This window comes from Patella vulgata, chromosome 8 (assembly GCF_932274485.2).
Source record: "Patella vulgata chromosome 8, xgPatVulg1.2, whole genome shotgun sequence".
Classification (NCBI taxonomy): Eukaryota; Metazoa; Mollusca; class Gastropoda; family Patellidae; genus Patella; species Patella vulgata.
The window spans coordinates 36,926,565-36,998,653 of NC_065886.2; the positions used below are offsets into that span (position 1 = coordinate 36,926,565).

Genomic DNA, 72,089 nt, shown 5'->3' on the forward strand with positions numbered 1-72,089 from the left:
TGACCAATGACTTTGTTTTCATAGCTGTGCTCGTCAATAAAGATGAAAGAAAGTCGTTGCAGATAAAACTGAACGAGACTGTCACTGAAAACCAGACATTTTACATATTTAGATGGACCAGTTTGCTCGATTGGAAGGTTTTAGCGGATGCAAAGAATGGATTTATTGATGATGATAAAAAGGTTACTATGAAAATCATTGCTTGGGTAAAACAGAGATACTAAAAATACTGAGATCGAAAACATTTATCAAATTATATTGAACGCCTAAAACAAATTGGTTCAAATTGTTTTGAGATAAACTTAATCAGATTTGCAAGAGGGTCCAACAAACCACACACATCGAATTCGCCAATTTTTGTTTGTTTAATTTTTAATATGCTTTGGTGAAAATGTCTTTAAATCTCCCTTGGTTTGAGTAAGAAAAGAGTTACGTTACATGTAGGCCTACCTATAAGTAAATGAGTTTTAACTATTCTCTTTGTAGACATGATTTTTGTATATTTCTAGTTAGGTTGCTTGCCATAGACTATGAGCAAAAAAAAAGAGTGGCATGTACAATGATTAAACGGTAAGCTACATGTATATGTTGGCCTAACTGTAGAAATAAAATTAGATTGGGATAAAACATGTTAATTACAATTTTTATTTTTGTACAACGATACATACATACATTAATATGAATATATCATTAAAAAATAAAGGTTATTATTCATTTAGTTTGCATATAATTTATGAAAATAGACTTTAATATTAGCAGGTCTCAAAAAAAAGGCTAATATTAAAAATTATTTGTCGTTGGTGTAAAATTACTTTTCTAAAAATAGAACACAAAATGATTTGAACAAAATCAGTGTTATTAGAGTTTTTAGCATTGATTTTTGTTTACTTTGTTTACTTTGTAAACAATATTTTATTTCAAATGGATGAAAAAGGATCAGGGAACAGGCATAGCCTATATCACCCCTCTCCTCATTAATTAAAATAAGCATTCATTTACTTGCTTTTACAGTATAAGCATTGTACTGTACTTAAATAGTACAATAAGTGCAAGGGGACTGCACCACACACAAACAATTACACAAGACAAACCTATAATTATAATTAATGGTACATATATACAGTACTTATAATCACTGGTATTTGTACTTACATAGTAAGTGCAGGGGGACCGCACCACACACAAATACAAAAGACAAAGCTACAAACAGAACAAAATATACACAGACATGCACATATCAGATTAAGCTAATGGATCATATGTACATAAGTTTATAGTCATTGGTAGAGTATCAAATGCTTTTGTATATTATCTGATTCAACATTCAGTAGTAGAGTACCTTTATATGGTCATTAAATTTATTGAATTTTATTTTTAAATATATTTTCATTGGTAGAGTATAGTATTCTTTTGTGTATTATCTGATTAAACGTACAGTAATAGAGTACCTTTATAGGGTTGTTAATTTTTGATTTTTTTTTTTTTTAATTTATGTTTAAAATATCATGATATATAAAACAACACCCTTTTACTGTATAATCTTGTTTATTAAATTGATTGTTATACAATTTATCACTTCTAAAATATTTTATGTTGTTTTTTTTTTTTGCTTTATGCCAAGCTTCAGAATCTGTTTCTCTTTTAAATTAGCCATATATATACCACAGCGTCTAAGGCTGCGTTCACCTAGGGTTATTTGTGGATCATTTTCTATCATCGAGTTATAATCATTGGTTTGTGGTAAAATGTACAACCCGATTGTCCCTGATCTTTTTTCTATGTGATAGCTACTGGCAGACTATAGATCATACAAATGCATACTTTGGTAGTGGAGATGGTTTGATGAAGCCTGTGATTAGATGCTGCTTTTGTTTAGTTTTGTATGAACAAATCATTATATCTGTTTGGGGGGGGGGGTGGCCGACCGAATGGTTAGCATGTGCTGTATATCATAAGGTCTGTCATTGAGTCAACTGGCGAGGTTTCGAATCCCCGGTTGTACGTGATACGGAATAGGGTAACCTATTCAACCTCGTGTGTTTTCTCCAGGTCCTCTTATTTCCTACCACTGCTAAAGACCACTACGAGCAAACGAATTATTGAAATAAAATTGAACCATGTTAGTCCCAAAATGACGTAGTTTGTGTTGATGGGGGGTCTAGTGGTTTAACACGTGCTTGAAATCACAAGGTCTGTCATTGAGTCATGTGGCATGGTTTCGATTCCCCATTTGTACGTGACAAGGGATGTCAAACCTCGTGGGTTTCCTCCCACTGCTAGGGACCCCTATGTACAAGCGAATTATTAAAATAAAATTGAACCATATGATAGTCTAGAAATGACTTAGTTTGTGTTGAGTGGATGTTTAACCCCATCTCTCTCTCTCTTTGCACAACATACAACCTCCCCCAAATCCTCTGGTACTGTCTGTTGAACAATCACAGATGAGAAATCAAGCTGATTGCAATAAAATAATCCATTAGTGCTCAGAATTTTGCCAGCTGGCCAACACTTTTTGCTATTTTGCATTGTCACAATTAAATGCTTCTGGATGATTCAGTATAGTCACAGATACAAATTTATAGAGATTGGCTTAATTGCTGGGGGTACATACAGAGAGTAGGGGTTCAGAATCACTTTGGCTAAAGATAACATAAAAGTTTGAAATTTAAGTATTTTGTCATTTATTTCTGTCTTTCCATATTTCATGTTTATCTTCCGCTAGTCAGACTTGTATTGATCCTATTTTAACCTTTTTATACGCCCACATTGAAATGTGGTCGTATATTGTCGTCGGTCCGGCGTCCACAATTGCTTGTGGACGCTCTAGAAGCTAAAGTTAATATCCGATTTTCAGCAATTTCTGATAATTACTGCCAGAGTTATGGCTCTTGATCACTTCAAAAAATCTTGTGGACGCTCTAGAGGTCAAAGTTAATATCCGATTGACTTCAAATTTATACACAGTGTTTGAGGTCATGAGACAAAGAAGCCTATTGATTTTCACCGATTTCCGATAATTACTGCCAGAGTTATGGGCCTTGATCACTTCAAAAAATCTTGTGGACGCTCTAGAGGTCAAAGTTAATATCCGATTGACTTCAAATTTACACACAGTGTTTTAGGTCATGAGATGAAGAAGTCTATTGATTTTCAGTGATTTCCGATAATTACTGCCAGAGTTATGGGCCTTGATCACTTCAAAAAATCTTGTGGACGCTCTAGAGGTCAAAGTTAATATCCGATTGACTTCAAATTTACACACAGTGTTTAAGGTCATGAGATGAAGAAGCCTATTGATTTTCAGTGATTTCCAATAAATACTGCCAGTGTTATAGCCCTTGATCACTTTGAAAAATCTTGTGGACGCTCTAGAGGCTAAAGTTAATATCCGATTGACTTTAAATTTATGCACAGTGTTTAAGGTCATAAGACAAAGAAGCCTATTGATTTTCAGCGATTTCCGATAATAACTGCCAGAGTTATGGCTCTTGATCACTTTGAAAAATCTTGTGGACGCTCTAGAGACTTAAGTTAATATCCGATTGACTTTAAATTTATGCACAGTGTTTAAGGTCATGAGACAAAGAATCCTATTGATTTTCAGCGATTTCCGATAATTACTGCCAGAGTTATGGCCCTTGATCACTTTGAAAAATCTTGTGGATGCTCTAGAGGCTAAAGTTAATATCCGATTGACTTTAAATTTATACAGTGTTTGAGGTCATGAGATGAAGCGTATTGATTTTCAACGATTTTGGATAATTACTGCCAGAGTTATGGCCCTTGATCACTTTGAAAAATCTTGTGGATGCTCTAGAGGCTAAAGTTAATATCCGATTGACTTTAAATTTATACAGTGTTTGAGGTCATGAGATGAAGCGTATTGATTTTCAACGATTTTGGATAATTACTGCCAGAGTTATGGCCCTTGATCACTTTGAAAAATCTTGTGACGCTCTAGAGGCTAAAGTTATCATCCGATTGACTTCAGATTGGTACACAGAGTTCAAGGTCTTGGGACGAACAAGTATATTGATTTTCAATGAATCTTTATGACTTGAACAGCTAAATCCATGATGTTAAAAGTTTTGTATACTAAACGTTAGCATGGGGCAAAACTTTATAAAAACCAAACAAATTCTAATGGTTTTCTGATAATTACTTAATGAGTTGTTACTCTTAATCAGATTTTAATGTATTATAAATGTTTCATTACCGAAAAAAGTAAAAATATGCGACAACTCTTGTTGACTGCCCGGACGATATAGCTGCTGTGGGCGTATGTTTCGTTGCCTGGCAACCTATCTTTAACAAATGGTAAGCATTCAAAGTTGAATGTCAATTATTCATAGCTAACAGCATTCAGAGTCGAATGTCAATTACCGGGTATACATGGTAACACCAGGAACATTCAGAGTTAAATGTCAATTCATGGTAACACCAGGAACATTCAGAGTTGAATGTCAATTATTCATGGTAATCCTAGCATTAGTCAGAGTTGAATGTCAATTATTCATGGTACTATTACTGCATTCTAAAGGTCATGATTGTTGAATTATATTGTTTTACTAGGCATAAGCCTCAACTCCGTCATGTTGGTGCTGACAATGACATGTCATAGAAGACATTGTAATTCCATTGTTGGAAGAGTTATTCCACTCATGTCTGAAGGAGTTATGCTAAAAGTTACAATGGTTGGTATGTTGTGTTTTTTGGCAATGCAAAACAAAAGAAATATTTAAAATAGAGAGAGAGATGGGATTTAACGTCCACTCAACACAAACTAGGTCATTTTGGTACTAACACATGGTTCAATTTTATTTCTCTAATTCGCTTGCACGTAGGGCTCTTTTGCAGTGGGAGGAATCGGGAGGACCCAGAGAAAACCCACGAGGTCTGACAGGCAACCCTACTCCTTGTCACATACAACCGGGGATTCGAAACCATGCCAGTTGACTCAGATTTAAAATAAAGATGATTTATAAAACAGTAATACGTTTAGGTACAGGTATAACATTTAAAAAAAAGTCATTATTTAGTGAATAGTGAATTATAGGATTAATAGGATTATTCTTTAACAAGGTAGGACTGTTTATAGATACCATCTATTTTAAGGCTTTATTTTAATAAATTTTAAAAATATAACGTACAAATATGAAATTGCAACTTTAAATACAGTATTCAGCTATCAAGTTGTATACTAGGATTTTACTACAATGTGCTCTCATGGCCAACCATTTTAATCTGACATGCAAATTGAGTTAACTGGAGACCTCAAACTAAGATGGCTGATCTGTGCAAGAAATAGGCTTACAAAATCAATATTGTGACATCAATTTTACAACATAATAATATATATATATAAACACAACAAAATATTGATATTATGTACAAAGGTAAACATTATGACAATAGAAGGGGTCACATCACCATTAAACAATTTTTCAATGCACTGTAGTCCGCTTTAATTATACAGTTCAAACAAGCATCATTCTTATATCAAATATCCAGTAAGTACCCCAAATACTTCAGTAAAAAAATGTTTTATGGCGTCAAGGCTAGCCTACCTTCAGTATTTCAGCTAGCATCATTACAAATTAAACTCAGTACAGTATTATATCATATTGACTGTACGCAGGAATGCTGTATAGACATAAACAACAATCATTGCTGTACAGGTAGGATATAGCCTACTGCTGTACAGGTATTCAACAGGTAAATCATACAAAATAAAAATTCCAATTTGTTTTCTATGGGCGTTAGGAATGTTTGAGCATAGGAAAAAAGTCAACAGATGGTCCAACTATTTCTATATTCTAACAATAGACAACTATTTCTATATTCTAACAACAGATAGTCCAACTATTTCTATATTCTAACAACAGATAGTCCAACTATTTCTATAGATAGACAACTAATTCTATATATAGACAACTATTTCTATATATAGACAACTACTTCTATATTGTAACAATAGACAGAAATGAAATGGGGTTTAACATCCTACTGTTCTGCTCCGACTGGGCTAATAAAGACGGGCATACGCCATATAGTGTGCTATGAGGGAAATTTTGCCTGGACAGCGGCGCAATATCGAATTGCAACCGCCCAGGGATATTTTACGTGCATGCAATTTCTTTCATAGCACACTGTATGGTGTATATGCGTATTCATTAGCCCAGTCGGAGCAGAACAGTAGGACGTTAAACCCTATTTCATTTCATTTCAATTGACAAATCTAATGGCTAAGACGCAGACACAGTGGTAATTATATACATGTATATATACAGTGATATAAACCTTTCAACCATATTGCACTTTAAATGTCAAACTATACAACAGGTATACACATGGTAGTTACTGGAAACAATTGATTGGATAAAAAAATAAACATAAATACAATATATAATTCATTGGTAATATTGATGGCAGTAGGATTTTGGCTACTGTGTAAAAAACATAATATTTTGGCTACTGTGTATTAAAAATCCATTTTGTATAAATACAACTAATGGTCAATTGACTAAATATATTTATCCTGCATGTTATATGGCAAGTAAAACATGAAATTGCAGTGTTTCTATTTTAAAAACTTGTGATTGGTTGACTCTAAATCAACCTACCAATCAAAACTTGTGTGAAATGTTTTGAAAAACTTTGATTACAATTGTTGTTTTGAGACTTAAGGAGACATTATCATTTTTCATTTGACAATTTTATTTAATGTCAAAGTTGAAAAATCCATATACTGTTATGGCAGTGTATTTACATTTCAAATTCAATCAAACAAAATCAAAATTTTTTTTTTTTACTGATTGACGAAAATTTTAAAAGTGCCTCTATAAGTAGTCTCAAGTATTGAGTCTGTTTATAAGTAGTCTCAAGTATTAAGTCTGTTTGTAAGTAGTCTGAAGCATTGAGTCTGTTTGTAAGTAGTCTGAAGCATTGAGTCTGTTTGTAAGTAGTTAATAAGGTATTGATAAATTTGATTATGGCTCGGAACTGAAAGTTCTAGACCTCCAGTTGTTGGACTGTTGTTAAAGAATTATGCAGTAATGTATAGGTCTCTCTGGAACTCTTCAACTGCAGTTCTGTAAATTTTGTTAATATTTCACCAAAAGCTAAAATTCTTTGCTGTAGAAAACTTTTCAGCTGAAAATAGAAGAGAAATGGATTCAGCTTGTGATGAAATGTGATTTTGGAGAGAGATAGGAGGGGAGAGAGGCAGGCCAAGGGAGGGAGGGAGAGAGAGAGAGAGAGAGAGATTGGCAGCAAGGGAAAGAGAGCAAGAGGGGGAGGGGGAGCAAAGGAAAGAGAGAGAGAGTGGGAGATTGAGATCAATGGATATAGAGAGATGGGGTTTAACTCTACTCGATACAAACTAAGTCATTTCAGTACTAACATGTGGTTCAAATTTATTTTAATAATTCGCTAGCGCGTAGGTGTCTTAGCAGTGGGAGGAAACTGGAGGACCCAGAGAAAACCCACGAGGATGGACAGGTGACCCTACTCCTTATCACGTACAAGCGGGGATTCGAAACCATGCCAATTGACTCAATAACAGACTTTGTGATCAAATGTTAACCATTTAGCAACCCACTCGGCCCAATTTGAGAGAGAGAGAGAGAGAGAATGAGTGAGAGAGGGGTGAGGGGTTTATAGCATTTGTATATGTTGAACCCTTTGTCTTTCATTGGTGCAGTAGAGGCTAAAGAGGATAAAATACTTCATATATCTAATATCTTTATTTAAATTGATATTGGTTGTCTGTTGAATTCATTTTGAATAGGGGAATAGAGAAGAACAAACCGAAGTCCCATATACATGCACATAAAAAAAAACCTGGACAGTAGAACTTTAAACCCCATTTCATATCACTGTCTTTGTTACAAAATCCTGTCCGTCTGAAATTTGTATTGGTTGTCAAGAGTAATGTCCCCTATTTAAAGAACAGCTGTAATAACCAAAAGCAGGCGTATATTTTATATTTTATCTCACCTCTATACGAGCTGTATCGGTACAGTCTTCATATTTTTTCTCGGCTTCTATTTTTGCTTCCTCTGCCTTCAAAAACAAAAATTGTTTATATAATTTAATATACATGTAGTTAAGATTAATTTGAATGTCCTGTTGTAATAAAAGATGTAGAACTATCTGTAAGGGAATTATTGGACAAGTTGATATTTTCGAGGAGGAATGCAAACAAAACAATGGACATGCTCCGAATCTATAAATATCAGAAGTTTACGTCAAGAGTATGCACAAATTTGATAATCACAGACGTTCTTTTTCATTCATGATTGCATTGTATTTGTGATCAGTGACATCTCAATATAATAATTATTCACCAACTTATGAATTACATTAATCTCTCATTTCTTAACATATCTACTCTACTTTGAGAATAGTTCTCTGCCCTAAATGACTATACTGTTTTGTAATGCCGTCCTACTCCGGTTCTCATGTTATACATCTTTTCAAATTTATTAAATGAAACAGAAAATATACTTCTCAAAATTCTCGAAATATACTTAGTGTTTTCAACTAAAATTGTTGATTTAGAACTTAAAATGTCGGTCGACTAGCTTAGTGTCTGTTCTCAAGCAAAGCTAATTGTAGACAGTTTAGTATGTGGGTATTATAACATCTACTACAGGAGGTCACGGATGTAGAGTGGTCTTCGGCAGAAAATATTACCGTTATATATTTAAAGGGAAATGTTGGACTTACTGCCTGTCTTTTGGCTACTTTTGCTTTTTCAAAATTTTTATTAGCTTCTTCATAATTCAGTAGTAGACAAGTTCTTCTGTATAACATAGACTGAAATATGAAAATATTTAATAAAATACTTGTGGCTGTTCCATTTATAGCCATTTCTTAAAATACTCATGAATACTCCATTCGTAGCTTATTTCATAAAAGACTCATGTGGTTCCATTTATAGGAATTTCATCAAAATACTCATGACTGTTCCATTTAAAATGTCTGGAGGAGAACTTTATTAAGCTGGCTATTTGGGAAAAAAGGGTCTTCAAATCTAGACTCTTTGGAGGGGGTAATGAATGCATGTCTTGCATACAATCTTTTGAAAATTACTTTTGGCAAATAGCTGAAATAAATACTTTTTTTGTTGAGGGAATCACCAAAAGGTTGAGCTCTCGATCCCCTCCCCCAATATGGAACCGTACCCAATTATTTTCAAATGGAATAATCCAAACAAACAATTCTGAAGAACTACACCACAAAACCAATCTGATTAAAACACAGATCCTATTTCGTTTCGTTTTTTATAGTTCAAAATTTCGTTTTACTTGTCTTTGCTACACTAGGATCTGGAAGAGTTGATATATTACCAGCATTTTGGTTGAAGAGAGGGATTAGCCAAAGAAATGGTCTGTTACAGCTAGTTCTTGGCATTTTGATGCGCGGAAGTATGAGTAAACCACTAGAAACATCAACGCTGATTGATCAATCAATGTCTGACATCATAGGGTCAAAAGACGCTCGTCTGACCCCTGACGTGAACTCCCACTATAACTTGTCAGATCTTCATGTAGTGTAGGCCATCGAAAGTATAAAAAAACGAAACAAAATATAGATCTGTATTTTAATCAGATTGTCACAAAACATAACTGATTTTATTGTGCTGTGTAACTCAACTGACTTAAAATCAAATGCTTTCACAATTCATGTCGATAGAAAATAATTCTGTGTATATCAGGATTTATTTTAAAATTGGTACTCACCCTAACTGATTCCATATATCTAGTGTACAGATCTAAAACATGACCTAGGGTTATCTCCCCATAATTACATATCATCTCTAAACCACGCTAAAATAAATAAACATATAGTAGTATATTATATTCTATACTTCATGGCATCATTTCATGACATGGCAAGTTTTCATTAATACTACAATATCTTATACTCTGTCAAATGACTATTATCATAAAGCGGATAAATTATTTCCCAATCTTACTGTTAAACAGACATTATGCAAGAGCTAAATCTGCCTATTGCAGGTCTTTCTTTAGGCCTGACATGTTTTCTAAATTATTAATTAGACATTAATTAACATATCCAGGCCATAATCAACTCTCGATGGCATCGGATTTCTCCAATATTACATAGATTAGAACAGTTCAGGCATATTTTGATTTGAGCTAAAAATGGAGGAGCGAGACTTTAGCTTTGAACAACCAGTACAGTGGTTGAAATTATTGTACACGTCTTGTCAAACCTTCAAAGGCTAATATCTTCACTCGCAATAGAGTAATTTGAATGAAATTTTCAAATTATTCATTTTACATTATCTATTTTCGAACTATTATAGCAAGTATGGCCATCTCTTTATCTAATTCTTACATAATGAATCTTTGACAAGATTAGTTTTTCATCCATAGTTTAAGGTAAATCAGCCTTTTCCAAGGGAAATTTCTGTTTACAATGTGAAAGCCTGATAGTGTATGATAAAATCAACAATTTCACAGGATAAATTAAATACACAGTGACAGATAGATGACATCAGCAAGGGCTGTTTAAATTATAGATACATGTAGTTGTCCGTGATTGACAAACACAATTTTGTAAAGCTTTGAACTGTATTACTTTTACTCAGGGAAGATAACTTCATGGATGCATTATTTACATCACAAGGTCATAGTTCAGGCTATCCAACATTACCAATTCAACCCTAGTTGTCGCCATCATTTTCATTTTCATATAATTATGATTTTTACTCACAAAAGAGAAAGCCATCTTTGAAACTTACCCTTTCATTATCTAGACCATGACTAAACTTATACATAATTCTACAAAAAAAAAAAGAGAGAATATTTTCAACAGTAATTACTTTAATAAGAGTGCAAACTAATTGTACATCATCTAAACAGTGCCATACTCAGCTGGGCATTTGGGGAGTTAGGAGTGCTATATTGTCGGTCCGGAACATTCTGAATTAATGGAACTGCCTTCGAATGACAGAGATTTCAGTCCTGTCACAGTTCTGGGGTGAGCATAACTGTGATGTAATCAAACGTTTCAGCCATGGTGACTGGTCAAGAAAGTATCATATTCAGTTAGCTAGCGTAAACCTCGTCACCTGAAATTCTTGCGTTTACTAGATTGACACCCTTTGAGAGATTTCAATTAGAAAATACTCAACTGTGCCCATCTAAAATTTACATCATTCTGAGAATCATGTTTGCTATTGTGTGATGCTGGCAGAATTTTGTCATAGCAACAACTTGAAATTTCATACTGAACTAACCTGTTAAGTTTAGTTGTATAATGAACTAACCTGTTATGTTACATGTTAAGTTTAGTTGTGTAATGAACTAACCTGTTAAGTTTAGTTGTGTAATGAACTAACCTGTTAAGTTGTGTAATGAACTAACCTGTTAAGTTTAGTTGTGTAATGAACTAACCTGTTAAGTTTAGTTGTGTAATGGACTAACCTGGTTAGTTGTGTATTGGACTAACCTATTAAGTTTAGTTGAATATGAACTCACCTATTAAGTTTAGTTATGTAATGGACTCACCTATTAAGTTTAGTTGAATCTGGACCACTAGTTCCATCGGCTACAGTAACTTCGGCTGCTAAATTACCATAGCTACATGATAGACCTGTAATACAAGAATAATTAGTTAACAAAAACAGCAAATGATGTTCAATATTTCATCAAAACCATAATTTCAACATTTTTAGACTAACATCTGGTAATTTTTATTGTATGAAATATGTACACTAGACATCTGTTTTTCAACCCACACAAATGAAGACATGCTCAACTTGTCAGCCTACCAGGCATTACTGCTGGCAAAATCTATGCGGCAACTATATTTTAACAAAGTAGGCCTATCAAAATTCAGGCATATCTGTAAATTATTTCATTTTTGTTAACTTTTAAAATGTCTTCCCTGTAGCTAATATTATACCATCAAAATGTACTTACGTAATTGAGCATGAACCATTTTATCAAAATTCTGAAATGAAAGAAAACTGACAATTATTGTTGATACAACGGTACTGCTGGAGGAGAAAGAAAGATGGCACATTCCATTTGTGTCCATAATTCTATTTGAGTAGATCCAAGACACAACATTTGAGTAGACCCAAGACACAATATTTGAGTAGACTCAAGATACAATATTTGAGTAGACCCAAGATACAATATTTGCTACATCTTCCACAAGGCTGTGGGCTGGTAGTAACACATTATACACTACGGCATCAGAGCTTTGAGTAAATACATTACTTATGTCACAGACTGTTCTTATTCACTTTAGAACCTGCACCAAATGCTGATATAAGTATTTTTATTTTTACACAGTATTTGATGAGTTCAGTTGCAATTTAAAGGTGGACTGTTACAATAAATCAGAATTTAGATCCTTCACCTGTAGAATTTAATATCAGTTAACCAGCATACTCCTCGCAGTGTTTTGTTTGATTAGAGCTAATCCCACTTAACACTACTGTAATGGAAGAAAATTTTTGTTCCAAATTATGACTGGTCAATAGTCCAATTAACAACCAATATCTAACTGTGTAACAATATTATCATGCTTTAAACAGAGCTCCAAATTGGACCAAATATGTTAACATAACGTTATCTCATGACTCATGATTTTATTATGCCCAATTAACCAGTACATAGCAGAATACTGCAGCAAAAATAACTGTGTGACAAACGAGGCTATCAACACGGATACAATGTAAACAATACTGTTTGGAGTCGAACAATACTTTCACTGTTTTTAATACCTTAAATCACTGTCTAAAGTTTTAGGGAAGACCCCAGATTAAACGAAGGGCTGTCATGTTGCTGTACTTGGGATAGATTTGATTGAACGGGAAGAATAGACACTCTCTCAAAAGCTCAAGTATCAGAAGCCAATCAAGCAATGGCCAGAGAGGGATTTCTCAAGCCATTGTTTCAGGAATATGGTTATCCAGCAAATGTACACCAATATACATAAATAACTTACTGTGGAGGTTTCTTTAATAATTTTTGAATATTCTGCGGCCCATTCACGTTTCTTTTGGAAATATTCATCAATATCCTAAAAAAAATAATTACAAAAAAAATTTGAGGTTGAAAATATTCAGAAATACATAAAACCAGCTGTCAGATACAATGTTGAAAGGTTGTATGCAACAGTAAGTAAATTAGGAAATTTCCATCAATCACATATCTGAAAATTTTTGATTTTAAATAATTAAAAACTTCTTTTAACTGTGTATGATTTGTTTATTACAGTAGCCTTAGTGACAAACACTAATAAGTGGTTTTACTAAATATAAATATACATGTATGATCTTCTTCTTGTATGGTTGAACGTCCACTTTCACCTTTGGTGATATTACAGAGGATTCTTTATAAGCTGTGTTAGCATGACTCTCAACACTGATATCAGTGTTACTACAGTATGATAATAAAAAGCCCCTTACCCTATGGTTGCCTTTTCTCACTTCTTCTACAGCATCTGTAAACTTGGATAATAAACCTTTCTTTAACTTACTTCTTACTGGAGCCTAGAAAAAAAAGATTTAGGCATAAGCTAAATAATACACACTCCATGGGCAACACAAAATAAGCTAACCAGTTTAAGTCCTCACAAAATAAGCTAAACAGTTTAAAAAGCTACAAAATTAGCTACAAAATTAGCTAAACAGTTTAAGTCCCCACAAAATAAGCTAAACAGTTTAGGTCCTCACAAAATAACAATACTAAAAATTTAAATCACTATATTCTAAATGAAGTTTGTCAATACAGAAACTTTAGCTAGATGATAAGCAAGGTATCTAGGACATACATGTAGGTGTTTAAATAAAAGAAAAATATCTAGCAGCAAAATTTATCTTGTAATAGTAGCAAAATATTCTATCAACTTACAACTGTATCACAGAGAAATTTTTCTACAGCTACATCTCGTCCAAATGCTGGATGGTTTAATATCATCTTCAGGTATCTGTAGAAACATAAACGTTATAATAAGGATGAGTTAGTTAAATGTCATAAATCGGTCAGTCGAGTTTATTATATAACTAAGACATGGGCTCCATAGCAAATACGCCCACATTAGAATTGGTGGAAATCCAAAACGTACTAGTTTGAGGTGTGAGTAATAACAACATGAGAGTTCACAAGTTGCCAAATCATGTTCAGCTTTGATATTGTAAAGAAAGCTTCATTAATATACACCTACATAAAATATAGGCATAAGAGAGAGAGAGAGAGAGAGAGAGAGAGAGAGAAAGAGAGAGAGAGAGATTTCTTTTAAATTTTCATGATGGATGTTAAAATTTCACATTTACCCTTCAACATTTTGACAATCATTATTAAAATCATCAGGTTTAAGAACTTTGGTATCGTTGCCTAATTGTTGTTTTGATTTATTTTCAGCGCTACGTGCATCTACATCTGGTCTTGTGGGTAATGGCGGAATCTAAAATACACAATAGCAATAAAATAATGCCAAGTTACAGATATATTATTTAACAAGACATAAAATCACATATCAATTTTAGGGAGGCCTATATTATTATTTAATACAACTTTCCAGACATAGTGTCAAATATCAATTTTAGGGAGATATTATCTACTAATAAGTCAAAAATATGTAGGCCTACTTGACCCCATCATCTGATTCAGTGATATCACTTTAATATTGACTCATAGTACATTTATATGGTCTAAAATGTATTTTTTCAGAGATATTTGACCATTTCAGACCGTCTTCTGCCATCTTGGATTGATCATCGATTTTCGCCTAGATCCTCAAATCCGATTTGGAAGACTTATGGTATTTTGATAAGCAAGTACCCTAGATACAAAAACAGTTGAATTTAGCTTTCTGCAAATTTATTCCAGGTACAAATCTAAATTTACCGGGCTAACATTAAAACAACAAAAGTTTTATAAAGGGCTATATTTTAATTAAAATAAGGTAAACAATTTTGAGTAGATTCTTAAATTAAGTCTATGAATGCTTTGTGAACTCAGGGCTTCCGGATCATTACTAATTTAGTGAAGGTCGCAAATTTCTACGATCAATGTACAACTCAGCTTATTTGGGTAGATTATGAATCCTGTTATCTATGCAAGTCATGGGTCTGATCTCACAGTTTTTCTCCAGTTAAAAATGACCTAGTTAGTGATAAGTGGATTTTATTCCCCCTTTCCTAACTCTGCCTCTGCTTATATTGCTAGATTTGACCATGCACTGCATGGTGCATGATACGCGTGACAGTTAAAGCTAAATAAGATTTGATCCTGCACTGTGCTGCACTGTGCACGACACGTGTCTGCTGTCACAGTTATAGCTAAACAAGATTTGATTCTGCACTGCACAGTGCATGATCCCAGTCACAGTTAAAGCTAAATAAGATTTGGTCCTGCAGACCTGCACTGCATGGTACATGATACCTGTCACTGTTAAAACTATCAGTAAATAAGATTAGACCCTGCACTACATGGTGCATGACACCTGTTACAGTTAAAGCTACCAGTAAATAGAATTTGACCCTGCACTGCATGGTGCATATCCTGCACTACATGGTGCATGACACCCGTCACAGTTAAAGCTAAATAAGATTCATTAATTGAAAACATCGACATGACTTACAATAACTCCATCCACATTGTTTTGAGTTGTTAAACAATGATGTAACCATTCTATATCTTCATACTGTCGATTAACTATCGTTCCAGTTTCCTCTCCAGCTCGTGTTGCCATGACAGTAAATTGTAACGTGTCGCCATCTTTAACTGCGTCAGATAAACAAGCTGTGAAGAGAGGGGTAAATATGGCATCTTTTCCTGGTGAAGAATCGCTGGAACTAATATCATACTCAGATGAATCTTCTCTCTGTCAATAATAATTCAAACTAAATAAAATATATTCAATGAATGAATGGTCGATTATCACGATAATGGATGTTTTCTATCAGGAGGGATGGACTTAGAAATGGTTCACAACTGATGTCTTCCAGCTTGTATGGTGGATTATCACGATAACGGATTTTCTCTATCAGGAGGGATGGACTTAGAAATGGTTGACAACTGATGTCTTCCGTCTTGTTCTAGCCACAGTAGTGGAACGTTATAAGGACTTTATTGCAGCAAGTTTTGTCACCATTTGATGACAAAATGCTATTGATCTATAACTCTATTACACTGACCCCAAACTGAACTGCACATATCTTAAATTAGTGAAGTCTTTAACTCAATATCATCAACAGTCTTTGACATTGAAAACACAAATTATTTGTCAATTTAAATCAACATTGGTGTTGTGATCTTATCATCAAAAGATGGGCTTCTGATAGTGATATCAAATATTAAAGACAAAATAAACATTTTACCATTAGTATACGAATTGAGTACCAGAATGCGTTTCAGTGCCATTTGGAACAAGGGACTTGAAGAACGAGGCTAGACATATTCCAAAGGTCATGTCAAACGGTGACCCATATTCTTATCTGGAGAGCATGAGAAAAAATACTACCGGTGTAGACTGGAATAACCAGATGCTAGAGATTGCCATTTGATTGAGACTTCTCGCATAAGCTTATTTTGCCGAACACAACTGATTTGAAATTATAGTAAAAACAGAAACGATTGAATGTAAATCAGTTTATATCCATTCATATTACATTATCATATGCGTTGCGACCCATTTCAAAACGTTTTTGTGCCCGGTCGGAGAGAACCACTCATGACCAACTGCAGTGGGGGTCATTGCAATCACTGGACCAGACACGGGGACCTTCGGTCCATCTCTGTTCTCTAGTTATTTGATGCAATCTTACCCGTTTTCTGTTGCTAATTTTAGAATATATAGAAATGAAATGGGTTTTATCGTCCTACTATTCTTCTCTGACTGGGCTAATGAGGATGGTTTACAATGTGTAACTTCAAATGTGTCTTATTTGAAATAGGGAGACACAGTTTTCTCAGGGAGTAAGACACTGGCTCGCTAACCAGAATGTCTTGGATTTGATACCCATTTTGACTGAGAAAGTAACTCAGAATTTTCCAGCAGGGATTCCCCTTGTTGGTGGTGTAAAACAGAGGTCCCGCGACTCCTGTGTACACATTGTCATGGGCGTAAAAGATACCCTGACAGAATTTGAAATTGGCCATATACTAGTGCTCCTGTTAGAGCAAAATATTCCTCATAGCACACTGTATGGCATATATCTGTCATCACTGGCCGAGTCCGTGCAGAAAAGTAGGACATTAAACCCTATTTTCATTTCCTTTCATGGTGTCTTTGCAGAACAGTAGCATGCAAACCAAATTTCATTTCATTTTGTCTTATAAAATTGTTTGGTGTTTGTTTTTCCTTATCTAGCATAGATCTAGCCTTAAAAAAGGCAATTTGATCACTGTCGGCATACAGTGAAAAATATGTTTTTAATTTGAACTGGGAGGCCGTGTAGACCTACATATTAAACACATTCATTATGATATTGGCAGAAGATACCGGTATAAAAAAATATAATAAAAAATTAAAAATGATCACTAAAACTTATCTAGAATAGAGCTTTAGTGGAGTTTGTAGGACAAATGCAACGTTATTCTATTTCAAGTATTAAAATTGACCTACATTAAAATAAAGTATTTTATACAATTAATCAGGGGGCGTGACTTCAAACTGTCAAGTGGTTGAGGAAAAACGCACTTTTCCTCAGTGGAAATTTTAATAATTTCACTGCTAACATACATGCCGTCTAAGACTATTGACTCGCCGTGCACAGAGTCGTCATTTGCTCATTTTTCCTACAGCATGTTGGCCACATATATGAAAAGCAATCTTAAAAATATATAATCTTTTAATATTTTTCTACACCTACCTGCATTTTAGTTTTCTTATTTCTCACCAGGTGGCGTTGTCCAATATAAGCTGGCCGACAAGAAGAGCAGCAGGGAGCATACATCATAGAGGTGGCATACATTCAGCTTCAGCTGATGTAATATATTACAATGATAATTGATTGTCCACTGTTGGACTACAGACTTTATATAGTTATTTCTAAATGTTTTAAAGAGAGATGATTTTCAAGATCACTACACAAACTTATCTTTACTGTATGCTTATCGTCTGCCAATTTGTATTTGGTGCTGTCAGTCACGTGACTATGTTTACTACATCCTACGTCATTTAAAGTGTCTGAAACAGAAATAGTAATAACTAATTTGTTTTATTAATTGCAATAGTTTAATTATAATAGTTGTACAGAATTAATATTTCTCCGTAGAAGAAAGAGGCACGCTAGATGTCATCATATAGTAATAGACCCATTTGCACACGCGCCTATAAACTAAAATGGGATATTTGTCAGGAAATCGGTCTACTTTCGGTTTATTTTTTTCTTAACTAACTATAAACTGGGTCCAAAACGAAGTACTAGGCGGGTCGGCAATGGGCCTATGGGGCACGCCAGGGGACCCATGGGCCACGCCACGGGACCCATGGGCCACCACGGAAACGCTCATCGGGAGCCCCACTCCCGCAACAAATGCCAGTTGTATACTGTAGAATGCAGTGAGTATTCTCGATATGTTAGTCAGCGAGTCGCATCATTACAAATGGCTCTCAACAGCATTCTGGCGCGCCAATTTTTAAATGTTCACTGAGTCTTAAAAACTGGATAGACCAGCTTAAATTTCTTCACACATTGCATCAGTAAATATGGAATGTGATTTGGCCCCACAGGTCTGAGCCCCCACAAGATTAATCCTGCCTTGTAGGCTACTGAATGGCGACAAAACATTAAGAACGTTCAAGAGTCTTTTTTGAAGCAAGCTACAGGAGGAAACCCTCACTGAAAAACCAGCATGTCAGCAGTTTTGCACTATCGTAGAACTGCATGTGTACGTACACAAATGAAAAAGAGCCTCTCATTATTCACTCATTAACAGATCTGTAAATTTCAAATCCCCATGACCACAGAAAGTACTAGATGTACGAAAGCACATGTATGTGCAATAGGGTACCACAAAGGAAAATAACGCATGATCACCAGTTTGTCTCGGATCTATTTTTATAAGGAACATATTTTATATCAGACAGGAATCAATTTTTTCTTACTATAAATCTATAAATCTTTGATTAGGTGTTATACTTCTATAAATGATGGAGCTGTGGTGACTGTGTGAGGACGGCACAGACTCAATAACCAGGTTTAATCCACAAAGTTGATTAGGTATTATATTTAAATACTGATAAAGAATTCTTTTAGCATCTACCATATTCTATTACCCAATATGTATCTCAGCAGATTGTTAATATGTATACATGTATATAATGGGACGAAAAACTGATGCCACATTGTACACATTGGCGTGTGTGTAAAATAACCCTGGACAGTTTGAATTTGATATAAGTGTAGGCTGTAGTGCCACTGTCAGGCCCAAATTCCCCTCATAGCTCATTGCATGACATATGTCCATCTTCATTAGCTCTGTCAGAGCAGAGAGGTAGGATGTTAAACACTTATTTTATTTCATAGATTCTTCTTTTGTAATATTTTAGGACATGGGTTGAAGTGAAATTTGTTATAATGACAAAGCCTGTGACTGTGTTGAGTGCCGTTGGGGGGCTATTTATAGCAGTTGGTGTATATTATGGTGTTTTATCAACTATGATCTATATAGGTGTTCATGTTGCTATAGCAGTAGTAGCCCTGTATTTCGGAGCACAGTGGAGTTTGATTCAAGGAAAGTCGTATAAACCTCCAGTAGTACCGAATCAAGTCAGCTATACAAGTTGTCTTATACAGAAAATGATGGTAAGTCAGCTATTCAAGTTGTCTTATATACACAAAATGATGGTAAGTCAGCTATACAAATTGTCTTACACACAAAATGATGGTAAGTCAGCTATATAAGTTGTCTTATACAGAAAATGATGGCAACAAAAAGCTTTCTACACTTCTTAGTAATGATGTGCCGATATGGGGACTATCGGTAATTAACTGATATCAGACAATGACAGTACAGCGAAACATATTGGCCAATACAGATAAATGGAACATCAATACTTATTAGATGTTTGACTTTTTCCCGAACAATAATATGCATAATGGCATCCTTATAATTGGACCATATATTTGTTTATTTTCAATTTTTATGTCATTTACTCACCAGAACATCTTTAATAAAAAGTTTATGTTGGAGTAGATTATCAATATATCCCAGGCACAACAAAATAAAGATATAATTTGATTGGATTTCAGTTTTATAATTTTACATGTCAGATAGCCAGCATAGATCGTATCACTACATGTAGGCTTTTGATTTGCCGTTAACGTTACTAAATTTTCATCGTATAGTAATATACAGTTTTAAATTAGATTATTTAAGGTAATATTCATGTTATATGATACCGTAGGAGCGAGAAGGAAGCAACCCTTCGAAAATAATCCAAAAATAAAATCCCTTAGCATAGCTCCGACAAGACTTTTGACGAAGGTCTAAAGAAGGTATTTATTCTGCCACGTCCTGGGCTGTTATATGTTATAGTTTCATACGTCAGATATAATATATATGTATATGTGACATATTCATATTTTATATTTGTTTATAAACAGGAGCAGAATGGTAAAACGGGTGATGTTTCACGTAAACTTGTGATATCGAGGAATATAGATAATATTATTCAGGAAGTTTTAGATCTGTGTACACAAGATTTTATATTAACATGGTATACAGACATCAGCTTGAAACAACAACCACTTATAACAGCTGTACAGTAAGGTTTATATATCACTCGACCCCCCTCCTCCTGTACAGCAAATTTTATATACCCTATTTTATATACCACTTGAGTCCCCCCTGCTCGCACACAATAAGTTTTATATACCACTCGACTTCCCCCTCCTTTCGTACAATAAATTTTATATACCACTTGACTCCCCCCTGCTCCTGCACAATAAGTTTTATATACCACTCGACTCCCCCCTGCTCCTGCACAATAAGTTTTATATACCACTTGACCTTGACCCCCCCTCCTCTACTCCCTCTCATTTTCTTATCTTTCTTAAAGGAGCTGACCACCCTATTTCTATATGCAATTGTCAGGTAGTCTTAGGAGTCTTTAACGTTGGAGATAAATCTGATAAACCCATAAGGTATATCTAGTGTTACACAAGCCTGGAAATAAGGCAACTGTCACTGACAATGTCAAGCACAGATTCAGGCTTTGTCAGGCACTAAACCTCTGGTGCCTGTCATTTTGTCTGGCACTGATTTGTCTTTTTTATTGATATTATTAATACATGTCCGGCACTAAGTTGAAAATGTCTGGTACTATTTCATTAATGCCTGACATTTTGTCAGGTACATGTAAAACCGTTATTTCCAGTCATGCTAGTGTCCCTGTTATGTACACGTAGGGGATCAAAACCACAAAACTTGACCTAATGACACCCCTTTTGATCTAAAATGCGCACTTACATGACTTTACCCACACTTACATAATAATAGATGTTTTCCACACAATATCAATCATATGCACCTTAGATCATTGAGTCAACTGGCGTGGTTTTGATTCCCAGCTTGTACGTGACAAGGAGAAAGATCGCCTGTCCAACCTCGTCTGTTTTCTTTGGGTCCTTCGGTATCCTCCCGCTGCTAAAGACCTCTACGAGCAAGTGATTATTTATTGATCCATAGTTAGTAACGAAATGACCTAGTATGCGCTGAGTGGACGTTAACCCCCCCCCCCCATCTCTCTCCCTCTCTTACAATATCAATTATATGATCTTTGAGAGGCATAAGTATGTGTTATAGTTTATTGATCAATTATATGATTGTTATGATATTTATTTCAGGTCAGAAATCTGGTTAACTATTGGTGAATTAAGTAGACGATTATCAAAGATTGATACAGTCACAGTTTTAACACAAGATATAGTTGATATACTTACAGATCATTTCAGAGATGTCCGTCTCGCATCTAAAAGGTACAGTAATTACAATTAGTTCAAATCAGAGATGTCCGTCTCGCATCTAAAAGGTACAGTAATTACAATTAGTTCAAATCAGAGATGTCCGTCTCGCATCTAAAAGTTACAGTAATTACAATTAGTTCAAATCAGAGATGTCTGTCTCGCATCTAAAAGGTACAGTAATTACAATTAGTTCAAATCAGAGATGTCCGTCTCGCATCTAAAAGTTACAGTAATTACAATTAGTTCAAATCAGAGATGTCCGTCTTGCATCTAAAAGGTACAGTAACTACTAAAGGTAAATTTAGGACTAATCTATGGTTCAGTTTTACTTTTGATAGTTCAGATGCTCGTGTAGGAAGGAAACCAGAGGGCCATAGAAAACCCACCAGATTGGTACGGGCGACCCTACTCCATGTCACGTACAAGCGAGGAATTGAAAGCACACCACTTAACTCAATGACAGACCTTGTGATCCAATGTGCACGCATTAACCATAAGGCCACCCAACCCTAGTTTATGTCAAGTTATGTCAAGTTCTCTCCATCCCATTCAAAATTCTAATCTCATCTGTCGTCATATTTTCAGACCCAATATGAAACCTGGTGAAGAGGTACCAAAATTTCTTCTTCATCCGTGGCTGGTAGATGAGAAATCTGAACTGGATTTTTTACGTAAGGTTTGTGAAACGTTACTGGTGACTCTATTACCTCATCACTACGCAAAAAATAAACAGATACGCCATCTATTGAGAGAAATTATTACATCATCAAGTAAGTTGGCTTGTTATTGTTTGTTTATATTTCTGTTCATTCCATTCTCAGAAAAATATTTTCTAAAATCTGCAACTATTAAAGATACATTAGTTAAGAGTTTAATAAAGAGTTGGTCATTGTTGCTATAATATTTCAAAAATAGATGATAAAACAAGAAAATATTGAAAATTTAATTCAAATTACTTCATTCTCAACCAAGTTATCATTGTTTGTAGTTTTGACAAGATGTGTGCACTATGGTAACCAGGGCACTGGAATAATCGGGACTTGGCCCCTCTTTCCCATTTTTACATTAAATTTTTAATGGCGAACCGTTTCAATTTAGTTAAAATCTCGAGTATCCGATGGCATCGAGAGTCAATTATGGTCATGTTTGTTAATAAATGTCTAAGTGATAGTTTATATAACATTTCAGGCCTAAAGAAAGACCTGCAATAGGCAGATTTAGCTCTTGCATAATGTATGTTTAACTTGAATATCTAAAAACGTGCCTTTTCATATGCTGGACCTTTCTACTCAAAACATTCTTGTTTCAAAACCCTGATCTGTAAATAATTAGTGAATATAACAACCAAGAACGCCTTAGAAACTGTTCTTTAGTATTAAGAGGATAGTAAAAAATATTTTGTCAAAAATTGGCTGTTATATAAGATTTGATGGAATTAAATAACAGCTGATTCTTTTTTAAATCTCCAGCTCTAAAACCTGTGATAGATCTACTTTGTGATCCAGACTACATTAACCAAAAATTATTAGATTACTTAAAATATCGGCAGAAATTATCTGAAGATACACGTCGAACATATACCTATGCACCCACGTATGAAGATTTCGTTAAAATGATCGCAGCAGGAGATGATATTGAACATCTCAAACAAATTAGGTCAGTAAACCTTTTATATCTACTGGTAAAAAATCATGAATAAAACAATATAATGCCCACATAAACAATCAGCATATTCTAACACATTTGATTTCACTTACATCGTTTTCTTGTCAGATGACTATCTTTGAAGAACATTCAAGACGTTTAAATTATATCGTTGGAATGCTGTACTGTGTTTTCACGCACCCATAATTTATAAACAGGCTGCAAAATGAAACAAAACTTACTTATTATTTTGCAGAACAGAACAGGTGTTCGTTGAAGTCAATCTGACATATGTCTATTACAGGAATAATGTCTTACAGGTGTATATTACAGGTTTAATATCATATCTATTACAGGTATAATATCATGTCTATTACAGGTATAGGTATAATATCATATCTATTACAGGTATAATATCATGTCTATTACAGGTTTATATTACAGGTATAATATCATGTCTATTACAGGTGTATATTATAGGTATAATATCATATCTAATACAGGTACAATATCATGTCTATTACAGGTACAATATCATGTCTATTACAGGTATAATATCATGTCTATTACATGAATAATATCATGTCTATTACAGGTACAATATCATGTCAGAAATAATGCAATCAACGACTATAAATAATATAAAAAAAGCTAAGGGATTGAAAATAGGTATGTCATTGTTTACATATTTCTTCCCTATTTTATCAATAATATAATGAGCTGTTGCTTATTCTTCATATTTTATTCAATATCTAGTACTCAAATAATTTCAACCAGGCTGACCTTAAAAATATCTTTGTTTCACCAAACCCGACCCACAATCGAGGAGAAGGGTCGGTAGGTCGGTTTTTTTTTCAGATTTTTTTTTTAAAGTTAGAGAAATCAATACAGAAAACTTATTAGCTGTATACTACAGATTCATTAATTTTGTTTAATGAATTTGGGGTCTGACGTAAAAAGTAACGAACTGAAAGTTTTTTTTATTAAACTTAAGAGCTAATTTGACAGCTTAATAATTTTCCGGGTGGAAACATTCGTCTTCTTTATTCAATTGGCAAAAAAATAAATGAGTGAATGACATCGGGAATTTTTCGTGATGCCCGACTCGCAAACGATTTGCCACGAACTTGAAGTGTGAAACTCCTTCAACACGTTTTTAACGATACTGCGGGTTGTGCCTTCATTTTTCTCGAAAACGGATATTGAAAATATCGTCGTCATGTTTAAAACTACGCACCACAGACATAGAAGCAGAATCATTTCGTGGGAATGGACGTGTATTCGTCTGCAACCATTTTGTTGAGAAGCGACACCTATGACGCTTTCGTCTTGATCAACCAGTTTCAATAATGAATCAAACCATAGCCATAGTAAAGGGAAATAACTCTCGTGATATATTTCAGGTTGACACACAAAATAAAATAAAAAGATCGTGGAAAAGTGCAATAAAATAATTTAAGTCGGGGGTGATTTTAGTTAGTCGGTCGCGTTAGGCGAAATAAAGATATTTTTAAGGTCAGCCCCAGGCTTAACCAATAGTATTAATCATTTCATTTATAAACAGCTACTGACAGTTACCCTGATGTTATTAGGGTAAATGGAAATCTACTGTAACCAAACAGTCTTGATTATAAATAACAACTCAGTTACCTGATGCTAGGTGGGGAACTTTTATCTACTACAAATAAACAGTTTAGTTTATAAACAACTACTGACAGTTACCCTGATGTTGTATGGGTAACTGTCATCTACTGTAAACAAACAGTTTAGTTTATAAACAACTACCTACAGTTACCCTGATGGTGTGAAGGTAACTGTCATCTACTGTAAGCAGTCTAGTTTATAAAATGATTGGTACCAAGAGTGCTGCATTGTGGAAATTATTTTGTCTAGATAATGAATAAGATATAGAGAATCTGTAATGGCTGTACTTATTAATACGTTGTTTGAATGGATATGATTTACTAATTAGTGTTACATACATAATAATCAATAACTGTTAGATTGTATATCAGTATTTCTTTTCTGTTATCAGAGAGAGAAAGTGCACCTAAGGGTCTGTCGAAAGGTGAATTATTAAAAGCTCGAAATTTAAAGAGATATATTAACCAGGTAATATTAAAAGCTATTAAAACCGGTTGATATTTTTGTTTTATTATAATAATCGCCATATCACATATGTTCATTAGGTGAATGTCTTGACTTAATTTGATGATTAACATTTCCCACTAAGCCAAAGGCTAAGCAGAGATAAGCAGTTTGATTTGTTCAGTGCTTTGGGATATGATAACTCTGATTCTAATTGATTAGCATTTTCTGTCTATTTTATTTTTATAAGCCATATTTTTATTCAGATTTGTATCTGAATAGGGATTGGGGAACAAGCATAGCCTATATTAAACCCCTAGTCCGGATCACAAAGTAGATCTGTTTGGACCAAGTATGGATAATCAGTTTGATTGCTTGATGCTTTACAAAATGATAAATGTGCAATTCATTTTGTGGCATCTATTTAGTTTGGGATTGAGACTGGGGACCTCAGCCTCATTGTTGTCTTGTTTAATTTTAAACTTGATGCTGCTCTGATTGTAGCCTCGGTCACCCAGAACCTCGTAGTCTTCAATGTAAGGAGAGTCTGGGTCTGTTGTCAACATTGAACAAAAACAAAAAGTTCCATTGCCCATGTGTAACCGAGAGGTTTTTTTATATGTGGTTGATTATCCAGTAAATTTTGCCAAGTCAAGTAATTGCGCCTCTTCCCAAAATAAAATCCCATTATTCATGCATTATTATAAACAAACATGAATTGTGACAACGAATTAGGATTCATTAAAATTCATACTATAAAAAAATCAAGAATTTGGGATATTGAACAAACAATGCAAATAGTTTTTCTGAAATGGCATTCCTTATATTAATTTATAGGCGTCAACATCTTTGTTTTAGGACTAGTTACCTCCCTTAGACTTTGTTTGTTTTAATGTAAAGACCGGATAATCTAGTCAATGACCTATTATTCTCAATATTCGTAGAATATTTGTCTAAATGATAGACACTACTCTGATTGATATTAAACAATACAATGATTATTTGATAGTTTGTTGTATATTTATATAGTTTGTTTCTATATTTCTATATAGTTGACAGTAGCTAAACAACAGTGTGAGAAGAGAATCCAGTCTCTTGGTGGTCCAGATTATAAATCATATAATGATCCACGTGATGAATTACTTGACCAATCACTACCTGGACAAACGGTATAATTTATTTATTTAAATTCATACAAATAAAACTTCTCTTATTAAAGCCCTTTGTTGATCTTTCTAAAACACGACAACATTTGTTGTTAAAGGCCAATTCATTGATGTAAGATGCAAGCGCAAATTTGCCTGTTGCAGGTCTTTTTTGGGGGGCTTAAAATGTTATATGAATTATTATTTATACATTTATTAACATGACACGCTCATAATCAACTCTATGGGGCATTGGATGACTCTGATTTTAAGTAGATTAGAACACCGCCGTGATTTAAAAGTTTAATGATAAAATAGACAATCAAGACTTGGTCTCGATTGTCAAGTACATTTGCTACGACAATAAATAATCTACGCTACATTTTGTCAAAGCTTCAAACATTCATAACTTCGCTTAGAATAAAGTAATTTCACTGAAATTTTTAAATATATTCATTTATCATTATCTATTTTTGAACTTTTATAGCAAGAACGACCAGTTCGTTATCTAATTCCTACATAATGCATCTTTAATTTTAGATTTTAATATTTTCTATTATTTATAGGTTCTCTCGTTTAATGTTATAATGGATATAACCAAGGCTAGAGAATGTTTTATGAAATATTTGAAGAAAGATGGATGTGAATCGTTACTAGGGTAAGTTTCAACAAATTTTTATTACCTTAAGCTTGAATCCAGATTTGACTGACATGCTCTCTTGTTGACTTCTAAATGACCACCATTTTAAATCGAAACGAATCCAGACCATTATGTGAGTGTCCATATACCTACATTTGTATCTTAAACTCTTTAGGAAACAAACTAAATAGATTTTGAAACTCTACAAGGTCTGCGGTTATGGTCATGGCATATACTTTTGTATACATATTCTGTTTACTGTCGACATAGATGTTAGTAACAATAAAAACACTAAATGAGATTTTAAAGATATTAATGCTCTTTATGAAAGAACCAATTTTAATGCGACCAAGAAATCTCTGGGTTAAATAAAATAAAATATGAATATATATATATATATTTTTTCAAATCAGGTTTTGGAATGCTGTTGAAGATCTGAGAAGTTCCAACAAGGTACAATTAAAATAAATTCAGATTACCTTATTACAGGGACAGCTGTCTAGTCGTTCGGATGGGATGAAAAAAAATGAGGTCCTGTGTGCACATTGACATGCACGTAAAAGATCCCTTGACAGTTGAAATTTGATATAAGAGTAGGCCATAGTGCCGCTGCCCTGGCAAAATTTCCCTCGTAGCACACTGTTTGGCCTATGCCCGTCTTCATTAGCCCAGTTCGGAGCAGAACAGTAGGACGTTAAACCCCATTTCATTTCATTTCTTTTAAAGGTCCAGGTATACACCGTCTCATACAATGTACCATGTCACTATTATTTATTTTTGAGTTGGGCCATTTTAACCTAATTAATTGTTTTTTTTAGCAACAACGTCACCAGCTAGCCAGTGAACTTTACCAACAATATATTGCTTCAACATCAACAGCTGTGAAATTAGATAAAACTATTATTAAAAATATGGAACTTTTTCTACGCGGGGATAAGGTACAGAATATACAATCTTATTATTAAACAATTAATTTCAGCTCAACGTTGACGACTACGAGAAAGGGTCAAATATATAAAAACTCTTAAATATGTCAGCAATTGTCACACAGTCTCTGGAGGTCTCGAGTACGCTCCTGGTGTTAGCTGAGAAACTTCGTCTGGATTCCCCATGTCAGTGATGCAGGAAGAGGACCTGACAAGGACAACTATTTAGTCATTTGGATGGGAAAAAAACAAAATCCCATGTTCAGATTAGTGTGCACATAAAAGACCCCTTGATAGTTGGAATTTTGTGCCACTGTTTGTGCAAAATTTCTCTAATAACAAACTGCATGGCATATGACCGTCTTCATTAGCCCAGTCAGTGCTGAAAAGTAGGACGTTAAACTCCATGTTTTGTCTTTCATTATCTTGTCAGTGGTGCAGGATGGAGAGCTTGACAAGGATGGCTGTCTAGTCATTTAGATGGGACAAAAAAAACAACATTCCGTGTTCACATTGGCAGTATGTAAAAGAACCGATGACAGTTGGAATTCGATGTAAGAGTAGTCTGTAGTGCAGCTATCCGGGCAAAGTTTCCCTCATAGCACACTGTATGGTGTATGCCTTTCTTCATTATCCCAGTCAGTGCAGAACAGTAGGATGTTAAACCACATTTCATTTTATTTCATTACCACTTGTCTTTTAAGTATATTTTAGAATAATAGTACAGTTGAACCATCTTTTTATATTATCTGTTTTTCTGTACAGGGACCTGAAGCGTTCTATGATGGTCAGAAACAGATAAATACACTATTAGAGGAGAAATATTATCCTTCATTTATAGTCAGTGACAAGTATCATCAATATATATCATACCTACAAGATAGAGATATTATAATAGACGAATCGTCTAAAGGTAGGTACTTCCAGTGATGGGATTTCGCCATATATTCTGGACATGTCCAACGCTATTTTTCAAAAATCCTAAATTGTCCAACCAGGAATATACCCAATCGGACATCAAGACATGGTGAATAATATTCAAAATTCCAAAATTAATATAGTGTACTGAGTGTATGTCTACCACTCCTGATTATCGTTGATAAAAGGCTGGATTGATTGAATAATTAAGAGATCAATGTATTTACCGCTTATACACCTACCTTGATTAATTACTTAATCTGCCTTGATTGACTGACTTAAGCCAATTCATCAATCCAATCCTGAGCAGAAGTCAGTGATTATAAACTTAATCTATGTGATTAACTTGGGGCTTTCTCAATTGTCGGACATTTTAATCTCCATGATGTCAGTCGAGAACATGTAGAAACTAGTAATATATGTCACATACCCTATTATTTCCGTTAACTTGTCACACACACACATGGTTATAATTCAATAACCAAAAACAAAAGTAGAATTCTCACGAGAGGATTGTAATTACGAGAGATGTAAACGTGACAATCATCACATCGAAAATGTCGGAGAAAAGATTCTATTTTGATACATATTCTCAGGTTTATGACAATATTTTGAATAGAGTTTATGTTTTTTGAAAGAAGAAATAAGCTGAGAAATGTCGACAAATGTATTTCGATTGGAATAGTGTACATGTAAGTAGTTAATTGCTTTACACGATAGCACATGTGATCAGAGTCACTCGCCAGTACCATGGCCCGAAAAAGTACTAAAAAATACTGAAAAATACACGAAAAAGGACTGAAAATACAGAACAGAAAAGGTTGATACTAATTACCAAACAAATCTGAAAAACCCTATATATTGGAACTTAGATCCATATTGATTAAATGAAATGAATTAAAAATAAATATGTTTTTATACGCCCACATTGAAATGTGGTCGTATATTGTCATCGCCCCCGTCTGTCCGTCCGTCCGTTAATATCCGATTGACTTTAAATTTATATGCAGTGTTCAAGTCCATGAAACGAAGAAGCCTATTGATTTTCATCGATTTCTGATAATTACTGCCAGAGTTATGGCCCTTGATCACTTAAAAAAACCTTGTGGACGCTCTAGAGGCTAAAGTTAATATCCGATTGACTTTAAATTTTTACAGTGTTTAAGGTCATGAGACGAAGAAGCCTATTAATTTTCAGCGATTTCCGATAATTACTGCCAAAGTTATGGCCCTTGATCACTTCAAAAAATCTTGTGGACGCTCTAAAGGCCAAAGTTAATATCCGATTGACGTTAAATTTATACACAGTGTTTAAGGTCATGAGACGAAGAAGCCTATTGATTTTCAGTGATTTCAGATAATTACTGCCAGAGTTATGGCCCTTGATCACTTTGAAAAATCTTGCGGACACTCTAGAGGCTAAAGTTAATATCCGATTGACTTTAAATTTATACACAGTGTTTAAGGTCATGAGACAAAGAAGTCTATTCATTTTCAGCGATTTTCGATAATTACTGCCAGAGTTATGGCTCTTGATCACTTCAAAAAATCTTTTGGACGCTAAAAAGGCCAAAGTTAATATCCAATTGACTTTAAATTGATACACAGTGTTTAAGGTCATGAGACGAAGAAGCCTATAGATTTTCAGCGATTTCCTATAATTACTGCCAGAGTTGACTTCAGATTGATACACAGAGTTTAAGAGCTTGAGACGAACAAGTATATTGATTTTCAATGAATTTTTATGACTTGAACAGCTAAATCCATGATATTAAAAGTTTTGTATACTAAACGTTAGCATGGGGCAGAACTTTATAAAATCCAAACAAATTCTAATCGTTTTCTGATAATTACTTCATGAGTTGTTACTCTTAATCAGATTTTAGTGTATTATAAATGTTTCAATACCGAAAGAAGTAAAAATATGCGACAATACTTGTTGACTGCCCGGACGATTTAGCTGCTGTGGGCGTATGTTTCGTTGCCTGGCAACCTATCTTTATGATATATTTATAGATAACAATGATATATTTGATGATGATGATATTGATGAGACTTCAACTAATTTTATTGATCAATCGTATCATGCTAAACAAACTCTGGATTTACTCGATGAAAAGATTGTCAATAAATCACAGGCTTTACAAGCTTTCAAAACATCGCAAAAACCAGATGAAAAGGTAATGAATTTCTCTCTTGTCTCAGATCTAGATTGTCTAAAGTCAGATTGTCTATTTTCATGATGCCAGACCTATATTGTCTACAGTCAGATTGTCTATTTTCATGACATCAGTCCTAGATTGTCTACAGTCAGATTGTCATGACATCAGACCTAGATTGTCTACAGACAGTCAAATTCTCTCTTGTTATGTTATCAGATCTAGATTGTCTACAATCAAATTCTCTCTTGTCATAATATCAGACTTAGATTGTCTACAGTCAGATTGTCTCTTGTCATGATACTGGTATAATACCAATGGCTAATTTGATCAAATAGAATATACCATGTTCGTTTCTTAAATAATGTGCTTTTGTTAAGTGGATGTTAAACTCACTCTTATTTTACTTTCTTACTACCTCAGTGAAAAATTCATTTATTCGTCTGAAACATTATTTTATACGTAGTAGAGAATATTGTATGTTTGAATTTTCTTTGGTTAATAGATGAAAAAGGTTGAAAAGGACATGGAAACAGACTTAACACAACTAAAGTTAGAAAGACGTCAGTTAGAATCACATATAGCTAGAACCGAGAAATGGGTAGAATATCAGGGTCATTGGAAGGCAAATGTACAGAGTGCCCAGGTTGAGGTACGTGACTTATGAGAAGTTATAATTGTGGTTAATATGAGCATATTGTATAGCTTCTGGTTGTCTCGGGGACTATAACATGATAATGTGTAGAAGCTATCGATCCAGACAGTCTGGAGCAACAGGAATTATAATTTAATACATCAACACCTGTAATTATACATACATTATGCAAGATGTCATCGCTAGCCTGCGATGTTTATTGGATTAGGTTCCGATTTGCTGTTCGACTTCCATTCATGATTTAATCATGAAATGAATAATCGAGACTATGTTTTTTATCCTACCGACTTTAGTAATGATGATCAAGGCTAGGCCAAAAATTCAATCGCTAAAATCTCGGTTCAGAGTGGATCAATTTGACTGAAATTTTCAGCAAATTCCCTTTACATTATCTAGTTTGTAACTATTATAACTGCCAGCTCTTACCTTATCTCCCATAATGTATCTTTAATTACTATCAGTTTACCTGACAACTTCCCCTGTGACGTTAGTGTTCTATATTTATGTATCACACTTTTGTTGTTGAATAATTGACATTAAATCTGTTAAAATGAGAACATTTGACTTGATGTATAATTTATACAAGAAATGTGTTATGACAGTTAATTTGTGCATCAAGTATAAAAAATCATCATCATATATGTATCAAGTTAACCCTTTAGACCCTGGTACATTTGAATATTGACTATCCAGTTCCCTGAAGAAAATTAAGAGAAGAGTGTTTTGGTTCATATCGGTACATCCCTGAACAGACCGAATTATCGGATCATTTACTAGTTAGTGGAAGCAACACCATGTGGCGGGTTGGGGAACCCTATCTAGGGCGTTTTCAGGTGATCTAAGAGCTAAAGGGTTAAATTATTTTCTTTGTAGTTAAAATGGTCTATATTTTACATGTCTTTAATTATTGTTCTTGTCCAGGTTGAAAATCAGGGAGATCGTTCTACACCATATTTCGTTCTTGTTGTTCATCTGTCTGGTCATGATCAAGGTGAAGGTCATGGGTTAAGAGACAGTGTACAAGGTTGGGTCGTATCGAGAACTTTAGAAGAGTTTCAGACTTTACATCAAAAACTTGTACAGGTAGGTAATCTGGTTGCCATGGATTTAGAAAATTCATACAGGTAGGTAATCTGGTTACCATGGATTATAAAACTTGTACTGGTAGGTAATCTAGTTGCCATGGATTATAAAAATTATACTGGTAGGTAATCTGGTTGCCATGGAACATATGACCTGTTTTCAAAGATGTAGTATGTAAGATTTAGATACAGACCTGACCGTTCTGGCTTTGATAGCTAAAATAATTCATTCAAATTTCTTTATTCTGAACAAATTTATGAGTGTTAGAAGATATAACATTGATTGTTTATTATCGTAGCCACGGTACTGGATAATCGTAACTAAGTCTTAATTATATATACATTTTAAAATTTTGTGGGCGTTATACTTCATCTCGGCCATCCGATGGTAGAGAGATGATTATGGGCTTGTCATGTGAAGAAATGTCTAAATAATAGTTTATATAACATTTGAAGCCAAAATAAAGACTTGCAATTTGCAGATTTATCTCTTTTAGCTCTTTTATGTCTGTTTAAATAGTTATTCATCTTTTGGACAGGTCTGTTGAGAATTTTGATGAAGCAATTAAGAATTCATATTACCTTGCCTGATGTGACTCTACTCTACTCATACCATAGGTTACATTGCCTGACTCAACTCTGACATGACTCAACTCACTTCACATTTTACCCTGACTGACTCAATTCACACTACCCATGTTATCCTGACTGAGACTCAACTCTAACATGACTCAATTCACACCACCCATGTTATCCTAACTGACTCAACTCTAACATGATTCAATTCACACCACCCATGTTATCCTGACTCAACTCTAACATGACTTGACTCAAACCACACATATTACCCTGTCTGATTAAACTTGGTGTCACTACTCAACAATTTATATGTAAATGTTTGTTGTTGTTTTATAGATAGGACCTTGGTTAAGAAAGAAAGAAATACCTACTACTAGTATGAATCCATTCCGATCATCAGTAGACACAGCTTTCCTTGATAAAGCTAAAACACAGTTAGATGAATATTTAGTGGTAAGGTTTTATATATTCTAGGATTAACTAGTTTCTTACACAGCCTCATAGAAGATTTTAAACTAAACAATCTCAGATATAGACCTAGTGAACTGATTTTAAAGGAACTGACACACATATGAAGGAACTATTCCAAATATAAAACTAATGAACTCATTTTAATTGAACTGCCCCAGAAATAAAACGAATGAACTGATGTTAAAGGAACAATCTGAGATTTGAAACTAATGATCAGGGCCCTTATTCACGAAAACTTAAACTAAGATAAAATCGAAATTTTAAGAAATACTGCAATTCGATTGGCTGACCAGTAAAATCAATTTGCATATATCCAATGAAGTTTCAGTATTTCTTAAAATTTCGATTTTATCTTAGTTTAAGTTTTCGTGAATAAGGCCCCTGATTTTAAAGAGGAACCTTTAACGAGAAAAAAAATTGAAACTGATTTTATATAAAATATTAACAATAACCCAATTTGGAGCAAACTGAACTCCTTGAAAACCAATTCTGGCTGTAATTCATAGTATGTACAATGTTGACAATATATTACAGGCTGTAATGAAAGATGAAAGAATGAACCAGAGTGAAGCCCTTTATTCATTTTTAACACCCACACCTGAATATCTTCAACAACCTGTTATAGAGAAAAAAAATAAATTCTCTGGTTTTGTTAATTTGATGAAAAGGTAAGATAAAGGTAGATAGAACCAGTCCTGGCAACTGAGTTAAGTTTACCAGCCACTGTTAGTTTTACCAGTCAGTCATCAGTGTGTGTAAATATTCTGTCAACTGAGCTAGTTTTACCAGTCCGTTAGAGTGTGTAAATATTCTATCAACTGAGCTAGTTTTACCATTCCGTTAGAGTGTGTAAATATTCTTTCAACCCATGAGTTAGTTTTAAAGGAGAACATCAGCTGTTAATATTTCATTCGTGAACCTTTATTAAAATAATTTTAATATGGCACAACCTCCGGTTTTAATCTAAATATCAAACTGTTTAACCTGTAATTAACAAATTAACATGATGATTGTGATGTCATACAGGTAAATGTATACAGGTACTCTGCAGCTGTTCTATGAGCTACAGAGATCAGAATAATCAACTGAAGTTTTATTTCTATTTCACATTGATTGGAATCTAGTATAGCATGTAAAGTTTTATTCATATTTCACTTGGTTGTTGCACTTGAAGTAAATTACACGATTTTAAACCTGAACACTAGAGTATGGATAATATAGTATGGAAGTGTTATATTAAGTATTATATGGTACACATTAAATAACAACTTTTTCTATATTTATTTTTCTTGTTCTGTGAACATATTTTTTCTGCATCTGGTGTTGGTGGGGCTCTAGAACTGTTCTTTTCTTATATTATATTCAATAATGGTGGCAGGGCTTATTACTATAGTATTTATATATGTCAACATGGAAATGTGGTCGTATATTGCCGTCGCACCCATCCGGTTGTCGTCCACAATTTCTTGTGAACACTCTACAAACTACATTTATTGTTTTGAAATTGATATATGTTTTTTACATGAGTTATATGACGTAGCATATCTAATGTCAATAATTTCCGTTAATTTCTTCTGGAGTGTACGGCCTTTGTTTCACTTTGTTCTACTTTGTGAACGCTCTACAGATAAAAGTTATCTTCTGATCTATATGAAATCTATATGTATCATTTAGATTAGTGAAATGAAGAATCCTATTGAATTTCAGAAATTTCCGTTTATTATGTCTAGAGTTATAGCCCTTGTTTCACTTTGTTGAAACCTGTGAATGCTCTAACGACACAAGTTATTTACCAATCTGTATGAAATTTATATGCATCATTTAGATTAGCAAAACGAAGAATGCTATATAATTTCAGCATATTCCGTTAATTACTGCTAGAGTTATAGCCCTTGTTTCACTTTGTTGAACCTTGGGAATGCTTAAATGTTATCATCCCATCTGTATGAAATTTATATGCATCTTTTAAATTAGTGAAACGAAAAAGCAAGTTGTATTTCATCAATTTCCGTTCATTAACATAGCGTTATGACCCTTGTTTCACTATGTTGAACCTTGTAAACGCTCGAACAACAAAAGTTGTCATCAATTTCAGCAATTTTCATTAAAATACTTTCATAGATAAGACCCTTGTTTCAGTTTATAGAATCTTGTGAACCCTCAAACAACAAAAATTATAATCTAATCTGAATGAAATTGTCTTGCCCCCAATTACATGTACCTACCAAAGAATAAATATGCGACAACCCTTGTTGACAGCTTGGACGATTTAGCTGCTGTTGGCATATGATTCTTCTAATAATTAAATAAAATAAATCCCCAACATTTGATAAATTCACTGGCAAACATTTCATGGACTTTAAAGATACCTTGATTTAACTATTGGCCAACCTCTCAATGTGACCTCTTGTCTATATTAATTTAGCATTAATAATAATCTTAACATAAATATCTTGTACTCAGTAGTTTTAGCATCCCTATGATAGTGACAATCATTTTAGTGTTAATAAGATTTTGACAATAATTTTAATGTTAATATGATGTTCAAAATAATTTTAGCGTTAATTTGATGTTGAAAATAATTTTAGCATTGATATAATGTTGAAAATAATTTTAGCGTTAATATGATATTGACAATAATTTTGGCGTTAAAATGATGTTGACAATAATAATATAATGTTTTAGATTGATGTTGTAGTGTTTATATTGTTGCTAGGGTGATATTTATGTTTATTGTATTGTTGCTATGTTTATTTATTTCTGCCATCTGTAGCCTCCCTAAACGATCAGAGTCTAAATCATCAAGTACCAGTGATGACGATTTTCTCTTTCTTGGTGATGACAGGTATTTCTCCTAGATTTCATTTCTCCATCTTGACCTTCCACTATTTACCTACCCTTGATAGGGATTGAGCTATAAGTGTCTTAGTACTGGATGATTGAGACTGAATACCACATCAACAGTTTAATAACAGTCTAATTGAACATATATCGAGACACATTCCCATGAAAGTATTTATAAGGTAGTTATTTCCAATATGGGGGTTGGGTGGCCGAATGGTTAACGCATGCGCGTTGCATCATAAGGTCTGTCATTGAGTCGAGCGGCATGGTTTCAATTCCCCACTTGAACGTGACAAGGAGTAGGGTCGCCTGACCAACCTTGTGGATTTTCTCTGGGTCCTCTGGTTTCCTCCCACTGCTGAAGACCCCTATGCGCAAACAAATTAATGAACCATATGTTAGTCCCAAAATGTCCTAGTTTGTGTCAAGTGGATGTTAAACCCCATTGCTCTCTCTATTTCCAATACAAGCATGGAATTTTTGGTATATATTGAAAGTAGAGACACTCAATCTTACTAGAAAAATACTGGATTGCCTGAAAAACCCACATGGGGTGTGCACAGGAAAAAAATGTAAGGGTGTCCTTAAGTAGCAGCATTTCTCCTCGAGTGACGTAAGGAGCGCTTCTCAAGTGTTGATTTAATGGCCAACTGGAAAAGTTCACTAGACTCTGCAGTCTTCGATATTTATGTTAAATAGACAACAACTAACGATAAATACAAGCTAATAATGGATTCTCCCTCAATCAAGTCACATGACAGACAAGGCTTCTTAAAGTTACAATTTCATATTTTTAAGTTATATTTTTAAAATGTATTAAAATAAAGCCCTAAAATAGATGGTAACTATAAACAGTCCTACCTTGTTAAAGAATAATCCTATTAATCCTATAATTCACTATTGCCAGTTGAAAAAATCGGCAAAAATATCATTTTCAACTTCAAATTCAAACGTTTGAAGATAGCTATTCCATGGTGGGGAATAGGAAAACAAGGGAGGTAATTGTGTTATTATTTCCAATGTGACGATTTTTAAGTGTGAGAAAGATAACCTATGATCGTATAATAGTGAGTTGACAACCTATTGAGCAAAAGACATGGAAATAATTATGTTTTGACTTTCTTAGAAAATATGAAATTGTAACTTTAAAGTAGATGGGTACTTTTCTTGCAATTAAAATGTTTTGAGAGTGATATGAAGCAATAATTAATGTAAAACATTCACATACCCAGGTCATTTGAGAAAAATATGTAGATGAATGTTGACAGTGGTAAGGGTTAGATCTTTACTTAGTTTGACCCTGATCCAATTATACGACAATTATAGTCCAATCCTTATCAATGACATCCTCTGTATTCCCAGTGGTCTCATTCCGTTCTACTCCGCTATACCCTGGGTTCATTCATGGGGTATTCACGTATTCAAATTATCAGCCCTTGATCGTAGCTTGATTCTACGAACCAATCAAAACACAGTTTACAAACCAGTCTTGACTTCATTGCTTACGTTCACAACAATATGGTTGCTTGTTCGCTCGATTATGAGAAAGTTTGCAATTTAATATAGAAGAAGTGACATGCTCACAAAAAGATGTCCTAAAGATGTTTTTATGTCAGGTTTCTTTTTATGTATTTAACAATTTTTTTGATTGGTCAATAGAAATAGTACAGTCATCAAGGGCAGATAACTTGAATACATGTCTTCCCCCATGGATGAACCCAGGGGTTAGTGGAGTGGAATGGAATAAGGCCACTGGGGACACTAAGGTTATATAAATGATAGTCAGTCAAACAAGGAGAAGGCCAAGATGATATTCCCAGGCAGCCATTATTTAATTTGTTGTTTAATTTATTATTCAGTGGCAGCCATTACTTAATTTGTTGATTTATTTTAATGCTTTTACTAGAAATAGTTTTTTATGTTCAACAAACCATGTCATATAAAAAAAAGTGTGTGTGAAATAGGTCTATTTAAGATCTGCTCCCACTGAATGGGTGATACAGGAGCAAATTGCCACAAAGGTTTGAGTATTTGATTTGTCTGGTTCCTATTTCTTATGATACTTTATATTCCAGTCTGCCTTATTTTACTTTATTTATTTCTGCATTCCTACTTGTATTATAGAACATTTATTCCTAGAAAACAAGAAATCTGAGGTTGATTTAAATTTCTCTTTTGTGGCTACATCTATACCGATGTATGTTTTATAAATATCTTGCCTAAGACTGGCTGAAGCCAGTCAATCTTGGCATGTGAACACTCGGTGACTGCTAGCTGACAGAATGGTGTATCAAATGATCTCCATGGAAGTTCATATACCGTATGGCAGTTAGTATATCTTGTTATAAGATGTACATAATAAAGTTTTTATTCCAACTTTTATCTAAGGCTAGAAAAGAGAGATATAAATAAAACAGGGTTTCAATACACTTCAATTCACCACCAATGCTGTCAAACTGTTTAATTGCCTTTCTATCTTTCTGCTTTCCCTTTTTTACTCCCTAAGTTTTTTATTTTATATCTATATTTTTACCTTATATATTACTGATTCAATCTTCTCTTCATTTTGTTTAACTATTCTTTTTAATATACCATAATCTTTAAAGCTTTTCGCTATGTTTTGTTCAGCGAAATTTTTAATTTTTGGTTTATCTCAGTCCAGTTGTTAATAGATATAAAATAATGACTCAATAACTATTCTGTATGTTTGTTTATCCAGCAATAAAGATGACATCAGTCGGGATTCTATCGCCAAACCTCTCTACAGATTTATGAATGAAGTTTTTGAGTTACGTGGAATGTTTAAGTGGCTTCGTAAAAGTTTTATAACTTTTGTTGAAGTAACTTTTGGTCGCTCCATCAATAGGTATGTATCTATTCATGACTTGTTTATGTAAGGCCTATAAAATCTTCAGTTTCTTCAACAAACTTTCAGAATATTCTGATTCTCAGCTGAATAAAAGTTCATTAAGCAGAGAGAGAGAGAAATGAGATTTAAGGTAAACATGACACAATCTACATGTAAGTCATTTTGGGACTTATATATGGTTCAATGTTATTTCAGTAATTCACTTGCGCATTGGGGTCTTTAAGCAGGGGGTGGAAACCGTAGGACCCAGATAAATTCCACGAGGTTGGTCAGGCAACTCTACTCCTTGTCACATATAACCAGGGAATTGAAACCCCATCTATGGAGAGAGAGAGAAATTAGGATTAATGTCCACATGACACTAACTAGGTCATTTCGGGACTAACATAGGAATTTGTTTTTTTTTAATTCCAGGCAACTCCATGAAACAGTAGATTGGGTGTTTTCCGAGTCCATGATAATTTACTATATTCAGCTGTTCAAAGATTCCATGTGGACAGACGGTAAATTGGCAGACTCAGCACCACCTAGAACTGATGAAGAAAAAATGGCCACCAGAGTAGCAGCAAAAGAAAAGTTTTTGGCAAACGTCCCAGGTAAACTGGAAACAGAATTTCATTTTTAAAAATTTAAAGTTTCTTAGTCCTTTTAATTTTTCTTTAGAAAGATATATTCACTGAAACCTATTTAGATCATCTGTTGGACACAATCAAGAATTGAGCCTTACAAAGATTTCTTCAATAGATAAGGATTACACACATGTTGAGAAGAAACAGAAACACCAAACATCTATAGACCATCAGGAACTGAGCCTTACAAATCATTCTTACTGTATGGGGGTGGGGGGGGCAATGGTTAACAAGTTTGATCATAATGTCTGTCATTGAGTCAAGAGGTGGGGGGTTGGATGGCCGAATGGTTAGCACGTGCACGTTGTATCATAAAACCTGTCATTGAGTCAACTGGCGTGGTTTCGAATCCCCAGTTGTACGTGACAAGGAGTAGGGTCGCCTGTCCAACCTCGCGGGTTTTCTCCGGGTCCTCCAGTTTCCTCCCACTGCTAAAACCCCTACGCGCAAGCGAATTATTGAAATAAAATTAAACCATATGTTAGTCCAGAAATGACCTAGTTTGTGTGGAGTGGAGGTTAAACCCCATTTCTCTCTCTCTCTCTCTCTCTCTCTCTCTCTCTCTCTCTGAGTCAAGAGGTGTGGTACTGATAAGAAGTAGGGTCACCTGTTCAATCTCTTGGGTTTTCAAGTAAAATAGATGGCGTTATAGGTGGTTGAAAAATATGAAATAATTTTGAAGTTAATGTAATTTAATACAACAATTAGGACAGAAGACTTTCTCTAAAAATATTTTATTGAATGACATGTCTCTTGAATGACATAATTAGACATTATAGCTAGAATAAGGGCTATATAAGGACCATGTTTGACAGTGGGCAGAAACCTATCTCCAAAATGTATTGGTTACAATAGGGGCAATGACTGGACAGTAAGGACATGATTATAGACATTAGGTACAATAAGGGCAATGGCTAGACAAAGGTCATGGTTATAGACATTAGCTAAACTACAGACGATGCATTGTGGGACATGATTAGACATTAGCTACAATATGGACAATGACTAGACAAGAGGACATGTTCATAGACATTGGCTAAACTATGGGCAATAAGGACAATGACTCGGATGACTCCTGTAGCATACCATAATGAATTTTAAGGGTAGTAAATATAATGATTTGGTAGAGTGAACAGTAATTGCATTCCATAGATATGTCCACTTCTAGTTTTAAAGCAGATCTATAAAAAAATTTCCTACTGGGGGCTGAATGGTTAAGGCATGCATATTGGATCATAAGGTCTGTCATTGAGTCAAGTGACGTGGTTTTCATTGCCCGCTTGTACATGATAAGGAGAAGGGTTATCTGTTCAACCTCGTGGATTTTCTCTGGGTCTTCTGGTTTCCTTCCACTGCTAAAGACCCCTATGTGCAAGCTAATTATTGAAATAAAATTGAATCATATGTTTGTCCCGAAATGACCTAGTTTGTGTTGAGTTGAAGTAACATCTCTCTCTCTCTCTCTGTCTCTCTCTCTCTTTCTACTGTTTGTAAATACAGTTATATTATTTCCCTTGACAGATGCTCTGAAGAATTTAGTTGGTGAAGATAATGCTAAACATGGTACCATTAAAATGTTTGAAGTTATGCAAGATGTCAGACTCAACAAACAGATCTTCTATGTAAGATAGTTTCAATTCAATCCTTCCTTTAAATGTTTGAATCTGTAGCAATTGCTAGGTTTGATTGTGAATAGAGTATTAATATACAAACTATGGTTCTTAGGTAGAGCAGCCAATGGTGAAACGTTTGAATCTATGGCGGTGGCTAGCTAGGTTTGATTGTGAATTAAGTATTAATCTACAATTTATGTTTCATAGATAGGGCCACCAATGTTGAAATACAACTGGTCTTTTGTTCCACTGTTGACAGTTTAAGTCACTCATAGAATTCTAATTTCAAACTAAAATTAGTATACAAACCGATTTAATCTTAGTATTTAGAAACGGAAATTTCATTGTATAGACCATATTCCATCACTAATGGAATAACCCTCTCATCTCATCTCATCACCTTCCCATAAGAATTGTGTTGTTTTAATGTGTTTCTCAATACCACCTAAAAGATTAAAGATTAGCATCCGCTTTGAATGCTCAACAGTTTCATTAACTATGTCGACATCAGTCTCAAATTGTTCTGTATGTCAAAGTTTATTAAAAGTATTTTTGTATATTTCAGAGTTTATTACAAGTATTACAAGTATTTTTATGCTTCAGAGTTTATTACAATTTTTTGGTATATTTCAGAGTTTATTACAGGTATTTTTGTGGGAATTATGTCCTGAGCTAGAGAATATTAAATCTCCAGTAGACCCAGCACCACAGCTATAACATGACAAAGAATCACAGCCAAGGGGATGGTGAATGGTTTCCAAAGACATTCTGTACTGACCAACCATTTTACATTCCACAAACTGTTTTCATTAAATAAGTGCAATACCTGTTAATCTGACAGATTGTGATAATAATTCAATGCTCAGTCAGATTAATTTTGATTTTAAACCTACTTGTATATTGAGGAGATTTAATGGTCAGCTAGATGGATAGGTAAGCTGTATGAATAGTTTGGTTGAGATTTAGCTGTTTAATAAGCTGGCTGGTAATTTTGCCGTTTAATTAGTTGGTTGGGGATCTGGCTGTTTAATTAGATGGATGAAGATCGAGCTGTTTAATTAGCTGGATGGAGATCAGACTATTTAATTAGCTGGATGGAGATCTAGCTGTTGAATTAGCTGGATGCTGATTTAGCTGTTTAATGAGCCAGATGGCGATTTAGCTGTTTAGTTAGCAGCTTTTAACGCACTCCATGAAATTGTTTATTGCTGTATTAATTTGACTTCCTTCTACTTTCGGTTATAAATTCTGTGATCTCAAGTGATATAAATGCTAGCTCATTTTTTTTATATGTAAACGGTGTTATTTTATTTACAGAAAAGGCCTGTGTTGTCTCTCTATTTAGTTTTCTTGATTGGGACTGGTAGAATATGAATATAATTAATATTTTCATTGTGTTATTACTGTGGTAACTGAATCAAATGTTGAACTGTCAAACTTTCATTATTATCCAGATATTGAGGAGTTCCTAATTTCTTGTAACCAAAGAAAAACTAAAAGTATTACATGTAAAATAATTGTGTTATGAATAATATAATTCTGATTAGTTTATTGTATTATTATATTACTATGGTTACTTAATTAATATTATGTTATTAACGTAACCATTTTGTTATTAATTTATAAATATAATTAATATTTTCATTGTGTTATTACTGTGGTAACTGAATCAAATGTTGAACTGTCAAACTTTCATTATTATCCAGATATTGAGGAGTTCCTAATTTCTTGTAACCAAAGAAAAACTAAAAGTATTACATGTAAAATAATTGTGTTATGAATAATATAATTCTGATTAGTTTATTGTATTATTATATTACTATGGTTACTTAATTAATATTATGTTATTAACATAACCATTTTGTTATTAATTTATAAAAATCAACCATATGCAAACATGAAGTAACAAATTATATAATGGTCATATACACCTATTGCATCTTACAAAACTCCACATTTTTCAAATACAACATTTGAAACCTCTAATTCTTCAATTAGTTAACCTCCAAAATAACATTTGTTTAGAGTTAGTGAGGTTATCCAGTGATAAACTATGGGCATTATTCAAGTAGGTACTGGAGCTTAAACTGTTAGGATAACTAATGATGATTAATGGTCTGGATTAAACATCAAAAAAAGAAATCAAATGGAGTTTAATATCCTACTGTTCTGCTCCAACTGGGCTAATGAAAACAGGCATTTTGCTCAGACAGGGCACTACAGTCTACTCTTTTTTCAAATTCCAGCTGTCAAGGATTCTTTGGCGTGTACACCAATGTGTACATGGGGCCTCTGTTTTTTTATCCCATCCGATCAACTATGCATTGGTTTAGCTTCACATAAACCAATACTCATATAGTGTCCTAATAACAAAGACTGTAAGGAAAGGTTTTTATACCACAAGACAAATCACCATATAAAATAAAGGATATCAGCAAAATTAGCTTGAATCATTTTGAATATTTTTTTTAAAGTAAGGATGCACCATTGGCATTTTACACGAAAATATCAAATTTTTATGGCTTAATCCAGGCTAATATTTAACATTTAATTAATACCAACACTAGGTAATTTCCTGGCTTGGATTTAAAACGGGTCTATCATTAAATTTTTGTGGACAACAAAATGGCGACTGGCTTATTGTATAGTGAGCAGCATAAATCTATGAAATTTCAATTCCATATATCTTTGTAAATACTGAATGGAATTGAACCATTTTTGCACTTAAATGCCTATTAGAGATTTATCTTTCACAATATTGTAGTTTCCAAGTGATTCCTGTTGCACTAAAACGGTGCATCGGGACCGTAACATAAAGTTGAAAAAAGAGAACTATCATGTCTTGCTAAATTATTTGTCATTGAGTGTTTATGTTTATTTATTTATGTAGCTGCTGCCGACAGAGAGAGTAGACATTAATAAATATTTAAAACTCTTCATATAACACCAGTACAAAAACAGACTTAGGTAGAAATGAGAGGTGGTTTAATCATCTTCATAACGTTTCAGGTTAAAAGACCCTTCATCAAATGATTGAATTAGAATTAAAAACCGAATTATCCAGTGTTGTTAAATTGTTTCTGAATGCATGTTTATTTATTTATTAAGTTATGATGACGTTATATTTGATGTATAACATAGACTGTGTGTGTCTCAATGTTATTGAAATAAACATGTTTTATAAATAATAGCCTAACCTATAATTTAAATGGTATATTTCCTGTTGATTGGATGTTAATCATTTTTTAATTATTTTTGATTGGGATTGCCGAATGTAACAAAAGGAGAAATTGGAAGTTGGGAGTAAAATGAGCAATTATATATACTATTTGTCCCTAGAAAGGTGTTTGGAAGGTTTAGAGACTGGAATCAATTTAAAGTAGCTAAGTCTCTAACTCAATATCATCCAAAGTCTTCGACATTGAAAACACAAATTATTTGTCAGTTTAAATCAACATTGATGTTGTGATCTTACTGGGAAAAGATGGGCTTCTGATATCCAATATTTAAGACCAAATAAACATTTTACCATTCGTGTACCATATTCAGCGCCATTTGTAACAAGGGACTCGAAGAACGACGCCAGATATATTCATGTCAAACGGCGATGCCATGTTCTTATCTGGAGAGCATGCGCAATAAATACTATCGGTGTAGACTGGAATAACAAGATATTCGATGCTACTGTAAGAGAGGTTGCTGCTATTTGATTGAGATTTCTGGCGTATTTTGCCGACCATAACTGATTGGAAATTAGAGTAAAAGGAAATCAGTTTATATACATTCATATTAAATTATTATAATGCGTTATGACCCATTTGTGTCAATTTCTAGGTCCCAAATATTAGCGATTTAGCTCCTATAACTTTGAAGTTAAAGGGGTGATAAGTTGTGGTCTGTATCCGGAATATCGATTTAATAGAGTTATTCCCCTCCTATCTATTCGTAGCCTCGGTTGTCATTTAATGCCATTTCACCTTAAATATAGACTAGATAATCCAGACCAAATGTTCGAGCGCCCCCTAGATTACACCGGTTAGTGAAACACGTGACTAAGCTTACCTCTTTGCTCACGTCTCGTTTTGTGTACGGTTGATGGTTGCCTTGCTCCTGAACATCCTTGCAGCATTTGTTAAAAACATGTCTGACGAACGTACTTTTATTGCCGTCAAACCCGATGGCGTCCAGCGTGGACTTGTCGGTGACATTATCGCCAGGTTTGAGAAGAGGGGATATAAATTGGTGGCCCTGAAGATGGAACAGGTATAATTCCCTTGAAAAGCATGTTTTATTTTTATTTTAGGCTTGTTGACATAAACTACTTGAATGACATTACGTGACATGTCTAGTCTAGTGTACTGTCTTACACTTCTAGACAAGCTATCAATTCTGTAAATAAATAATCTTCCCTTTTTATATCTCTGCTGAGTCTGATTTTATACATCAAATATTAGCATTATATAATATGTAACAGGCATTGCCTGAGTAGAGCGAAGCTGATTATTGTCAAATATAAAACCTTCATAATTAATTTTCTCAAGTGATACAAAAAATGTTAAATAATTTAGTTTTTCAAAATTGATTTTTATTTAGATCTAAATTTTAACATTAATTTTGTTTTTAAAAAAAGTGTGAGAAATATTTTCAATGACGTAAAAAAATATGTGACGTCAGTGATTAGACGTGTCATAGAAATAGTTCTATGAGGCGCGTAATCTCGCTTGGGAGAGATTTGGTGTGTAGAATTATTTCATTCGGCAAACCTCGACAGATTCTACGCATCTAATCTCGGCTGTGTGACCATTTCTGTGGAGAGTGTATTATATCAACAAACGTCACGTTTGGCATTGGGTTTGGGGAATTACCAGGGAATTTTATCAAACCAGCAGCCTTGAGACAATATCTCTACTCATTTAGGTAATATACACTCTACAAAAGACGCAATTTGGGACTTTTTTGTAAAAGCGACACGTTTTCCTGTTTAAAGTAAACCGGCAGCCGCATCGCAAGTGTATGGGCGTAGGTACATATCACTTACTGTCATACAGCCGAGATTAGATGTAGGGTAACGGAATCTGTCTAGATTTGCCGAGTGGAATTATTTTTGTTAGTTACGTGATCTCGTTTGGTCGAGATTTGGTAAGTTGACATGCGCACTGCCTGTTTTGCCCAGTGTATCCGGTTCCGGTCTGAAATTTTTTTTAATCAACAGTCTGTGGGTGACATTTTCAATTACGCTCCTGTGTTACCGGAAAAGAGCTTTGCTCAAGCACCGCGCAAAAGCGCGGTGCTTTAGAGCTTCGCTCTATATTAATGATAAATAATAATAAAAAAAACACAATAGCCTACAGTTACAGTACAGTTACCTGAGCCAATTAATTAAAATAGGCTACAAAATGCCTCAGACCCCTCGCATTTGGGGATGAGTACAAGATCAAAAATTGCAGTTGCAGACCAAGATATTCTTGTTATTCACTCAAAATGCACCAAATCTAACCAATTTTGGAAAACTTTTAGGAGACACTGGACTGTTTTTTTATACGCCCACATTCCAGAATTATGGCCCCTGATTGTACCAAAAATCACGTTTTTAGCTTGTGGACCCTATAGAGGTCATAATTTTTATCCGATTTAAAAAAGCCATATTATTATATCACCGTTACACCCTAAGGATCGCTGAGTTCGAATTTCGTGTAAATCGGCCCAAAATTGACAGACAAAATGGCTGCAGTTCGTTCTCAAATAGCGTTAAAAATATGGTATATCAAGGTTGTGGACCGTATAGAGATCACAATTTTTATCCGATTTTGTTGAAACTTGAAATGTAAGTTTATAACACAAAGATCTTGGATCCTTTGATATTTGTGCATATCGAATTGTAATTTCCTGAATTATGGCCCTTGATTGTAGGAAAAATCACTTTCTTTTTAGCATGTTCTCTATCCATCTCTCGAAAATGTGGGCGTATCATGCCTGGCAGCCGCTGGTTAACTATTATATTGAGTACTGCCAACTCGTTATCTCCCATAATGTATCTTTAATCCTGTGCCCAGCATAAATATCTACATGTTGGCAATTCTAATTCTGACAATAATTAAAAAGAGTGCAGAAAATCAATGAATGGTTCAAGAGCCTTGTAAAATGCAATACTGTAATTAGGCTCATTAACATTCAATTTTCTTAGGGCTTCACAACATGAACATGTATAGATTATATCAGACTTGGCTATATATTATAGGCCAATATATTCTACTGACAATTCAGTACATCAGTGTTATTACAAATTGACTTCAGAGGTTTCCATTTTACTGTAAACATCTGTTGAAATTGTGGTCATCTTAGATATGGGCGATATTTTGGTTAAAACTGGTACCTGTTTGAAAATTCTAGTAACAAATATATTGTCATGTATCCTAAGCCTGACCCCAACAACCTGTTACCGTGACACCTACTTGTTCCAAAGAGAAATGGTACAAGTGATGTTTGGTTGTATTTTGGATACAACAAATCCAATGAACAGCAGATGACTATTCTGTTGATTTTGTTTGCGAACAGTTGGAGCTACATGTAAAGCAGGGAATGTGACCAACCTTTATCAACAACTCAAAATTTACAAAATATACATGTAAACAGAAGGTTGAAACCATCGACTGTTAATGAGCAGTAATTTGTATATATATCTATCTGTCATCCTGGAAAACAAAAATTAATAAAAAGGCTATATATATGTTCACAGGCCATAATTATGGTCTATATCGTAATTATTTCACAAACAACATGTTGAATATCGCCACAATATATAGTTACATGTATATCACAATATGAATACTGAAGTATCACAATGTTGGAAATAACAGATATCGCCCATCCCTTGGTCAACTTATATTGGCTTTGTGGGGCACCTTATTATATAAGTTGAGCAAGTCAGCTTTTTTCAGGTGGGGGGTGGGGTATTTGCAGAGTTATACTAGTAGATCTGATCATCTTAGAGAAGCTCTTTGAAGTTTAAAACATGGTCACGGATAACATCCCTGGCTGCACAGAAATATCAGACTTCTCTCACCAACTTTATACCCAAGGTACTGATATAATTCTTGTATTTACTTTCAGGCAACCGAAGAGCACCTGAAGAAACATTATGCCGATTTATCATCAAAACCTTTCTTTGCTGGTTTGGTTAAATTCATGTCCTCTGGACCACTGGTTGCCATGGTGAGATAAATCATTTTATGTTTTCATCAAATTCCAGTATCGATTGTACAGACATCCCCTCAACTCCCTTGTCAAAGAGCCTTTGGTTGTACACATGTCCCTCGACCCCCTTCTCGACAAAGGTTTTCAATTGTCTATTTATCCCTGAACTCCCTTGTCAATTCTATAGATGTCACACGACTCAAATCTTGACATTATTATTAAAATAATAAATTATTGGTCTTCTCCCTTCTCGGTAATAATCTTCAATTGTACAGGTGTATCCCTCGACTCTCCTCTCAATATAGGTCTTCGGTTGTACAGATTACCCACAACTCTCTTCACTATAATGGTGTTCAATTAGAATTAGAAATGCCACTGTTTGGGCAAAATTACCCACATAGCACCATATAAATGGACTTTTAAGCCATGGCAGCTTGACTGTTCTGATCAATGATTTTGCAAAGTTAAGCATTTTTAAAAATAAAGTTTAATTACCTGAAAGGGCTACAAGTGGTGATTGTATACTCATACGATGTCATCTGATATTTATATTGTTATTTTTAGGTATGGGAAGGTAAAGACGTTGTGAAACAAGGTAGAGCCATGTTGGGTGAAACAAATCCATTAACTTCTAAGCCTGGTTCAATCCGAGGTGATTACAGTATTGATATGGGAAGGTATGTATTGTCTGCATAAAAATATATTTTTAAAAAAAAAAGGGATGGAATTACCTGTATCAAATTTATTGTCTTTTTATGGTTTATACAGTAATTCTAATTGGAGTGGGGCCTTATGATTTTAGTCATTTCTTTCTATTTTATTTATTATTTATTTATTTATTTTTCCAAGAGACATCTCAAACATGACAATAGAAGTGGTAATATAAGTTACATGAAAATCAGATGAGAAAGTTTTGATGAGAGAAAAAGTAATGATGTCATGAATGACCAGCCTCTTCAGGATAACCCATAAAAACCTGCTTAAATTAAAATTAGGGTTATTTCCAATGGGGTCCTTGTACTACTAGATGTAGTACACTGTGAAAATGATTCAGTTGACTTATGAATCTTGGACTTTTACTAGCGATAATAAAGGTTCCTTGAAAGAATGGACTTAAAAAATTAAGCAGTCAAATCGGTGGGCACATTTCTTGAGTCTTTTTCCGTTTTACAATAACACTTACCAGGATGTGTATGCTTCCAGCTTAAACAAGATGTACTTATTAAATGGAGTTGCTTCCCTTTAAACCAGGAAATATTGGCATTACAGTTGATAATTGGCAGTGACATTTCCACAAAATTATTTAGCATGTTTTTTTTGTTTTTTTTTCAGAAATATATGTCACGGTAGTGATTCCGTTGATAGTGCCAACAAAGAAATTAAATTATGGTTCAAAGATGAAGAAGTTTGCAACTATAAGAGGGTCAATGATTGCTGGGTTTATGAATAAATATGACTTGTGAAGAATAGTGCTTGTTCTATATGATCTGTTTTACTCAACCCCTATTGGTTGATAATCAGCTTGTCTGATGATTATTGTAAATTATTCTGATCATAAAGGTCGTGCAAGAGATTAAAATTAATCATCCATATTACTTTGTTCTGTATTTATTTCAATAATGGTGGGGGTTGGGTTGACCAACAGGCTTATCATGTAGAAAGTCATGGGCTCATTGTCAGGCGTTTGTGACCAGGTGTAGGATCTGCTCTACCTAATTTCTCAGTGTTTTCTGCTCCTTTGCAAATATTACTGCCAGACACTCCTGCTAAACAACCTTTTTTGTGTTAAATACAGTTGAGCCCCAATTGATCTTCAACTATCTGCTGCTTGATAGATTTTGTTAGCTCATGGGAAATATTAGTTCCATGACCTAGCTTCGATCCCACCCTTTTACCTGGTGGGTTTTCTCTGGGTCCACCAGTATCCTCCTCCTGCTAAGGCCTCCCTACACACCAGCAAAGTATTAAAAAATAAATTGAGCTTACGTTAGTCTGGAAATGACCGAGCGGACGTTAAACCCCATTTATCTCTTCCACTCCCCCGCCCCCCAAAAAAGAGTCCATAGGAACTGATTAATGAACTTTTCCAAACAGGCTTGTTGTGTGCAGTATCGGACCTCGGTATGAAGGTGATTCCTATCGGAATTTGACCCGCTGAATCCAATGAACTTGGGTATTCTTCCTTAAAAAGCTGTCTAATTCCACTACGGGGGCCAAATTCAAAATGGTGGCTTATTTTGGCAGGAAACTTATAAAGTTCCCCCAAAAGGTGTAATATACTATTCAAAAAAAGTAGGGGATATTTGATTTTTAAGTGTTATTAAAGTCACCTAATGAAACTGACGAAGAAACAAATGATGAAATGAAGTTCACATTCATCGATTTATTCCAAATGATCGTTAGACTAAGTAAGGCACAGACTAACCATTATAAGGGTAAAATGATACCCGGGGTCAAACAGCAAAGTTACCACAGCATCACAACCAAGTCAGTAACGGGTAAATCCTCCTCTGTTTGCCAAACAAGCATTGATCCGACGTGGCATACTCCTAATGAGACGTCTAAGGTCATTTTGGTCCAGATTGTCCCATTCCTGTTGCAACGCAGCAGCAAGTTCTTGGACATTGGCAGGACGTTGTTGACGTTGACGTAACCTCTGTCCAAGCATGTCCCAGACATGCTCGATGGGGGAGAGGTCGGGACTCAGTGCTGGCCAAGGTAATGTGGTGATGTTCTGTTGTTGGAGGTAACCTGTAACGATCCTGGCCTTGTAACATCTTGCGTTGTCATCCCGGAAGATGAAACGGCGGCCATGACGTCGTGCGAACGGCACAACATGGACTGCAAAGATGTTGTCCCGGTAGTACTGGCCTGTAACACGCCCTGCAACAACATGTAAAGCCGTTCTTCCAGCAACAGTGATGCCTCCCCACACCATAACAGAACCACCCCCAAATCGATCATGTCTGATGACGTTAACGTCTTGGAAGCGCTCGTTTCGACGACGCCACACCCTCCTACGTCTGTCCAAAAAATCAACAGTGAACCTTGACTCATCTGAAAACATCACATTGCTCCAGCGTCGATTATCCCAGTGTTGACGATCCCTACACCAACGACGTCTTGCCTGAATGTGATGATCTCTCAAACAAGGGATCACGCGAGGACGTCGGGCGCGAAGGTGACCCCTATGCAGTCGATTCCGAATCGTCTGGCCACTCACTCTCACACCAGTGTCTGTTTGAAGACGAGCGCTGATCTGAATTGCTGTGATGACACGATTTATCAAGGCCAAGGTACGGATAAATCGATCCTGGGCTTGAGTTGTCGACCTGAGCGTGGTCTGTCCTGTACAGATTGTGTATCACGGTATCTGGACCATAGCCTGCTTATGACAGACTGAGAAACATTCATCGTCCGCGCCACAACCGCCTGTGTTGTGCCGATCTGTAGCATGCCAGGGGCACGTAACCTTTCATTTTGGGTAAGCCGACGCATATCAAAATTTGTTTTCTGGTCACTAAAACAATTAAACTGATGTTTCCACCCTGGAATTCAATGCCACAATGACTGTAACATTCAAAGTCAGAGTCGTGCAAATCTTGGGTTGGACCCCCATGATGATCCCAAGCATCACCTGCATTCCATGCGGTAGCTATTGGTGCGTTTGGCGTCACATGTAACTGGAAATGTTTCTTCTGTTAGGTTCTATAGTGACTTTTTTCGTAGTCATTTGCATATTTTAGTATTATGCCCCCAAAATCAAATATCCCCTACTTTTTTTGAATAGTATATATTGAAAGCAAATGTTTCTAATACCGTAGCTAACTGGGGCTCACATATTTGTCTTGTGCAACCTCGAGTATTTGTCTTACCCTCTCTTGAATGACTGGAATACTCGCAATCGTTAGAACAATCCGATTCTTCCCATTCCATTGTGTCACGCAACGGGGATGACATAATTTTGTCTTGCAAGTTATTTGGTCCTTTATACGCGCCGGTAAAGCTGGGGTTTGTATCATGCTGACATACATTTTCCATCCCTTATTCCACTCTTTTTTCTAGTAGAGAAGGTGACACGGACGGGTGCCATAGTGGATCATAATTTATGCTTGACAATTCGCTCTCCGTAGCTTCTGTTCGTATGGCTCTGTAATTTGTGCTCTTAAACCTGTGATACATAAGTTTTTACATTAACGGTTCTATTATCTTCCATGGCCTACTAAATTTAGTTATTTTGTTCAATTTGGGAACCATATTGGCATTTCGTTCGGTCATGGCACATTTCGCCATTCAGGCATGAAGTCGGCGAACACGAAAACCTATAGTTTAATACATTACTAATATCGTTAGGTCTTGCCAAATATGGCCACCATTTTATGTTTATATCTAAAGTAAGTGACACCGAAAACCTATAGTTTAATATATTGCACAGCTTTTTGGGGGGACTTTATGAGTTTCCCCAAAAATAAGCCTCCATTTTGAATTTGGCCCCCTATTGGAATTAGACAGCTTTTTTAGGAAGAATACCCAAGTTCATTAGTTTCTGCGGGTCAAATTCCGATAGGAATCACCTTCATACCTAGGTCCGAGAGAATCTGTCCCGAATTCTACCCCACGAAATTAAAGTAAATAACCAGAAAATGCCTCATGACGGCCATCTTGAATTTTTTAATTTCCTCAAGGATGCCAGGCTGGCATCATCCGGATTCTGAAACTACACATATTAAAGATATATAATACACCAAAAACCTATATTTCAATATATTACACACTTATTTTCGGAACTTTATAAGTTTCCTGCCAAAGTAAGTCACCATTTTGAATTTGGCCCGATAGCGGAATTAGCCGTCATTTTTTAGGAGGAATACCCATGCTCATTGGATTCAGTTGGTCGAATTCTTACAAAACCCATCTTCAAACCGAGGTCCGAGAGAATCTGTCATATATTTTACCCCACTAAATAACCAGAAAATGCCCCATGGCGGCCATCTTGAATATTTAAATTTTCCCAAGGGTGCCAGGGTGGCATCATCCGGATTCTTAATCTACACCTATTGAAGATATATAATCCACCAAAACAAAAAGGGTGGACTGTATTTCTGCGTTAAGGCTTAAAATGGGGTTTAGCAACTGGACTATATTTGCAGATAAACGAAAGTTGTATTACCACATTGACCCCCGGTATGTTTAATTAGTTCCAATAATATTAAATTAACTTATTTTTAAAATGTTATATGTATTAATATAGAAATTGTTTGCCAGGTGAACCTAAATGCATTCAATGGTAGCTAAAAACAAACTGCTTTGACGAATTCAAAATATTTAATTAAAATTAAGAACTTTCAATTAGTTTTTATACGCCCACATTGCAATGTGGTCGTATATTGTCGTCGGTCCGGCGCCCACAATTGCTTGTGGACGCTCTAGACGCTAAAGTCAATATCCGATTGACTTTTAAATTTATACACAATGTTTATGGTTATGAGACGAAGAAGCCTATTGATTTACAACGGTATTCGATAATTACCGTCAGAGTTATGGCCCTTGATCACTTTGAAAAATCTTTTGGACGCTCTAGAGGCTACAGTTAATATCCGATTGACTTTAAATTTAAAGACAGTGAGACGAAGAAGCCCAGTGATTTTCAATGATTACCGATAATTACCACCAGAGTTATGGCCCATGATCACTTTGAAAAATCTTGTGGATGCTTCAGAGACCAAAGTTATCATCTGATTGACTTTAGATTGATACACAGATAAGGTCTTGAGATGAACAAGTATATTGATTTTCAATGAATTTTGATAACTTGAACAGCTAAATCCATATTACTGTTTCGTATACTAAACGTTAGCATGGGGCAGAACTAAAAGTCAAACAAATTCTAATGATTCTCTGATAATTACTTAAAGATACATTATGGGAGATAACGAGTTGGCAGTACTCAATATAATAGTTAACCAGCGGCTGCCAGGCATGATACGCCCACATTTTCGAGAGATGGATAGAGAACAGGCTAAACAGAAAGTGATTTTTCCTACAATCAAGGGCCATAATTCAGAAAATTACAATTCGATATGCGCAAATATCGAAAGGAACCGAGATCTTTGGGTTATAAACTTACATTTCAAGTTTCAACAAAATCGGATAAAAATTGTGACCTCTATAGGGTCCACAACCTTGACATACCATATTTTTACGCTATTTGAGAACGAAGGGCGGCCATTTTGTCTGTCAGTTTTGGGCCGATTTTCACGAAATTCGAACTCAGTCGTCCTTAGGGTGTAACGGTGATATAATAATAGTTTTTTTTTAAATCGGATAAAATTGACCTCTATAGGGCCCACAAGCTAAGAACGACATTTTTCGTACAACCAGGGGCCATAATTCAGGAAGTTATGGTCCGATATGCGCGAATATCGAAAGGAACCGAGATCTTTGGGTTATAAACTTACATTTCGGGTTTCAACAAAATCGGATAAAAATTATGACCTCTATAGGGTCCACAACCTTGATATATTTTTACGCTATTTGAGAACGAAGGGCGGCCATTTTGTCTGTCAGTTTGGGGTCGATTTTCACGAAATTCGAACTCAGTCGTCCTTAGGGTGTAACGGTGATAAAATAATAGTTTTTTTTTAAATCGGATAAAATTGACTTCTATAGGGCCACAAGCTAAAAAGGCGATTTTTTGTACAATCAGGGGCCATAATTCAGGAAGTTACAGTCCGATATGCGCGAATATCGAAAGGAACCGAGATCTTTGGGTTATAAACTTACATTTGAAGTTTAACAAAATCGGATAAAAATTGTGACCTGTACAGTGTTCACAAGCTAAAAACGTGATTGTTCTTACAATCTGGGGCCATAATCCATGAAGTTACAGTCCGATACATGCCAATATCGAAAGGAACCGGGATCTTAGGGTGATAAACCTATATTTCAAGTTTCATTGAAATTGGATAAAAATTGTGACCTGTAGACTGTTCACAAACAATTGTGGACGGACGGACGGACGGACAGGGGCGACTACAATAATAATATACGTCCACATGAAAATGTGGGCGTATAAAAACTAAATAATGTATAGGCAATTTGCTGAAAATTTTATTATTCAAATTGATCCACTATGAACCGAGAACAAAGCGATTGAATTTCCGCCTAGCCTTGATCACCATTACTAAAGTCTGTACGATAAACAGCATAGTCTCGATTATCCATTTAATCGTTAAATCGTGGAGGAAAGTTATGCAGTAAATCCTCTCACAATCCACTAAAGATCGCAGGCTAGCGATGCCATCTAGAGTTGATTATGGTCTGGATAGGTTAATTAATATCTAATTAATTATTTAGATAACATTTCTGGCCTAAAGAAAGACCTGAAATAGACAGATTTAGCTCTTGCGTAATGTATGTTTAATATACGTGAATATGATTGCTTTAATTAGATATCCGAATAGGCGCCTGTTTTTCAAAGCTCAAATTAGTAAACTGTAACGGGTTCAGTCATGAATTAGAACGCCTCAATGACTCTTGCGTGTAAGCGGGACCTCGGGGACACGGTCGATCTTGATAAAATCGCTGATCACTGGTGAAACTTGACTAAGCGCGAAAGCCTGATGAAAATATGAGGCATAGTCATATCTTTGCTAATTTATGTAATTTCACCACAACAACATATCGAATAACAATATATCGAAGATATAGGTCCATGTAAATGGTGTAATTATCACTTTCATAAGTTGTCACAGATTCACAGTTGGCTTCTTCGTATATGTTCTTGCAACTAACATGAATTTCCATGTGTAGTACTCAATTTTACTCATGTTATAAGTGTTTTCTGGTCATCAGAATTCTGCAAAAATGGCATTTCAGGGACTCTAGATTCAACAATTTCTCCGGACCCCACCTAGAAAGCTACGATACTCGGGGAGTAGCTGCGTAACTCGTATGAAGGTCCCGTAAGTATGGAAGACCAAATGGGACAATATTCATGATTCTTGTTTCTACATTCCAGTTTGAACATTTTAGACACGAACGCAACATTCTAAACTAATGATTCTTGTTTCTACATTCGTATGTCAACATTTCATGCACAAAATCAACATTTTAAACAAAAAATTGACTTTATGTTTCATTTTCGGCGTTTTATCGGTAACTTTTATATATCATTAAATATTAAAATTAAAAAATAATTTCTTAATTTTACACGACAAAGAAATCATTTAGTTGGTTTCTGAAAGTATCTAAAAAAAAATCTGGAATTTGAACTCTTATGAAAATATTTTCTACGTTTCAAAAAGTCTTGAAGTTAAAATCTTGAAATGAAAATGTCCAGAAAAATATAATGAATTATCAACATTGTACACATACGCTAACGCCCTCTGGTGTAATAATGTAAATAATTCACCTTCCATACGTAAGTACGCCACTGCCATAATATTCCCCCTTTTCACCGTTGATGCAAAGGCACCGGTGACATTTTCAGTTAGGGACCCCTTGCAAGCTTATTCCGGACCGATGTAGTATAAGGCTATGTTTTATTAGAAGAAAATAGTTTATGACCTTGAGTGTAGAATAATCTTCGAGAATATGGCAGAGATTCCATTCTATTAAGACGTAAATTAGTCCGAATTAATGACATATATAAACTAACTAACTATAGCGAGAAAGCCTTGTTTATCTACATCAACAGTTGCAAGTCTAGAATCATACAGTAAAACTCCCCTCGTTAATGATCAGTTTCTGGTTTTCCGTTTTTATCCGTTCATTGAGAAGGTTGGCGCCACGAATTCTACACATCACAAGCGATAAATTTGAGTTATTTGTAAACTATCTAGCTCGTGGGTTTGCCTTTAATATCTCCAAGGGGCCATGTGCTTCTTCATTCTCCTCGTTATACTTCCGTTTACTGATTCTTTTGTCACGCGGGGTTCTCGGGGCCAGCGCGTGCAGATTCATTAGCCATTGTTTCGCATTAGACAACATAAACAGTAGGTACAAATTATTGACATTTTCATCAAAAAGCTACAAAATATATCGTTAAACTGTATCCTGTTTGGTTTTAAATATAAACGAAATTCATATTATAAAACTAATTTAATTCCAGTTTAAATGTAATTTCATAATAAAAGTAATTCATTTCATTATCGTTATTATGCATAATAACGATAATGAAATGAATTAACGTCCTACTATTCTGGTCCGACTGGGCTAATGAAGACGTGAAAGAAATGCCCTACAGTGTGCTATGGGGGAAATTTTGTCCGGAATGTGGCGTTATGGTGTACTCTTATATCGAATTCCAATTGTTAATGGTTCTTTTACGTCAACGTCTATTTGCATACGGGTTTTCGTATCAATCGAACGACTATACGTTGTCCTTTGCCCGACCCTCTGTCCTGTACCACTGACAAGGGGTGGGGTGGGGAGATACACCGGAAAATCCAGATGAATTTTCACGGCTAACGCAGGGATGGAACACGGAGCCTCCAGGTTAGCGAGGTAACGCCTTACTCACAGAGGCAAGGCGACTCCCAATAACGATAATTACTTCTATAGAATAATTGTGTAACTATAGACCAATATCCAGTTCGATTACTAAATACAATACAATCGAAACTGTTCACATAATCAACGAAAATCAAGTGACGTGGTTTCGATTCCCCGTTTGGTGTTCTCTGGGTCCCCCCCCCCCCCACCACCAATGCTAAAGATTTCAATGGACTAAATATTTATTTTGCTTCAGGGAAACGCACTGTGTACACCATAGTCTACAACGGTCATTTTATTACTCAATTGAAAACATGAAATGAGATTTCACGTCCAACTTGTCGGCACCAGATCAGCTAACCAGGACTACACTGTGGTTGGTGACATAATGAGTGCATTTTTTTTTCGCGAATTTCGAACTGCTAGTAACTTTGCTACTAATACATATACGGGACTGGGTTTTGATTACTATCCGAAGGACTAGAGACAGATGTGTTTTTTTTTCGATCTGACAACCTTAGTACTTGGGTTCAAACAAAGCGATTACCCTCGGCCTTGACCATAATAATTGTTCCATAGTAATATGTAGAATACATAGTACTTATATTCTTGATCCGTTATCATTAGCCAAGTCGGAGCAGAACAATAGGGCGTTAAACCTCATTTCATTTCGTATATCCTTGATAAACCAAAAGATAAAGAATAACATATTAGTATGCCATATTGAGAAATTTTTACTTCCAATTTATAAAAGAGTTTTTAAAGAATTGCGGTTTCTACATAAATGAGCACAACACGCCCCACAGATTTGAACCTAAGTATTTTAGTAATTTATGTAAAATGTTAACTTGGAGGCGGAAGCTATTATGATTAGATCACCAGGGGGCGTGTTGGTATTTGAGAAGCACGCGGTGATGTTCTAAACATTTCGATCATGGCGTCGTTTGAAGTGACGCGTCGTTGACAGAATTAATGACATCGGTCATAAATCTTTAACATAAACTTTTTAGTTAATTATATTTGATAGAATGAAAGTAAACTTTGTCGCTTTTCTTGGGGTAGAATTTATTGTTTTTACTAGATAAGATTTACAGACCAATCCCGTTCCTTAGTAGCCTAACAACCGTCTTTAAGTGTTACTGTTAACCTTATAGCATGGATTGAGACCAGTAATTCGCTCTCCACGGACTTCAATGTTAAATCCATGACATTCCTTCGTCTATAGCAAGGCCAGAAAACCTTTTTCCTTCACACTACAAATACCGTAATATAGAGCAGGTCGTGCTCTGTAGGTTTGGTAAACCTATTTTCAAAATTCAGTTTGATTTTCAAAGATTAGCAACAACAACAGATATCGTTGCCATATATATAGAGAGAGGGGTCAACATAAAGAGACGGGGGTTACCATAGAAAGGGGCTCAATTCAACATAGATTATATCCCACGAGGGTTGGATTTTCCAAGGTGCAAATAGTGCTGCAGAACCACGAATCACAATCACTCACATCGCCAAATACCATAATCGGTGTTCATGGCCGCTAAAGGTTTTAATCCAGTCCTGACAAGCCTTACGAATAAAACTGAAACTTCATGTATATCATCTATAGAAGAAGAAACTTTATTGCATAAAAAAACCTTACAAGGTTATGTGCATATACAAATAAAATAATAGAAATATACATGAAACAAACAAAGGATACATACATGGACATAATTATACAAAGATACACAACTTTACAAAGACATAAACGAATTGTATAAAAAAGCTCCTAAACATTTTAAAATTTCTATATTTATATTCATCATCAGTATTTTAAATTGTTGTAAATCATTCAGTTTATAAAATTTGGTTCGCGAACTAGAATTAATCTGAACAGTTCTTTTCTTATTTCGTCATGTCTTTTACAATTTGTAAGGGACTGTTATTTATACTAATTTATGTACTTAAAATTTATATTTATCGTCTTATTTATAAAATTTCCAAAAAGTCCACCCGACTATTTATATTTCTCGTCTTATTCATAAACTTTCCAAAAAGTCCACCCGACTATAGCCTAGTGTTGTGATGTGCCTGTCATAGCTTAAAATCAATTTGATTCACGCATTTCGTGATTTCTATTTGATTTTTTATATTTTTTTTTTTAGCAGAATGACGATTTTATTTTTTGTTTTGGTGTAGCAAATTTGTTCGGTACTTCTTTGGTCAAACGGAAAACAAAAGAAAAATCAAGTTGTGATTTTGGTAAAAAAAAACAAAAACAGGGCCATTCGATACATTCTCGTTTGACGACCAATACTACTTTGATCTCGCGTTAATATCGTTAACTGTCTGCTGATTACGAGATTTCATCCCTGATTAACAATTACGTCATAGTTTGCTAAGAAACGCGTGCGCGATCCTCCCCATGAGACCAGATGCACTTGGTTCGTTAAGTTTTCGGATCGGATTTCAAAAGCGGAACGACTAAATGGTTTGTAACTCCCATTGGCATTAACCCCTGACTTCTAGTATTATCGGTAATCTATACGATGTTTTGGTGGCGGGCAACAAAATTTATGTTCGTTTCGCGCCATTTTCCGGTTTTGATTACACTGATTATAAACCCTGGAGAGAAGATGATCACGTGAGATGAAAGGGGTTTAGAGGTTTTTGATGCGAGTTATATCCCCTGATTTCTATGGCTTAGGTAATATTAGTACATAGTATGACGTATTTGATGTCCACACGATAAAACATGATTTATGGCAAAATAGACAAGATGAGGGAATTCTGTTACTATCAGTTATTCGGACAGCACGAACAACCGAGGTCGTACCGCCGCTGCCCTGTCAAATATGCATGACATATGCCCGTCTTCATTAGCCCAGTCGGTAAGACCAGCAAGTCGTTGAACCCCATTTCATTTGATGGTCCTACTAATCACAGACTGTAGCAGGTTTTTGGTCCACATTATTGCCCACATTATCATCCACATTATTGTCCACATTATCGTCCGCATTTTTGTCCACATTATCGTCCACATTGTTGTCCTCATTATTGCAAAATGTTACCGACAAGGAAAGATATGTTATTAATATGCATATTCTACTCACGTCAAAATTTCGATTATCCATCATTTTTTAATAAAATAGTTTTAATTTTGGATATAATGTGTAGGATATGCATATCTTTAGACGAGTAAAACGCTTCATTACTATGTAGCTGTTGTAAAAGCAAGGAACGTGTATCTAATCCCTTGGATAGGACTAAAAACCAAAGTCCATCCATACATGGATTCAGAGAATCGCACACATTACTAGAGAAAAAATAACCAAATGTTAGTCCAAAAAAGACTGAAGCATTGTGCCGACGAGACGTTAAACTACATTTCGTTCTTTTCTTCTTGCTTTCCCAAAGTAGACACTCGGTAATTCACCCATTTATATACGAAAATAACTTAATGATAAACTTAATTTAATTTTTAAGAATCTTCTGCTTCTGAAACTTTTTTCTCTTTCAAGTCATAACATTGCTAACCACTCTGGCAGACCATCTTTCATTTTACATATCTTGACAAACAATTGAATTATAGTCGTATTAAGGACTGGTAAATCACGACTGTAACCCGATCAGACTACATCGTAACAATTCTTTTATTCTCGATAAACCGGCCTTTTAACTCCGTGGCTATCTAATCAGAACACTAGACCAACAGGCGTCTTCGACTAATAATAAAATGACCAACCACAAATTTATCGCGATAAACTTTTAATTCTTATCTTGCTTACAAAGTTCTTATTCTCTTTATGAAGTTTTACCTAAGAAGTTCCACGAATAGTAGTCATGCACGGAGACTCAATTCTTCGTAAATATCCATTAGAGCAAAAAAAAAAAAAGTTTGAAAATTTATAAATAGGGATCAAGTTTTGTTCTTTCTCCAGATAAGCTTTAGTTCATTAATTCTTTTCGGTGTGGTTTCCCCTTGCTGGGCTGATGGGACGAAAAACCGAGGTCCCGTGTACACATTGGCGCGCACGTTAAAGATCCGTTGGCAGTTGGAATTCGATATAAGAGTAGGTAGTACCACTGTCCAGGCAAACCTTCTCTCATAACACGGGCGTATGCCTGTCTTCATTAGCTCAGTCGGAGCAGGACAGTAGGACGTTAAACCTCATTTCATTTCATTCCATTTCAATTCTTTGTTTCTATGTAAGGGCCAAATCTGCATATTGCTTGTCTTTTTTCTAGTTTCAATTGTTCTATAAATCATTAATTAGACATATTATTCACATGGCAAGCCCATAATCAACGGATGACTTAGATATTTAATGGATTAGAATCCTCTCGCCATTTAATAATTTAATGACGAAATGGATATTCGAGACTTTTGTTGTCGTAGCAATGTTACTTGATAATCGAGACTATCTTTTTAAAACTTCAAAGACTTTTTTGTCGTCGTAGCAATGATACTTGATAATTGAAACTATCTTTTTAAAACTTCAAACACTCATATAACTTCGCCCAGAATAAAGCAATTCGACTAAAGGTTTCATTATATAATATTCATTTTTCATTATATATTTTTGAACTATTAAAGCAAAAACTGCCAGCTCTTTATCTAATTCTTGCATAATGCATCTTTAAAAATTCCTGACTGCGCGCATCTTTCGCCAGAAATCTCCTTCACATCAAATTAAGTAGACTCCTTTATAAATTAAACTTAATGCATTAAAAATAATAAATATCTAAATTAAAATAAACACGGCCAACTTTTATAAATAATTAATTTATATTTTCAGATGTCTTCGCTTTTCTTTGAGAAGCACGCCCTTCCCAGGGAGTTTTTTGAAAATTCCTTCAAAACAAGGAAAATTGTGGAATGTGAAATTAACGAAACGCTGATGGATATTCGTCTCATTTTATCAACCCCTCAACTTTCTTAATGTGCTCTGTCAGTTGATCCAAATTCCATGCCGGCTCGGCGAAGAAAACAATCCGCAGTAAACTGTCTTTAATCACTTGGCTAATGGAGATGCTTAATCTAACGATACTGTTGACGAAATCTAGACAACCAGACACGTGCCAGAACACTGCCAAAACATTTCGTTTCTCGACCTTTTGCCATTCTCGATTTTTATGGTGAATCAGGCATATTATCTGCTCCCTAATGGTATTTGTGTGGCCTTTAAAGAAGGGGAAGTCGACACGAAGTAAGATGGTTTACACGATTCTTGTCTTGTAGATATGTTAACCCCACCTACTTCTAGACCTATATCACAATAGACAAGGCAACAAGATACATTGTCGATAGTAAATATCATTCCTTCCCTCCCTATATTTCATTTCCGTGATATGCCCGATTCAAATCGATCGCTAGTTATTCCATAAACCAGGCTTCGATGAAGCACTTGAGCATAATATGGGGTCCCGGGAAGTTTATCTCCCCTGCTTGCGCGAGAAAATATTTGAAATTTGGCAAGATTTAATTGAGTTTTGGGATTTGAACTTGTTCTTTGAGTTACACGAATGATCTTTACCTAAATATGCCACTTTCCCCTCTCTGAATAAGAGTTTTACTTGAAATCATCGGCTTTGTCCCACTGCTTCTTTATTTTTACAAAGTAGTGGGACAATTATTGTTTTCCCAGGTGGAGTATTTGATCCACTACTTACTGTAATAAACTGCCGAGAATTTGTTTTCTTAAACTATATTATTATACAATTATTTTAATCCCTAAATTGTTTATATATTATTATATGCAATTTTAGCCCATCTCTATTGTAATAGTTTTTGACGCGTGTTTATCGCAATGATTATTTTTAATAATTCATTTATGTGAGTATCGTTGTTGGAATTATCTACAAATTCCAGAAACAGCAGTATATCAACATTACGACACCTCTTTGTTACAATTGAATTGTTGTTAGAAGGACCAAACCAATATATATATTAGTTCTAAGAGATCTTTATCAAAAAAATATCCCCTGGAGTCTAATGGAAAAAGTTTAATTTAGAATTTTAAAACATGAAATGAAATGGGGTTTAACGCCCTACTGTCCTGCTCCGACTGGGCTAATCAAGACGGGCATACGCCATACAGTGTGCTATGAGGGAAATTTTGCCCGGACAGCGGCGCTACGGCCTACTCTTATATATCGAATTCCAACTACCAAGGGATCTTTTACGTGCACGCCAATGTGTACACGTGGCCTTTAAAACTTGATACTGTGGAACTAAAAGCTTTTGAAAAGAGTAACCAAGTATTTGGGGTTTTTTTTAACTATTATTGTATTTTCCACAAGAAATGGGACGGGAAATATTAAAAGTTCCAGAAAAACAAATGTGTAAATTGATTTGGCCTGAACAAAGTATTTTAATTCATGTTAAATTTTTGGCATCTATTCATTTCATCTTCTTGAAAATCTTTTTTCTCAAAACCCAACATTAATGTAATTTCCACAAATTCTTACAATTAATTATGTTGTAACGTTATTTTTTAAATTAAAAAAAGAATAACTATAGTCTTTAAAATTGATTTATTAAATAACAAGTGGGTGTATTTTTGTTTTATTGAAGTTCTTCAAAAACAAGAATTATTCTTAAGTTTTTCTGTATTCAACAAATTCAATTTATTATTCGAGTGATATATTTGTACGAAAGGCTACAGCTAATCAACTACAATTTACAAATAAATTTAGCAACATTTTAAACCTTGAATCGGAAATAAAATCGCTACTGCACTTGGCTAAATTCAGTTTGATCAAATTTATGAAATTAAACCATTTTGGTTATTTCTACATTTCGTAATATTTGTTTATAAAAAATTAAAAGGTTCATATACTGGTTATTTTAAAGGATTGTCTATAGATAACGAAGGGCCAATAACTCAGCCAATAACAGAATATTTCATCCCGTCTTTCAATTCCAATTAGTTTCTTTAGATCGAGAGAATTATTCCAGACGGTCGTGTTTATCTTTACTACACTTTGATTCCCAACTACTAAGTCTTTCCTATAGAAATAAAATGGGGTTTAACGTCTTTCTTCTCTGCGCCGATTGGGCTAGGTATACGCCATGCAGTGTGCTATGAGGGCAACTTTGCTCGGATATTTGGCCGGGTAGCGGCGCTACGGCCTACTATTATATCGCATTCCAACTGCCAAGAGTTCTTTTATGTACATGCCCATGTGTACACGGGACCTGGTTTGTTGTCCTGCACGGAAACGAACCGAAGACCTCAAGGCTAACGAGCCGCCGCGGCTCCCTTCTTTTCTCCAGTTTTTGTTCCCCTAGGGTCCCGAAGGTTAAAACAGTTCTGGCTTCCTTCAGCACACCCTTCCCCTCACTGACCACCTCCACCCCATCTCCCGTCTGTTATATCACTGCCAACAGACGATTCTATGATTTTTATGTCATTAAAAGACATCAACAGAACGGTATAAACTGTTTAAAATGCACGTGTTCTGTTTGTTTTATAGAATGAAATAAAACTCCTACTAGCTATGCACGTGTCTAAGTTTCTATAAACACATAGAAATATGAAGACAGAATCTTTTTAACGTTTTCAGCTAGAATAAAAAAAACCTTTCACAATATTCAGAACCTATTCACAATCTGACAGACTTAGTTCAAGGATATACAAAATTCTAAAATGTTGAAAATCACACGACGAAAATAATTAAATTAAATATTAAAGCTAAATTTACATGGACCAACATTAAGTTACTGTAATAATGTGGTGGTGTGTTTGATTTGGTATTGTGGAAATGTGTGTGTTTCGTGTAGAAGATCTATCTGACTATGGCTGTCAAATAGGAAGGAAGGGAAGCAAGGAAACGACCAAGACCACAGAATTGGAGCTAGTGTGGGTTATCACACTACCTTCTTGTTAAAGGACAATATTGGTGTCAGTCATTATCGCATATGTGATAGAACTGGTTTAACACGTTCCAAATATAGTTTTAACACAGAGATCATTGCTACGATATGCGTAATGCAGTTTTCAACAATCGGAAGTGACGAACGCAAAAGGGAAGCACGAGTTATCCTTCTATACAACTGACTAAAGTGACGAGTGATAACAGATATACGGGCGAATTTCTGCTCACTAATAATTCCTTCGAAAACCAAAAGTTGTTATATGAGACTGTGAGAGGGTATCTGATAATTCAAAACAGAAATTGACTGTCACTAGAAAATAGAAAATGAAAACATATAGAAAAGGTCCGTGCATTACCATGTCTTTATTAAGTATAGAATGAATAAAACAAGGGGAATGCACAGACTATTTCTGTTTTTCTCGTGTTTTCCTTTTGTTTCCGTCACTTCCTTTTGTAGAAACATTCATTATGCATCTATCGTAGCAATGATCTCTGTGTTAAAATTATATTTGGAACGTGTTTAATTAGTTCTTTCAAATATGTGATAATGACTGACACCAATATTGTCCTTTAAACGCCTAGTATCCAGTACGACTAACAGAAAAACCCCGTTCCAAGCGAAAGCTCTTGAGACAACTGGTAAGCAGATGTTTGAAGAATCAGTAAACGCCGAATAGTGTATGGAATGAAATTTATGTATGATGTAGATATTGTATGAAATACAATTTATGCCAATCTGATTAAAATACAGATCTATATTTCGTTTCGTTTTTTATACTTTCGATGACCTCTACTACATGAAGATCTGACCGGTTATGACGTCAGACATTTGATTAACCAACAAGCGTTGATGTTTCTAGTGGGTAACCCACAGTTCCGTGCACCTCACGCCAAAAACTCGCCGTAACATGCCGTTTCATTTACTTATTCCTCACATCATCCAGAACGCGGGTTATATAACAACCCTTCCAGATCCTAGTGTAGTAAAGACAAGTAAAACGAAATTTTGAACTATAAAAAATGAAACGCCATGTACTAAGCAGCAAAAGAAACGTCAGGTTGGTATGTTACTCTGAATAGACGCATTGCATAAAACTTGCCAAATGTTTTTATTGTATATTTGTGACCACATCTCCAACTTAAACTGAGCAATAAGGTTCCTTCCCAAACACAGAATTGAACCCAGGAAATGTTCTCAAAAACGCAACCTGACTTCAGAAATGGTAATGTGTCCTCCATGATTTTCATGCAACTCATGTTGCACGTGCTGTTCACCGGGACCAGCCCTATAAAATGCCACACTGCCCAAGCCCTTGCCAATCACTTCTAGGTCAATGTTGGGACCATCTACAGGCTTCAGCAACGCTTTCAGGCCACCAACACCTCGGATGATCGCCCCCTAACTGGTAGACCAAGAGTTACCACAAGGCGACAGCACGTGCACAATCCCTTCACACAGGCATCCGAGACAGCACGTCAGACAGTTGGAACACACGGAAGACAACCAATCAGTACCGATACAGTGCGCCGACGTCTCACGAGGGAGAACATCTATTGCCGTAGACCTTACCGTGGACCGATCTTCACACTCACCATCGACGTCAACGTCTACAGTTTGCCCAACAACACCAGAACTGGCGACACAGGCAATGGAGAACTGTTCTGTTCACAGATGAAATTCGGTATTGCGCATCAACTGCAGATGGCAGGACCAGAATATGGTGTCGACGTGGCCAGCGTTATTCTGGCCAATGTGTCAAGGAACGAGACTCGTGGGGAGGTCCAAGCATAATGGTTTGGGGTGGAATCGGCCTGAACCAGAGAGTGGGTCCTGTGGTGTTCCAAAATCTTGCCCCAGGGAGAGGGGTGGCATCACAGCAGTGCGCTACATCGATCAAGCTTTCAGACCCCACGCCATACCACATTTCACACGTCATCGAAACAACGGTTTCCAGCATGACAACGCCCGTGCCCACACTGCCAGAGTTTCTCGGGACTTTCTACAGCAGAACGGTCTGAACGTTATGCACTGGCCAGCCCTTAGTCCGGACTTAAATCCGATTGAACATCTTTGGGATGAAATTCAGAGGAGACTTAATAACGTCGTACCGAGACCAAACACAGTCTTTTTTGAGAGTGTGGTTCCAGGTGCCAATGGCGTTTATCAATCGTCTGGTCCACTCCATGTACAGACACTGCGATGCTGTTATTGACACTCGCGGTGGACACACCGGATACTGGTGTATAGAATGTGTACAGACTCTAAACCTTCTCGCAATGTCTTGGAATTGTGATGAATTAATCACTAATGTGTCAACATACTGTTCACAAAAATTGCTTTGATCCATTTAGTAAGTCGTTTTCTAGAATGATTTGATTAAAGTGCCTCTCTGATTTTGAAATCTTTTTGACGTTTATTTTGCTGTTTAGTATAGGATCTGTGTTTTAATCAGATTGAGTTAATGCATCATGTACATGTTGTATGTTTAATATAGATTTATATATATAATAAAATATTGAATAGTGTATAAAATACAGTTTATGTATGGTGTAGATGTTGTATGTATAATATAGGTGTTGTTATCAATATTATGTTGACCTCTAATAATAAACCATCGAATATTGTATAGAATTCAGTGTTCGTGTAATATAGATACTCCTATTATCTAGTAATAAACTCCAACCAATTTATGTCACCAATAATAGTTCCTCATTAATTTTGTGTTGTTTTAAAGCTGGAACCAGTAACTACTTCACAGAGAATGCTTGTTATCATATCACCAATAATTGCAGTGGAAATTCAATTTGGTTTTCTTATCAATCATAAGGATTCCCGCCATCCAAGGTCTACATCATCTCCATTCGTCTGTCATTAATCCTAATTACACGTGCTACCATGGATACCAGCCGAAAGGGGGCGCTAATTATATGATTACCGTGGAAGCTCTGTTATAGGCGCGATTATCCAGACCCCATATCGATGACAGGTAATATACTCCTAAGAGCTTTTTGATCGAGAATTTCATTGAATCGACTGTGGATGGCGCTGGTCAGAGTTAATCTAAAACAAAAGACAAGTGAAATAAGCCACATGGTTCTAATTTAATATAATTCACGATTACACCTCAAACTTAACGTCTGTGATGGCTTCATATTTAATAACGGCTACTCAATCAATTAGAAACAACCAATAAAACAATATAAAGCTCTCTCGAGACCAGCACGATGCAAGAGAAAAGACTATTATGGACTGGAATAACGACTTCTTCATCGATTTGTTATACCCGTTACATTTTTCCCTTTTTTTTCAAAGTTTAATTTTCACAAATAGTAGCAGACTTGTTCGAGCGTACAATAGTTTTGCACCCAAACCCAATAAAATGTCCAATATTTTCTATGATAAAAACAACATGAACAGATGATGTGAAAGCCTGGTTTGGTTTTCAGATCTATAAAATGGATGCCGTCTGTTATCAAACAGTATTTATGTTGCAGGCGTGTTGTTGGTCCAGGTTTTTACGATGTTGCATTGAAAATTAATATAACTGATTACTCTGCATTTTATAATCACTACGTGGTTACAGGAACACGGATAGTGCACTGTAAAATAGACGTAGTTAGAAAATTAAAGATACATTATGGGAGATTCGATAATGAGTTGGCAGTTCTCACTATAATAGTTAAAAAACTAGATAACGTAAAGGCAATTTGCTGAAAATTTCATTCAAATTGATCCACTATGAACCGAGAACTAAGCGAATGACATTTCTGCCTAGCCTCGGTCATCATTACTAAAGTCAGTACGATAAACAGCATAGTCTCGATTATCCATTTAATCGTTTAATCGAGAAGGAAAGTTATGCAGTAAATCGGCTCATAATCCACTAAAGATCACAGGCTAGCGATGCCATCTAGAGTTGATTATGGTCTGGATAAGTTAATTAATGTCTAATTAATAATTTAGATAATATTTCAGGCCTAAAGAAAGACCTGCAATGGACAGATTTAGCTCTTGCATAATGTATGTTAATTGGCACAATATATACGCTGTAAAAACATGGCTTCACATCGGATGTACGAACAGTATGTTTTGTGTTTCAACACAGAGGCAAGTTAAACAGTCACACTTTTTAAGAACCAGCTGTGGGTGTGGTGGGTGGGGGTGGGAGTAAGACTACATTTGATTACACAACTTAAACATTGACTGATATCTTGCAACCGTAGCAGTAAGCGGAAATCAAACTATTTACTAATTGTTGTTTCGTTTCTAAACTAAACGGTCGACAGTTGAACACAAAATCAGTTTATATCTCAACACATAAAATTTGATTTCACCGACAATTTTATTTGGATAATATAAGAGTAATGAATAAATGAATGACATGGGGTTTAACGTCCTACCTTTCTGCACCTACCGGGAAAATGACGACGGTAGAATAGCTTTAATAATACAAAACTAAAACTCCCCAGTCTATATCCAGTTATATATAGATCAATTCGGTTTTCTTTCGTTTTTATTTTATTGGACTCAATACTGCTTAACATTTGACAATTGTTATTATGTCGTGGTTTTACTCGTGTTCGGTAATAAACCAACAAAAACACAGCTCTTCAAACCACCTCAAGACATCGTCCAATGTGTGATCTTTAAGTTATTTACTGGGTAAAGCAATAACTGCCCCTGAAGGCCCGACCAGGACAGCTGTCTAGTCGTTCGGATGGGACGAAAGAATGAGGTCCCGTGTATACATTGGCGTAAAAGATTCCTTACGAGATAAGAGTTGGCCATAGTGCCGCTGCCCGGGCAAAATTTTCCCCATAGCACACTGTATGACGCATGCCCGTCTTCATTAGCCCCCGCCAGAGCAGAACAGTAGGACGTTAAACCCCATTTCATTTTCAATAACTGCCCATTCGTGCAACGAATCTTGTTGCTTGGCAAGCAGTTAGTACCTATTGTACTTCCGTTTCCTATAAAAAAAAAAAAGAAAAGAATGAAACAACCATAATTTTTATTTTTATTTGTTTTATTTTCATTTTGTTTTGACAATAAGTGAAACCCGGAGACTTAAAATGTACAATCTAATAATATTTAAACATATTATATTTAAACACGTCACAGGGAGGTTTAAACACGTCACTATTATATAATGTTTAAACACGTCACAGTGAGGTTTAAATACGTCGCTGTGGTGTTAAAATACGTCACAGGGAGGTTTAAAAGCGTCACTACGATGTTTAAAGACGTTACGGTGAGGTTTAAAGACGCCACTACGATGTTTAAATACGTCACTATGTTTGGCACGTA

The 72,089-nt window shown here is 35.1% G+C and overlaps 4 protein-coding genes across 8 annotated transcripts in view; 3 read left to right on the top strand and 1 right to left on the bottom strand.

The window, feature by feature from the left end:
- The window catches only part of LOC126831165 (E3 ubiquitin-protein ligase TRIM71), a 2,079-nt gene extending 1,361 nt beyond the window's left edge, over window positions 1-718 (top strand). The window contains exon 1 of the mRNA XM_050561855.2: window positions 1-718. This exon is cut by the window's left edge and continues 1,361 nt beyond it. Within this exon, the coding sequence (XP_050417812.2) occupies window positions 1-224 (224 nt within the window). The 3' untranslated portion in view covers window positions 225-718.
- Window positions 719-5,107: 4,389 nt separating this feature from the next.
- On the bottom strand, window positions 5,108-17,917 carry LOC126831166 (sorting nexin-6). Its single transcript, XM_050561856.2, has 13 exons — window positions 17,870-17,917; window positions 15,637-15,879; window positions 14,327-14,457; window positions 13,905-13,980; window positions 13,460-13,543; window positions 12,997-13,071; window positions 11,961-11,991; window positions 11,547-11,631; window positions 10,778-10,817; window positions 9,750-9,836; window positions 8,734-8,823; window positions 8,002-8,067; window positions 5,108-7,155 (listed from the first exon to the last, which is right to left on the bottom strand). The coding sequence occupies exons 1-13, from the start codon at window positions 17,873-17,875 to the stop codon at window positions 7,015-7,017; spliced, it is 1,155 nt and encodes a 384-aa protein (XP_050417813.2). The 5' UTR covers window positions 17,876-17,917; the 3' UTR covers window positions 5,108-7,014.
- Window positions 17,918-18,154: 237 nt separating this feature from the next.
- LOC126831163 (sorting nexin-25) lies at window positions 18,155-44,787 on the top strand. Of its 5 annotated transcripts, XM_050561848.2 has the most exons (24): window positions 18,162-18,200; window positions 19,133-19,222; window positions 19,552-19,807; window positions 20,609-20,769; window positions 21,851-21,982; window positions 22,556-22,740; window positions 23,440-23,626; window positions 24,210-24,283; window positions 25,650-25,726; window positions 26,755-26,871; window positions 27,414-27,505; window positions 27,901-27,940; window positions 28,306-28,425; window positions 29,179-29,326; window positions 31,348-31,511; window positions 31,996-32,142; window positions 33,067-33,228; window positions 34,143-34,259; window positions 34,812-34,945; window positions 37,051-37,122; window positions 39,841-39,987; window positions 40,405-40,586; window positions 42,141-42,241; window positions 42,866-44,787. In XM_050561848.2, the coding sequence occupies exons 3-24, from the start codon at window positions 19,580-19,582 to the stop codon at window positions 42,947-42,949; spliced, it is 2,871 nt and encodes a 956-aa protein (XP_050417805.2). In that variant the 5' UTR covers window positions 18,162-18,200; window positions 19,133-19,222; window positions 19,552-19,579; the 3' UTR covers window positions 42,950-44,787. The 5 variants fall into 5 exon arrangements, with proteins under 5 accessions (XP_050417806.2, XP_050417805.2, XP_050417808.2 ...); XM_050561849.2 differs by lacking the exon at window positions 19,133-19,222 and having other exon boundaries at window positions 18,155-18,200; XM_050561850.2 differs by lacking the exon at window positions 37,051-37,122 and having other exon boundaries at window positions 18,183-18,200.
- A 1,488-nt stretch (window positions 44,788-46,275) lies between these two features.
- Window positions 46,276-51,018, top strand: LOC126830070 (nucleoside diphosphate kinase B). Its single transcript, XM_050560283.2, has 4 exons — window positions 46,276-46,495; window positions 49,343-49,444; window positions 49,991-50,103; window positions 50,759-51,018. Exons 1-4 carry the CDS (start codon window positions 46,328-46,330, stop codon window positions 50,874-50,876), a joined length of 501 nt encoding a protein of 166 aa, XP_050416240.1. The 5' UTR covers window positions 46,276-46,327; the 3' UTR covers window positions 50,877-51,018.
- Window positions 51,019-72,089: the final 21,071 nt, after the last annotated feature.

Bases quoted from the DNA above. Each gene is read 5' to 3' on its own strand.
- LOC126831166 (XM_050561856.2), bottom strand. The intron at 9,837-10,777 runs GTAAGTTTCAAA...TATTTATTTTAG, and splicing joins ATGGTCTAGATAATGAAAGG to CGTGGTTTAGAGATGATATG. The intron at 8,824-9,749 runs GTGAGTACCAAT...TTCATATTTCAG, and splicing joins GATATATGGAATCAGTTAGG to TCTATGTTATACAGAAGAAC.
- LOC126831163 (XM_050561849.2), top strand. From the start codon at position 19,580: ATGACAAAGCCTGTGACTGTGTTGAGTGCCGTTGGGGGGCTATTTATA. The intron at 19,808-20,608 runs GTAAGTCAGCTA...GTTTATAAACAG, and splicing joins GTCTTATACAGAAAATGATG to GAGCAGAATGGTAAAACGGG. The intron at 23,627-24,209 runs GTCAGTAAACCT...TGTCTATTACAG, and splicing joins GAACATCTCAAACAAATTAG to GTACAATATCATGTCAGAAA.
- LOC126830070 (XM_050560283.2), top strand. From the start codon at position 46,328: ATGGTTGCCTTGCTCCTGAACATCCTTGCAGCATTTGTTAAAAACATG. The intron at 49,445-49,990 runs GTGAGATAAATC...TGTTATTTTTAG, and splicing joins CTGGACCACTGGTTGCCATG to GTATGGGAAGGTAAAGACGT. The intron at 50,104-50,758 runs GTATGTATTGTC...TTTTTTTTTCAG, and splicing joins TACAGTATTGATATGGGAAG to AAATATATGTCACGGTAGTG.